Consider the following 60948-nt stretch of genomic DNA (forward strand, 5'->3'; position numbering starts at 1 on the left):
ATATATATATATATATATGGGGAAAGTGACTTGTTTGAAAAAGTAATATGGGTAACATATCTTGAAGTCACTTTTTAGTATATAAAAAAATATGAGTAAATAAATTTTTTATCTAAATATTATTTAAAAAATATTTATCTAAAATAAATATAGATTTTAGGTAAGTCTTTTTATCCCCAAAGAACGGACCTTAGAGTTGAAATGGTTCTTTTGGGATTGTAACCAAAAGAAAAAGAACTATGGCTGGTTGTGCATCACACGTTTTTAAGTCAAAGTCCAATTTAGTGCTACGTTAACATGCAAAAGCAAGGTTGTTTTGTTCATTAAAATTGATAGAGCCGTCCAACACAAGCATATACGTCGGTTTATTCAGCCTATTTGATGTGCACGAGAATTCATGCACACATACAGTATTATACAAAAAAACATTAATTCTGAAAAGAGAGAGAAAACGCAAAACCCCTGTTTTGTTGCTTTCTTTTTTTTTTTTTTTTGGTAAATAGTGGAGCGGGTACCAAAAGCAATAAAGATAAGTAAGTTGGAGATTTCTTTTCCTAATTAATATAAAAAAAAATTATTTACCTAAATAATTTAATTTTTAACTTATTTATCAGAATGATGTAACATTAGAAAAATACCATTTTGAATGGTGTTTTATCATGGCCATGTCATCCCCTATTTTCCACGTAGATCACATAAAATAATAATAATAAAAAAATATCAAAAAATATGATGTTTTTAAAAATACCATTCCAAATGACATTTTTTTCGCCTTCAAAAAAAAATAGAAAAAAATAAAAAATTAAATTTATAAAAAAAATAAAAATTTTAGTTTTGATAAAAATAAAAATTATCATTTAAAATTAGTATCTCCATTTCAAATTATCTTTTTAAAAAATATCTGAAAAAAAAATTGGTGTAAAAAAAATAAAAATACCATTAAAAATTTTAAGAAATAGAAATTATAATTCTAAAATTTAAGAAAATAAAAATTTTAATTTTAATTCAAATAAAAATCATCATTTCAAATTACAATCTCCTTTTCAAATTAATCTTTTTTAAAAAATATCATAAAAGAAGAAAAAATAGAAAAAATAAAAATTATAATTTTGAATAAATTTTAAAGAATAAAAATTTTAATTTTAATTCAAATAAAAAAGATAATTTTAAATTATTTTATCCTTTTGAAATTTATTTTTTTTAAAAATATCTCAAAAAAAATCTTAAAAAATTAAAAAAATAAAAAAATACCATAAAAAAGAAAAAATAAGAAAAAATGAGAACCAAATAAAAATTATAATTTTAAATTTAAAAAAATAAAAATTTTAATTTTAATTCAAATAAAAACCATCATTTCAAATTACTTTCTCCATTTTAAATTAATTTTTTTAAAAAAAATATGTCAAAAAAATAAAAAATAAAAAAAGTATCATAAAAGAGCAAAATATTTAAAAATTAAGAAAAAAATAAAAATTATAATTTTTAATTTAAAAAAAATTAATTTTAATTAAAATAAAAAATATCATTTCAAATTATTTTTCGCATTTCAAATTATTTTTTTAAAAAATATTCCAAACAAAGAAGTAAAAAATGAGAAAAAAATGAGGAAAAAATAAAAATTCAAATGTTAACTCAAATAAAAAATATAAATTCAAATTATTTTTTTGTTTAAAATTAATTTTTTAAAAAAATATCCCAAAAAAATTTGTGGGGGTTAAAAAAATAAAAAATATCATAAAAAAAGAAAAATATCAAAAAATGAGAAAAAAATAAAAATTATAATTTTGAATTTAAAAAAATAAAAATTTTAATTCAAAATTTTTTTCAATACCGCACCGTACGTAGCTGTTTGTGTCCGTACTAGATCGAGATGTACCATTACGGTCTGATTCATCTCATAATTAAATTATCCGATATATTATTATTATTTTTTACATTATAATTTCTATAGTCCTTTTAGTATAATTTTTTCTCACGTAATGTTCTGAGACATATTAGAGTATGTGTAACCATATCCACAAAGCATAATATCCGATCACTTGAAATTAAATAATATAAAATAAAATTAATAATTAATAATATTAAATAGAATAAAAATGTCAAGCGTACAAAAAAATAGTATAATAAAAGTTTCAAAAATACTAAGTACAAATCTAAAAAAGACTAAGTCTCACAAGGACGTCGTGGTGCTCATGGTCGCTTGGACCTTCTCAGGAAGGTCCTCAACGGCTGCTCCTCTCCCCTATATTAGTGGAGGAGGTCTGTTGGTCATGCTGCTCAGGAGAAACGGATGTTGTCGGATCATTTACGGACTGAGCAACCCGCTCGACTCTCTTATCTGGATACACGGATGGGCCTGAAAAGAAAGTATCATATTCATGTGGCTAACTGGTATCCGGTGATGTCATCTGGGGGATGTAGGAAGAAGAAGACGCTGCCATCTGTGGATCAAAAAGTGGTGGCATCTGTGCAGCATCTAATGATGACATCTGCGGAATATACGATGATGACATATGTGGAACATATGGTGACGGCGTATATCTCATATCTAGCGCATCAGCTGCTCCATACTAAGGCGCACAGCTATATGGATCAACATCAATCACCACCAATATTTCGAAACTTGTTCTCTCTATCTCACGCAGTATCCGAATCCGTTCGTCCTCATCAGTCGTAGATAAAGCACGACGAGCATCCAACACAAGATCTGACATAGAATCAGTCTACAAAATAAAAATAAAACAGTCAATATACTGTAAAATATAAAATAAAAATATAACACAAATAATATAAACTAATTTTCGTAGTCTTATCAAAAGACGCACAGCAGAACTCTCGCCGTCGTATCTGGGAACTGCATACCGAGGCTGTCCAATGACTCGTACTGTAATGCTAAAAAATTAAGCCATATAGTCATCGGTATATGAATGACCTCTCAAAATGAGATCACCATGAACAATGTGATCTCGACGTGCATCCCAAATATCGATGTACTCTGCATGTCTGATACGCTAGTCAATACGAGCTCTTCCTCATCGATCAATACGATGAAGTTCCTGGCTGGTATCAAACTACTCTGGGATACCTTGAATCTGACCAAACTACCGCAGGACACGATCGGAAAGATGTCACTCCACCACATCAAAACAAATAAGTGGCACCCTAGCAGTCCATATGTCATGTCTAACTGTACACATCTGCGGCAATATAGCCAATATCTTATCTGTATATGGCTCCCACAAAAACTGATAGAGTTAAAATTAAAAAAAAATTAGTAAGCTAAAATTTTAATAGATTATTATACTGTAAAATGATATTTGTAAAAAATTTAGAATTTATCCGTCTTATATCAACTAATGTATCCAACTGACACCTATAAACCCATGCCACTCTCGTCGATACGTGATGAACGTTGAATGCAACGTTCCATCTATTTCACAAGCTACTCATGTTAAATAAATTTTATCAAATTTAAAATAGTAAGTTTCTAATAAAAAAGTAATATTTTTATACCTATATCCCAATGGTCCGTCTAGCCTGAATGGAACATCAGGATCATGCTGCTCTGATGGCATCTCGAGCAACTATCGTCGTAATAAACTGATAGTCGGCATACGCTCCCATACCAAAATCTGCAAATTTTAAAAAAATCATACATGATATACCCAATGTTTGGAATATAATTAAATATTAAAAATAAAAAATTTTAATTCACATACCTATAATAATACAAGATAACCACCAATCTCGTTCTGATCAGTATAAGAACCCCGATACATAGCTCTGTATAGGCAAGCTAGTACTGTACTGCCCCAACTGAGTTTACAAGCGAAGTCTAAATCCTCTAATAATGACAAAAACATTAACTTCATCTTATTCGATGAAGTATCGGATAACAGGACACCACCTAACAATCGCAGCACCTGATCTTTAACATACTGCTGCACCATCTCCTCTGGTGCATCATCCGCAATATGAAAATATCGATAATGATCATCCAAACACTCAATCCTAAGTCGTGAATGATCAAAAAAGTGTGCGTCAGGCTCAAACCCTAGCAATCGAAGCACAAAGCCTGCCACTCCGGAATGATAAGTGTGGGATCAACTCTGGTAACTGGATCGCCATCAACTGGTAGTCCAGTAAGGATGCTGACATCCTGTAAAGTGATGGTTGCCTAATCAAATGGAAGAAGAAATGTGTGTTTCTAGATGCCATCTCTCAAGCAAAGCAGTAATAAGACCATGATGAGATAAAAATAAATCTTAATCTAATGAAATAAAAATAAAAAATAAAATATAATGAGATAAAAATAAAAATTAAAAAGACTGAAATAGAAGGGTGCCGTAGGGCCGCTGCCGCGATCGAAAGAGGAGGACACCGCAGGGCCGCACGAACCCACCGTCGGAGGGCCGCCGGGGCCCGCCGCCGTGTATCGAAAGAGAAGGGCACCACAGGGCCGCACGGGCCCGCTGCTAGAGGGCCGCTGGGGCCCACCGTCGAGGCCCGCCGTCGGGGCCCGTCGTGGCCCGTCGTCAGGGGGCCACCGCAGGGGCCCGCCGCGGGGAGCCGTCACGGGGAGCAGCCGTCGGGGCCCGCCACCCGCCACCGGCCATCTATCACCGACGGCCAAGGAAAAAGAGGGAGAGAAAGAGAGGAAGAGGGAGAGGGGGCCGGCCAAGGGAAGGGGAGGGCCGGGGCCCACCGTCGGGGTGTGCCGGCCCACCGCCGGCCCTCTGTCGCCGGCGGCCAAGGAAAAAGAGGGAGAGAGAGAGAGGAAGAGGGAGAGAGAGAGGAAGAGGGAGAGGAGGGGACCGGCCAAGGGAAGGGGAGGGCCGGGGCCCGCCGCCGGGGCCGCCACTGGCCCTCTGTCGCCGGCGGCCAAGGAAAAAGAGGGAGAGAGAGAGAGGAAGAGGGAGAGAGAGAGGAAGAGGGAGAGAAGGGGCTGGCCAAGGGAAGGGGAGGGCCGGGGCCCATCGTCGGGGCGCGCCGGCTCACCGCCGGCCCTCTGTCGCCAATGACCAAGGAAAAAGAGGGAGAGAGAGAGAGGAAGAGGGAGAGAGAGGAAGAGAGAGAGAAGGGGGCCGGCCAAGGGAAGGGGAGGGCCGGGGCCCGCCGTCAGCCCTTTGTCGCCGACGGCCAAGGAAAAAGAGGGAGAGAGAGAGAGGAAGAGGAAGAGAGAGAGAGGAAGAGGAAAGAGAGAGGAAGGAGCTCATCGCCGTCGGGAGGTCACCGCCGTGCTGCCGGAGAGGAGAAAATGCCGAAGATAGCCAGAGAAGAGGGAGAAGAAGGAGAGAGGGGGGTGCTTTTTTTTTTGGAATTTAAGCTTCAAAAATGCCAAAGAGAATGGCGTTTTCAAAAATACCATTTCCTTTGGCATTTTCCTCTATTTTTTTTTCTTATTTTTTTATAGTTTTTTTAATTTTTTAATTTTTCTTTACTTATTTTTATGTGATTTTTAATAAATAAAATTAATTTAAAATGGGTATAGTAATTTAAAATGGGTATAGTAATTTAAAATTATAATTTTTTATTTGAATTAAAATTAAAATTTTATTTTTAAGTAATAATTATAAATTTTATTTTTTACCATTTTTTATTTGAATTATAATTATAATTTTTAATTTTTTAAATTTAAAATTATAATTTTTATTTTTAAATTAGAATTAGAATTTCTATTTTTTTAATTCAATTCTTTTCTCTTTTTTCTTTTTTTATGGTATTTTTTATTTTTTTTACACCAATTTTTTTTAGATATTTTTTAAAAGAATAATTTGAAATGGAGAAAGTAATTTTCAAATGATATTTTTTATTTTTATTAAAGTTAAAATTTTAATTTTTTTTAAAAATTTTAATTTATATTTTTTATATTTTTTATATTTTTTCACTTTTCGTATGGCATTTTTTTATTTTATTTTTTTTGAATTTGAATTAAAATTTTAATTTTTTTTAATAACTTAAAATTATAATTTTTATTTTTTTCTCATTTTTACCATTTTTTTTCTATTTTTATGAAATTTTTTTGAAGTACTTTTTTATTTGTTTGGAATATTTTTTAAAAAAATTAATTTTGAAATGGAAAAAATAATTTGAAATGATGTTTTTTATTTTAATTAAAATTAAAAATTTTATTTTTTTTAATTTAAAATTATAATTTTTAATTTTTTCCTATTTTTTTAAATTTTTAATTTCTTTATGGCACTTTTATTTTTTTTAATTTTTTATTTTTTTGAACATCTTTTTTTAAAAAAATTAATTTGAAACTGGAAAACTAATTTGAAATGATGGTTTTTATTTGAATTAAAATTAAAATTTTAATTTTTTAAAATTCAAAATATTAATTTTAATTTTTTTCTCATTTCTTTCTCATTTTTTTATGGTATTCTTTATTTTTTAAATTTTTTAAGTTTTTGTTAGATATTTTTTCAAAAAAATTAATTTTTAATGGACAAAATAATTTAAAATTATTTTTTATTAGAATTAGAATTAGAATTTTTTTTAAATTCATTCAAAATTATAATTTTTATTTTTTTCTCAATTTTTCCTCATTTTTTTTCTTCTTTAATGATATTTAAAAAAAAATAATTTGAAAAAATTAATTTTATGGTATTTTTTATTTTATGCTATTTTTTAAGATCTTTTTTGAGATATTTTTTTAAAAAAATTAATTTTTAAATAATTTTAGATTTATAATTTTTATTTCTTTTTGATTTTTTTAATGGTATTTTTAATTTTTTTTACATCAATTTTTTTCAGATATTTTTTTTAAAAGATAATTTGAAATAGAGATACTAATTTTAAATGATAATTTTTATTTTTATCAAAATTAAAATTTTTATTTTTTTATAAATTTATTTTTTTATTATTTTTTTCTATTTTTTATAATTTTTTGGTGGAAAAATGTCAAAAAATATGGACTTTTTTAAAAATACCATTTCAAATGGTGTTTTTAAAAATAATATATTTTTTGATTTTTTTTTTATATGATCTATGTGGAAAATAGGGGGTGACGTGGTAATGATAAAACGTCATTTAAACTGACGTTTTATCGATTTTATATCATTCAGATAAATAAATTAAAAATTAAATTATTTAGATAAATAATTTTTTTTTGTTATATTAATTAAGAAAAAAACTCTAAATTGGAAGTAACAATGCTACGTGAGGACAAAGAAAAGCATGACATAACAACATAAGCCTTTGCACTTGAAAATCCTCAAAAGCATACGCCAAAAGGACATAGGCCTTTGCACCGGAAAGTAAGGATGATCCTGTAGAGATGAGAAGCCACAAAGGCGTAATAATAATTCCATTAAAGAAGAGAACGGCCAGGAGTTTTATCAGAATTCATTGCATGAACTACAGCTTCAATTTCATTTTAGAGGAGGTAAGTAAAGTTTAGACTGAAGATAGCTGGTATGAGAGAGGGTCATCCTGTCGAGTCCATGTTAATAAAAAATGATCTAGAAATAATTGTCGAATTAGAGCAACATCCTTCACTTCCTGACTAGAAGAGTATTGGATTCTATGAATCCTATTGGGCCTGTTGGGAGATACCGACCGACCGACTATCGGAGGGCCCGACCGGCTGGCGGCCCGACCGACCGACTATCGGAGGGCCCGACCGGCTGGCGGCCCGACCGACCGACCGACTATCGGAGGGCCCGACCGGCTGGCGGCCCGACCGACTAACCGACGCCCCGACGAACGACTCTGGCTGGCCGATCGTAAGTCGGGCGACAGGCCAACGGACGCCATCAGCGGCTAACCACGGCCATTCCACGGTCCATTCCCGACCGACTGAACCCAGAGGTCCGGTAGCCGACCCACTTGAAGCTCGCCGACCGACGGAGGAGTCCGACGCCACTTTGCTGGCCACCGACCTTGGGTCGGCCAACTCCACCAACCGCCGTACAGCCGCCAGACGTTGTCAGCTCTGACACGGACATGCGGCACAGTTACCTAGGGGCATTGTCCCGCCGAGAGCCGGGTCAACCCTGGTGATTAGACGGCTACACGGCGACATGATGTTTTCACGGCGGCTCTGACAGCCTACAGTGAGTTGACAGTTCCTCACTTGTCCGCGCCATTAATGACGGCGCCATACCGTGCTCCACTATATATACCGGGGAAGGCAACAGTGCAAAGGATCGATCCGCTCGTCTCTCCCACATACGCAGGCTCGCTCCTCTCTCTTCCTCTCCCTCTCTCCTTCTCAGAGCTCTCTGTCTGCATTTCACTGTTGCCCAGTCACCTCCCTGACTTGACCGTCGGAGGGTCCCCGTCGGAGCCGCCTCCGGTCAGTGCGGACTTCCTTTTGCAGGTGCACGCTTCCCGGCGATCGGGCGACGAGGCGATTGGCCGCAACAGATTGGCGCGCCAGGAAGGGGGGCAGCATGACAAAGACAAGAGCTCAACGATCGAGAGTCACTGGGTCGGCAAGGCGCTCTTCCCGCCGGGAAGAAGCCTCCCCGCCCCCACCGACGGCGGAGCCTAGCTCTCCGCATCCTGCAGTGACCACGGAGGCCCAGATTGCGGCCATCGTACGGCAGATGACCGTACTGACCGACGCAGTCAAAAGCCTCCAGCAACAACCGGCGGCCCGACCTATGCCTTCCAGGAGTAGCCGCCGACGGCCGCGCCGACCTTTGTCGCCTCCATGCGAGCGCTCTCAACAGCGCTCCCACGGGGAGGAGGAGGGGCGACCACGGCGCGACGACCGACGGTCTCAGCGGCCCTCTCCTTCCCCGCTGGAACGGGCGAGGAAGGAGAAGCGGCCGCGCACACCGTCGGCCACTCTTTCAGAATCCTCCGGAGGCTCCACCCCTGGGGTCTCCCAGCATCGACGAGCGGACGACTACGAGCGACGGTTCGAGGAGATCGACCGCCGGCTTGCCCAACTGCAGATGGACGGCCAGAAGTCTTCGAACGACGTCGACTTCCAGACCGCCCAGCCTCTCTCTCGACTGGTCCTCGATGAGCCGATTCCCAGTCGGTTCAAAATGCCGAACGTGGAGCCATACGACGGCTCCACCGACCCAGTCGACCACCTCGAGAGCTATAAAGCTCTCATGACAATTCAAGGGGCAACCGACGCTCTTTTTTGCATCGACTTCCCCGCCACACTTCGCAAGGCTGCCAGGGCGTGGTACTCCGGTCTTCGATCGGGCAGTGTCCATTCCTTCGCGCAGCTCGAGCACTCGTTCGTGGCCCATTTCAGCACCAGCCGAAAGCCGCCGCGAACGTCGGATAGCCTTTTCTCCCTCAAGCAGGGGGAAAATGAGACGCTCCGACACTTCGTGGCGCGATTCAACGCGGCCACGCTCGAGGTCCGGGACCTCAACGAAGACATGGCAGTTTCAGCCATGAAGCGGGGTCTGAGGTCGTCCCGATTTACTTATTCTCTGGACAAGACCCTCCCCCAAACATATGCCGAGCTACTGGAACGCGCATACAAGTATATGCGCGCGGACGAAGGAGCGTCCGACCGACGCTTGGTCGAGCCCAGAGGTCCGAAGGAGAAGCGAAGAAAGGGTCGGGAACCTGCCGAACCAGGCAGGCCCCCGGCCAGCAGTCGGCTTTCTCCACCCCGACAGATCCAAAAATCACCTAGCCGACAGTCTCCGAGGCCGATGCGTCCCAGGTATGACTCCTACACTCCTCTCTCCGCTCCCCGTGCGCAGATCTTGATGGAGATCGAGGGGGAAGAATACCTGCGACGGCCTCCGCCTCTGAAGGCAAAGGGCCTCGACCATCGGAAGTACTGCCGGTTCCATCGGAGCCACGGCCACGACACCGAGCAGTGCATCCATTTGAAGGATGAGATCGAAAATCTCATCCGTCGGGGGTATCTCGGCAAGTTTCGAAAGGGTCCGCCGACCCGACCGACTGTCGATCGACGCCCCCAGCCGACTGAAGAGGCGCCGACTAATCAGCCGACGGCTGGAGTCATCAATATGATCTCCAAGCGGCTGGGATCGGGGACGTCTACAGGGGGGGAGCCGACGAAAAAGCCGCGCCCGGACGACGTGATTACCTTCTCGAAAGACGACGTTCGGGGCATCCAGACTCCCCACGACGACGCTGTTGTTGTGTCGGCGACAATAGCCAATTATGATGTAAAACGAATTTTTGTTGATAATGGAAGTTCGACAAATATTTTGTTTTACTCTACCTTCTCCCGAATGCGACTACCGACTGATCGACTTAGTGGGGTCTCCACGCCCTTGATCGGCTTTGCCGGAGACACCGTCACGACAGAAGGAGAAATCACCTTGCCCGTGACGGTCGGTACCGAACCACGGCAAAGAACGGTCTCCCTCATTTTCGCGGTCGTCCAAGTTCCTTCGGCCTACAATGCCATACTCGGGCGACCCGGACTGAACGCCCTCAGGGCAATCGTCTCGACGTACCATCTCCTTGTACGATTCCCGACCAAAAATGGAGTCGGGGAGATGCACGGAGATCAACAGCTCGCCCGACGATGCTTCCAAATCTCCGCCCGAAGCGATGAGACGAAGGATCCCCTGACAATCGACAAACTGGATCAACGGGAGGAGGAAGAGCGGGGTTCGCCGGCCGAGCAGCTCGAGGCGATCCCGATAGGAAAAAATCCCGACAGAAAAGTTTGGATCGGGTCTCAATTGCCCGACACCGAACGCCACCGACTGGCGGAGCTGCTGACGGCCAATGCCGACGTATTCGCATGGTCGGCAGCGGATATGTCGGGCATCCCTCCAGAAACAATTACTCACCGACTCAACATCGACCCGACAATGAAGCCGGTGAGGCAGAAGAAAAGGTCCTTCGCCCCAGAAAGGCAGAAGGCCATTGACGAAGAAGTGGACAAGCTGCTCGAAGCAGGCTTCATTCGGGAATCCGCGTATCCCGATTGGCTCGCCAATGTCGTCATGGTCAAGAAAGCCAACGGAAGGTGGAGGATCTGTATCGACTATACCGACCTCAACCGAGCGTGCCCGAAGGATAGCTTTCCACTCCCGAAGATCGACCAGCTGGTGGATGCGACGTCCGGATTTCGACTGCTCAGCTTCATGGACGCCTTCGCCGGGTACAATCAGATCCGGATGGCGCCTGAAGACGAGGAGCACACCGCGTTCGTGACCCCCAAGGGCCTCTACTGTTATCGGGTGATGCCCTTTGGGTTGAAGAATGCCGGCGCCACCTACCAGCGACTCGTCAATAAGGTCTTTAAAGACCAGATCGGGCGTAACATGGAGGTATACGTGGACGACATGCTGGTAAAGAGCACGCAGATCCCGGACCATGTTCAGGATCTCGAAGAGACCTTCCGCACCCTTCGACGACACCGAATGAAGCTCAACCCGACCAAATGCGCCTTCGGGGTGACCTCGGGGAAGTTCCTCGGATTCCTCGTTTCTCAGAGGGGGATCGAGGCCAACCCTGAGAAAATAAAGGCGATCCTCGACATGCGTCATCCGAACACCAAGAAGGAGGTCCAACAGCTGAACGGAAGAATCGTCGCTCTTAGCCGATTCATTTCCCGATCAGCTGAAAGGTGCCTCCCGTTCTTCAAGACCTTGCGTCAGGCGAACGGTTTCTCTTGGTCGGATGAGTGCGAACAGGCCTTTGAAGACCTGAAAAGGTACTTGGCTTCCCCGCCGCTGCTCGTGAAGCCGCAGGACGGAGAAACCTTGTATCTTTATTTGGCCACGTCTCTCGAGGCAATTAGTTCGGTGCTCGTTCGGAAAAACGAGTGCCGAACCCATCAGCCCATCTACTACACCAGCAAAGTGCTCCACGGCGCCGAAGCCAGATACTCGGAGACGGAAAAGATGGTCTTCGCCCTGACCGTCTCCGCGCAACGGCTCCGACCATACTTCCAGGCCCACGCCATCGTGGTACTCACCGACCAGCCCCTGAGGGCCGTACTGCGCCGACCCGACACATCCGGACGGCTCGCTAAGTGGGCAATGAAGCTTAGCGAGTTCGACATTCAGTACCGACCGAGGCCTGCCTTGAAGGCTCAGGTCTTGGCCGACTTCATCGCCGAATGCCCGACGACCGACCAAAGGTCGGGAGCTGAAGGCCCGGGACGAGATTCGGTCTCTGAGCCGGACCCGATCTCCACCTGTGTACTTCACATCGACGGAGCCTCCAACGCTCAGGGAAGCGGGGCCGGGCTCCTGCTCACGAATTCGGATGGGGTAGTCACCGAATACGCCCTCCGGTTCGACTTCAAGGCCTCCAACAATCAAGCCGAATACGAGGCACTCCTCGCGGGCTTGAGGATGGCGAGGGAACTGGGCGTCGACAGCCTCCGGGCATTCTCCGACTCTCAGCTGATCGTGGGGCAGGTTAAGGGCGACTTCGAAGCGCGAGATCCGACCATGATCAAGTATCTTCAGAAGGTAAAGGATCTCGTGGCCCGCCTCGAGTATTTCGAGATCTCCCACATCCCCAGGACGGAGAACGCCCATGCCGATGCTCTCTCCAGATTGGCAACGTCGGCCTATGATTCTTTGGGTCGGACGTTCGTCGAAAATCTCCAACAACCGAGCATCGATCGGGTCGAAGAAGTGCAGCAGCTAACGTTCGAACCAAGTTGGATAGACCCGATCGTCCGGTACTTGTCCGACGGGACCAGTCCCGAAGATCCCGCGGAGGCCAAGCGACTCCGATGGTCGGCGTCGCAATATGTGATCATGGACGGCCGACTCTACAAAAGGTCGTTCTCCCTCCCTCTGCTCAGGTGCTTGGGACCGACCGACACTGACTACGCCCTCCGAGAGGTTCACGAAGGGATTTGTGGGAATCACTTGGGGGGCAAGTCCTTAGCCTTCAAAGTCTTACGACAGGGCTACTACTGGCCGACCATGAGGAAGGATGCGGCAGAGTTGGTCCGAAGGTGCGAGCCATGTCAGAAGTATGCCAATATTCAGCACCAACCGGCCAGCCAAATCACTCACATTGTCGCTCCATGGCCCTTCGCTCAGTGGGGAGTCGATATTCTCGGCCCCTTCCCACCGGCGTCAGGCCAGAGGAAGTTCATCGTTGTCGCCATCGACTACTTCACGAAGTGGGTCGAGGCCGAGCCCTTGGCGCAGATCACCGAGCGGAAGATGGAGGACTTTGTCCAAAAGTCCATCATCTTCAGGTTCGGGTTGCCGCACACCATCATCACCGACAACGGACGGCAATTCGACAACCAAGACTTCAAGGACTTCTGCGCCAGATTCCACATTCGTCATCGACTAACTTCAGTCGGGCACCCACAATCCAACGGCGAGGTTGAAGTGACAAACCAAACCCTGCTCCATGGACTCAAGACCCGACTGAACGAAGCCAAAGGCCTCTGGGTCGACGAGCTGGGCTCCGTCCTGTGGGCTTACCGAACGACCCCCCGCGTCCCAACCGGAGAGTCGCCGTTCAGTTTGGCCTACGGAACAGAAGCCATGATCCCGCTCGAGATCGGCCTGCCATCTTCAAGGGTCGAGCAATACCGCGAGCCGGACAACTCCGAAAGCCGGAGAGCCGACCTAGATCTTCTCCCCGACACTGCGCCGGATGAAGACCGACTAAGTGCGTCTACGAAGGTCCGGCCGCCGAACCTTCACTAGGTTCGGTCGGCTCCCTACTTGACGAATACGCCCGAATGGCGACTACAATTATTGGAACCCGACCTAAAGTCGGGACACAAGCTACTTCGGAGCTGTGCAAGCCGGTCGAGTCCTACCGACTTACCCGAGTTGGCGACTTCTCTAAGTTGGTGACTAGGGTTCGACATTACAGCGATAAGAAACATTACAAACAAGAAGCAAAAGAGAAGACAATTTCATTCATGGATTAAAAGAAATTACAAAGTCGGGCCGAAGCCGATTACATGTATTTTCAGGAAGAAATAAAAGGATGACAGTCGGCTGGACCGATCATTCGTCCTGGATAGTCTCTTCGGCCGACGGAGGATCGGGAAGAATCGGCGTCTCGACCATGAGCGACGCTGGGTCGACGGCAGAAGGATGTCCTTCAGTCGGCGAAGGACCTCCGGTCGGCTCCTGCTCCGGGACGGCTTCCTCCGTTGGGATGATGCCTCCCGACAGATGGTCGGCCTCCTCTTCGGTTCCCTCCTCTTCGGCGAGTAGCGGCGCGACTCGGCTGACGTCCACCTCCGGGTACAAGGCATGGACGGCATCCCGACCGTCCTCAAACCCGACCCGGTAGGAGGCAAAGCCCGACTCGAGCATCTCCTCCTTGTACCGGTCGGAGGATCGGAAGTCTTCAACCGCACGATCGGCCGACTCCTTCGCCGACCGTACTTCGTCCTCAGTATGGGCCAGCTCCTCCCTCGCCAACTCTGCCTCGGCCCTAGCAATTTTGGCGTCGATTTGGGCGATGGACAAATCCTCTTCGGTTTCCGCGAGCTTCCCCAGGCTGGCCCGATGTTGCTCGCGTTCCCCTTGGAGTTCGGAGGTGGCACCGTCTCGTTCGCGTCGAAGACGACGCACGACCCGACCTTTGTGCTTGGCCTCCTTCTTGGCCGACTTCAGTTCGGCCATAAGCCGGGAGACCTCGTCCGTCAACTTGGCCTCCCGGTCGACCGACTCTTGCAGTTGGTCGACTAGCATCGCTCTTTCGGCCTCGGCCGCCGCCGACCTTTCCTTGAAGGCTGCCCGAACGTCGCCGAACCTTCGGTATCCGGCCCCCAACTCGGACATGGTGAAGATCAACTGCCGACGGAAAAAAGCTTTGTCAGAATTATGTGGCAAGCGAAAATTCGTCTAAGGAAAAAGGAAACGCGAGGCTTACCTCCACCATCGACGGGTAGAACCGCGACAGCATCTCGGTCACCTGCCGAGACCGCAACGACTGAACGTCGGTAGGGAGGAGGATCCCCTGGCACAACCTCCTCGCAAGGTTGTGGTCGGCCAAGGCCGACGCACCCTCAGGGTAGTATGCGCTGGGGGGCATTGATCTCTCCTCCTCCGAGGGCTCCATCGGGGCTTTCCCCCGATCGGCTACCCCGACCGACGGGGCTGGCAGCGATGGGACGCTGGAGTTCGACCCGGCGCCCCCCGTTGCGCCAGCGGACGCCTCCGGACGATGTTCGGCTTCCCGAACGACATCCGGCTCCACCCGCGACGGCGAGACCGCCGACACTCCTTCGGCCGCTTCCTCGGTCGGCCTCTCCTCGACCCGGACGGTCGGAGCCGCGAGGGCTATGATCGGCTCCGACCCCTCGGTCGCCGACGCCTCCACGGTCGGCGGGACTGGGGCTGGTCTCTTGGAAGGGCGCGAAGGGCCAGACCCCGACGCTGGCCTCTTCCTCGCGGCGGCAAACTGACGAATTTCGGCGTCGGTCGGCCTCATCCTCGGCGGTGTCCCTGCAAAACCGACCAATGTCAAAGGCCGAACCAGAACTACCCTAAAGCCGAACAAGAAGGAAGGCTGGGGGATCGGGCGATACCTATTCGGGGGACCAGACTCAGGCCGGCGTCATAGAGAGCTTGCTCGGTAACAAGCTCCCTCTGCTTCGGGACCGACATGTCTTTGAGTCGGTGGAAGTCCTCCCGGTCGTCCACGTCGACCCGACTGTTGTCGTTGGCCTCAGTTCGGGGTACACCCCAGCGAGTAGGAAAGCCCCAAGAGGAGGAAGTGGAAACAAAGAAGAACTGGTTCTTCCATCCATGAATGGACGATGGAAGACCGGTTATGAAGGCAAGACCCTTCCGGGGGTTGAAGAGCCACCACCCTCGGGCTTTAGGGTGGGGTCGGAGCACAAAGAAGGCCCGGAAGAGGGAAACGCGAGGGTTGGTCGGCAAGAGCTGACACAACAGCGCGAAAGAAATGATTAGCCGGACAGAGTTCGGCGCCAGTTGCGCCGGACAGAGTCCGTAGTAATCAAGCAGATTCCGGACGAACTCCGGAATCGGAAGTCGAAGACCCGCTCGAAGGTCCTCAACATACAGCGCCAGGTCGCCGGGCGGAGGGTTGTTGACCCGACCGCCGGCCCCTGGAGCGGAGAGCCGAAACTGCTCCGGGATGCGATAGTGCTCCCGAAGCTGATCGACGTTCGGCCCCGAAAGCGAGGAGGCCTCATCTTCCGGAGCCGATCGGGTGTCGTCGGTCGGGTTCCCCGACCGAGCTCCCTGAGTCGGTTTCCTGGTCATTGTGCAGGAACCAAAAGAAGAGAAAGAAGAGAAGAAAGCAAGAAGGGGAAGGAGGACCACGAACCCGATGGACCCTCCGGAAATAGAGAAGAGCTCTGCCCGCGACGACCGAGAAATCGCCCGGACAGAGTTTCCCCAGCAAATGGCAAATGTGGGTCAGGGTCCGGGAGGTCCTATATATATAGGGCCGACCGACGGCCGAGATGCTCCCGCGCCGACCAAGGTCCTCCAGATGCGCGACGCGTGGCGCCCGCCGGTTGGCTAAGGATTCGGCGCGCTTCGCCCCGGGGCGCCCGCACCGCCCTTATTAAATGCTAGAGCGGACGCCGGCCAACCACCATGACACGCGGCGCGCGGGAGTTGGCTCCGCAGTCGGCCGCCCGCGCCGGTCCGCGTTCTCGATGGGACGCCTCACCCGCGATCGGCGCCGAATATCCGATCGACTGACGCCGTATCGTCCGGCACCCGATCTTTTGACACCGACGTGACGACTGACGACGACAAGACGCGGCGTCTGACACCGGACGCTGGCGCGACTTCTGGCATCGACTAGACGTTCGGATCACTTGGGATTCGTGAGGTGTCAGACAACGGATCAGCCGGCGGTACGGTCGGATCTGCACATGCGACAAATCCACTCCCAGTCGCCCGGCCTTGCTACCCGAATGAAGGCATCGGCCAGCTCTCCACCCGACTTAGGAGTGGAGGGGGGCAACTGTTGGGAGATACCGACCGACCGACTATCGGAGGGCCCGACCGGCTGGCGGCCCGACCGACCGACTATCGGAGGGCCCGACCGGCTGGCGGCCCGACCGACCGACCGACTATCGGAGGGCCCGACCGGCTGGCGGCCCGACCGACTAACCGACGCCCCGACGAACGACTCTGGCTGGCCGATCGTAAGTCGGGCGACAGGCCAACGGACGCCATCAGCGGCTAACCACGGCCATTCCACGGTCCATTCCCGACCGACTGAACCCAGAGGTCCGGTAGCCGACCCACTTGAAGCTCGCCGACCGACGGAGGAGTCCGACGCCACTTTGCTGGCCACCGACCTTGGGTCGGCCAACTCCACCAACCGCCGTACAGCCGCCAGACGTTGTCAGCTCTGACACGGACATGCGGCACAGTTACCTAGGGGCATTGTCCCGCCGAGAGCCGGGTCAACCCTGGTGATTAGACGGCTACACGGCGACATGATGTTTTCACGGCGGCTCTGACAGCCTACAGTGAGTTGACAGTTCCTCACTTGTCCGCGCCATTAATGACGGCGCCATACCGTGCTCCACTATATATACCGGGGAAGGCAACAGTGCAAAGGATCGATCCGCTCGTCTCTCCCACATACGCAGGCTCGCTCCTCTCTCTTCCTCTCCCTCTCTCCTTCTCAGAGCTCTCTGTCTGCATTTCACTGTTGTCCAGTCACCTCCCTGACTTGACCGTCGGAGGGTCCCCGCCGGAGCCGTCTCCGGTCAGTGCGGACTTTCTTTTGCAGGTGCACGCTTCCCGGCGATCGGGCGACGAGGCGATTGGCCGCAACAGGGCCTTTTAAGAAAATACAACGGTGGAAAAATTTAGTATTGCTGTTACCCTCCTTAAGCCACATAATAACTCTTCGATGCCAAAAAACTTCTCACCGGTTTAGGTTAGGATCATACTGTCCAAGAGTAGCCAACAAATCTGTTCAAGGCTTTCCTTGGGTTGAAGTTGCTCATGCCTATGGTTAATAGAATGACCATAGTGAAAAGATTGTTTTTGCCTACTTACTTTCATGTTTTTTCACCTTTCATCTAAATCAAAAAAAAAAGAGTATGCTCATTTTATATTATATAATAATCATTATTTATATCTAAAAAGGCAGTAAATTTATTACCTGCTAAGTAGACAATTGAGCACCGATTTAAGCCTGCTCCAAGTCTCCGACTGTTAACGGTCGTCTATTTCTCTCCTCCCTCTCCTCCTTGTGCGACGAAACCGCTCAGTTCCCAGAAACCCTAACCCTAACCCGTAAAAGAGAGCTCCCCCAAAACCCTAGAGAGGGTTTCTTCTCCTCGCCTCCGTTTGGAGCGTATGGAGGACCCTGAGGGAGCCCTCAGCTTCGACTTCGAGGGCGGCCTCGACGCCGGCGGCCCGGCCCATGCCTCCTCGGCGCCGGCCTCCCTGATGCCGTCCGACCCCACGGCCGCAGCGGCGAACGCAGGTGCCGTGGCGCCCCCCGTCGCCGGAGATGCGGCTCCCAGCGGCGGGAACATCCAGGGTAGGCGGAGCTTTCGGCAGACGGTGTGCCGCCACTGGCTTCGCAGCCTCTGCATGAAGGGCGACGCCTGCGGTTTTCTCCACCAGTATGACAAGGCGCGGATGCCGGTCTGCCGATTCTTCCGCCTCTATGGGGAGTGCCGCGAGCAGGATTGTGTCTATAAGCACACCAATGAGGACATCAAGGAGTGCAACATGTATGAATCTCTAGATCCCATCCTCTCCCTATTCCTTTCTATCTTCCATGTTTTTCTGATTTTCATTTCTTCTGAAAGAAATTAGTATCAGGGGTTTGTGATTCGAAGCTGATGAGATGCAAGACAGTACATGTAGTTCTTAGGGTTTCGATTTCTGTTGTGGAATCTTTCATGCCTTGTGTTGAATTTCGTACGTGATTATGCAATTTTGGAACTTTTGGTTCCCTTATTGCTCGTCAGAAGGTGCTGATTTTGAGGATACTTGGATGCAGTTTTTGGCTCCTTTCGAATGTATGAATTATCTTTATGGGTGTGTAAGGTCAAAAATTGGCCAATAATATGTCACTAGTGTTGTCATAAGCTAGCTTTGTATTGATTGTCTTTTTGTCGGGGCAGTGGCAGCGAGACTAGTAGAGTCTTCTTAGAAGCTGTTGTTAAAGAGTAAAGCTACATGTGGAGATAAAAAGAGGCACCATAGATTTGCTTTAGACCGTAGAGGTATATGTTTTTAGATCTCCAGTTTCTCCTCAAAACAAAAGGGACATTTTTTCTTAAACATTGGTATGAAACATAGGACCTCGATCAGAGTACTTAAGAAATGGAAGTAGATGGAAAGTTCTGATAAGGATTACTATGAGAAGTGCTTGGATAAATGTATATAAGATTTAAAATTTGTGAGGAAACTTGGTGGGAAATACTATGTTCATCCACATTAAGTAAAACTAAGTATTGAAAAACGTAAAACAATTGATACTTCTGACAAAAGGCATCCAAAAAAAAATATTGAATGAAGCAAGTAAACTAAATCTTGGACATATGAATCTATAATTAGATACAAGAATCTTGCACTAAATTGTTTGCAAGGTACAACCTTCAGTTTTTTTGAAAAGTATATAGAGATACAGATCTTTTATTTGTAAAAGAAAATGAGGTACATAAGCTCTCGATTAATGATGTTAGTATAAAGGAAAGAATGCCAAGATATTGCTTTCATTTGATCTGCTCTTAGCTTCTTATGGAGTTTCCACTGTGTATTTGAGTGGATCTAAGAAGAGAATGACACAATTTTATCAGACAATCCACATATTGGTGCCTTATTGTAGTTCTTATTGTTTGGAAGTATAATCGGATATTTATCCAATAGGATGAGATTTAATGAATGAATTGCATTTGGTGAAGCTTTTAGAATTGGTAGCTCCATAAAGGAGAAACATTGTTAAATTTCAAGGCAAAAGGGTCTACAACTCATTATTAGTATCCAAATTTGCAGCTGTCAGTTACAATTGATATGCAAGAAGCACTTTGCTGCTGATATAACTAAAATATCATCAACTAAGAAACTACTTGGTAAAGTATGGTTGTATTATTTAGGATCACATTGGATATGTTGTATGGTTTGAAATACTTTTGATAGTGTACATGTATGATATCTGATTACTATATATTGTGATAGGCTTTAAACATCCCCCATTTATCCAGAGGCCTGTGATCTGACATTCTGGTGTTATATCTACTGCAGGTACAAATTGGGTTTCTGCCCAAATGGCCCTGATTGTCGGTATAGGCATGCAAAGCTGCCTGGACCTCCTCCCCCTGTTGAAGAGGTCTTTCAGAAGATTCAACATCTGAGTGCTTTTAATTATTATGGCTCTTCAAATAGATATTTTCAGCATAGGAATACTAGTTATAACCAACAATCAGAAAGGCCTCAATTGTCACAAGGTTCTGCAGTAGCTAATCAAAATGCAGCAGCGAAACCGATTCCAGTTGAACCGTCCAACGTGCAACAGCCACAGACTCAAATTCAGCAGTCGCAACCACCACCACAGCCACCTCCTGAGAATCAGGTGCAGAATATTTCAAATGCCTTGTTGAACCAGGCCACTAGAACTGCTTCTCCACTCCCTCAAGGGCAATCTAGGTTCGTCTGGAGTTTCTAGACTTAGTCAGGTTTTGTTGAAAAAAAACTTCTTGTAGAGTTTTATCATGTGAACTGGTTTCTGAAGTCTCAACTAAAGTTGTATTCAGCTTCTGAGAAGCCTATACCTATTAAAGCTTATGGTGATATTGAGTATTTAATTACACTGTGGGGAATCAACTTTGTTTCAATGATTTTTGTTTTTCTCCTGCTCTCCTTTAACAGTAAGCAAGAGAGCATAGTGCTTATATATCTGGCTTAGACATTTCTTTAACTAGCATCAAAACTAGATGGATGCAAGTTGGTAGCAGAGACTAATTGAACTGACCGATTTTTTGTAGCACATAATAATTATTCCTTTTAGATCATTCATGTACTTAATGCTCTCATGTCACCTGTATAACCAATGATTTAATGGAATAATCAGAGGCTATATAAAATGATTATGCTCATCTATTAACATCAATCTAAAAACTATAGTTTATAGATTGTATCTAGCAATTAATATGCTTATAGGAGCTGTCAAAAATAAAAAGGCTAGTAAAAATATTATGAGACCTATGTTTTTATATCATGGGCTGTAAATCACCTTGTATCAGGCGTAATTTGTTCTGATTTAGAATGATCTTTGTGCTCCATTGGTGTTGTTTTATTATAATGGTCAAGTGGATGGCCTAATATGCATACTAAAGTTTAAAGTTTCTGATATTATGTGTACTAGGCCTATATATCTTGATTCTTGCCACTTAGCTCCGAATGATGTTGAATGACATGTGACTCCACTGATGGGCACTTTTAAGGCATCAAGATACGCTTGGAAAGGTTATTTTCTAGAGAACTAGTTCTGGTAGTTTTAAAATGGTCCTTTAAGAGGATTTATAAATGTGTTTTATTTTCATGAACAAGACAAGTTTATGAATCTCATGGACATGTTTTTGCTGGTTTCATAGGGTAACAGCTCGAAACAGACATGTTGCATCATATTACAAGCTTTTCACTGCATTAACATCGAAAAATGTTATCTAGGGAAATTGATTGAATATATTTTAGAAAATTTTTGAGTTTAACAAAAATTAGTTGTATTGACTTATATTGCTACACGACATCTAACATTGTTCATGTTAGTGAAAACACTGGAATATGGACATGAATGTTTTTACTTGTTAAGTTTTGGCTATCACAAAATGAGTTTTGGTTTCAACATTGACAATTTGGAATTCAGAGTTTCAGCCAAAAAATAAAAGTAATCAGAAAATAACCATAGCTAAGTTCTTTGGGAACCCATGAATGAATTATATAGTTTTGGTGGTCAGAAACTTTTTTAAAGCTGTTTAGAATTGTTGAAATAAAAAATGACTCTAAAATTAGGACAGAAAAAATACCTAAAGTTAGAAAATGGTTAAACGTCTATTACATTATTATATATCATATGTTGAGGAACTCCAACAACTATATAGAACCATGTTAGAATAATGGTGTTCTAATTATCAAGTGACTAGTGATGCTTCATGGAATGCAAACAAGAATAATGCATATTATATTTTGAAAAGAAAATTCTACTGATTATCTTGTAACTAAACACTTATGTTCTTTTGTGTCTCCTCCAAATTTACAAAATTTGAGTTTAATCCTCGATAATACTTTTTAAAGGCTTATTATGTCAGCCAATATTTGAAATTTGGTTTTAGTTTTGGCTTAATTAACTTGGGTTCAGTTTTGACATTCTTCAATCTCGATAGTTTCAATAGTTCCAGTATAAAGTTGCAAACAATAAAAAATTGAACATAATGAAGAGTAAAATAGCCAAGAAAGGTAATTCAAAACCATTTTTGAGTATATTTGTATGAGTGCTAGTGGGTTGAGTCAAGTTGGGTCTGGGTTAGCTCACCTTGTTGTTGGGTCAAAAAATCCTCAACTCATACTCAATCCCATTGTAATTGAGTATATAAATGCAAAATCATACCCAAACTATTTGTTTTACATGGACCATTTCCCAACTCGCTAAGCCATTTACAAGTCTATTCTTGTCAATTATTTATCTTAAAAAAGTTGTATACAAACTAGAACTGGGAAGAAGAGTTCTACGGTTGGCTATCTAAATAAAGCAAGAGAGGGGAGATGAAATTAAAGTGGAGAAGAAATATCACAATATGCTATGAACTTCACTCCCCCCCCCCCTCTCTCTCTCTCTCTCTCTCTCTCTCTATATATATATATATATATATATATATATATATATTATATTATGTTTTCTTAACCATCAGTTGCATAATTTTTCTCATCGCTCGAACCAAGCCCTAATTAGCCTATGGTCAACTTCTCTATTACCACCAATGTAGGGGCCTAGGACTATGTTTTAAGAATTTATCTATCCCATGCTGACCCATTAGTTTGGGGGGCCAAATTTGAGCTGAACCCATTTATAATTGGGTTGATTTTGGTTAACCAAACCTAACCTGATTATAAGAACCCTCAACCAAGCCCATTTATTTCAAGTATCTATTTAGTGGTTCCAAGCAAGAAATTGCCACTCACTATTTGTTTAGGACCTTTGGGCATATTGCTTTAATAGCTTTGTAAACAGTCACACTATGATTTTTCTAAATTAAAATTCAATCACAATCCAAACTTTACATTATATTATAATACAATAATTTGTTGTGAATTAAACACATGGTAATCAACATAATTGGGATTTGAGCATTAGAATAGCTAAATCTATGTGAAAAATCTCGTTCTTTTGAGTTTCTTAAGGCCTAACAGTAGGTTTCTTTCTTGTTTTTCAAGACTCATAGAATTTAACTTTAGTCTTGTCAAAATGCTTCTTGGAATTCAAGAAAGAAGTGGAAATTATAGAAGCACAACATACAACCTATTTCACCAATAAATCAATTTTGGCTGAAACTATGAAACTAACACTGATTTTGGATCAGTTCCAGCTGAAACTGTGTTTCAGTTCAGTTTTGGAGTTCTGTTTGAAACTAATAACAATATTATTAGCATAATGCCAATTGACCTGCAAAAATGATGAGAGAAAACATTAAGAATAGCAATATTTTTAAGTTAGAAACTACTGAAAGTGGACTGGGTAGGTCAGTTTCAGTTGAAACTATGAAAATTCTGGCTGTTTCACTTGGTTTTGTGACTTCTGTCTCAAATCTGCTCGTCATGGTCCAAGCTTTAACCCTTGGAGCGGTTGCAGCTGATATGGAAGTGTAGTTATTGTTGTAAAGCATCATCATAGGACAAACATGGTGCACTGCTTGATTTGACATGACCAATGGCTTTATGCTTTCTTAATCGGAGCTGATTGCTATCGTAAATTGTGCTTTATTGCTCTATAGGTTGCTTCCATCTTGTTTCAATATTTAACAGATAGCAACATCCTATCTGCATCTACGTATTATTCTACAACATTTCCATATGCTTCTCCCCTTTTTTATGTTTTCTTTTGGATGGATTTCATTGGATGCAGTCACTGCCTTCTTATTAAATTTTCTATTCTGAAATATGAATAACTAGGTATTTTATTGTTAAAAGTTGCAACCGAGAAAATCTGGAAATATCCGTTCAGCAGGGTGTTTGGGCAACTCAAAGGAGTAATGAGGCAAAACTTAATGAAGCTTTTGAATCGTCGGAGAATGTTATTTTGATATTCTCAGTCAACAGAACTCGACATTTCCAGGTAGGATAGACTTGTTACATTATGCTTTGTCAAACATGTGCCTAATACAAACCCTTGAAAAAGTATGGATAGAAAAAACCATTAGTTTAATTGGTTTCTCAATATACCTTTCACACTTATTATTTTGTGGCTGAAGCAAATCATGCTTGTGATTTATAAGGGTTGTGCCAAGATGACATCTAAGATTGGTGGATATGTTGGTGGAGGGAATTGGAAATATGCTCACGGAACTGCACATTATGGTCGAAACTTTTCAGTCAAATGGCTAAAGGTATGTTTATTTTGATATCCCTTGCTAGGTTTATTTGGCTAGAAGTATGTATTGCGATGAATACATTCTTGTATGTTTAATTGGCTAAAGGCATTCTTTCCTTGGGAAGCCATGTCTTTTTATTAGTCATCGATACATATTCTAGCAGATTCAGATAACATGCCTTTTCATTTGCTTATAAAGTCATCCAGATTAGTCTGCATCACTAAAAAAAACTCATGTCATGTCTGCAAATAAATAGCCTTTTCATTGACTTAGGTGTTCATGTTTCCATGTAGACACTTGCCAGTTTGCAGCAAAAAAGTGCTATCTTTTTTGGACAGATGGTACATGATACTTAAACCTTGACTGTCATACTGGTTTATAGGATATGATAGTGTTCTAAAATGTGGTTATAGGACATAGATTAAAACAAAAAATAACTATTCTTGATAACAAATATTACTTTACTTCAGGAAGTCAACCATCCAAAGTCCAAACTATACTTTTGTGTAGACAATTGGATAAAATGTATAAAGATAATTAAAAGAATCTTTGCAATATTTGTGGACACATGTAATGTCATCAATATTCATGTGAGGTAATAATTGTTTATCAAGGTAAGCAAATAATCCATTAAGTCTTCTATTAACATAATCAATGACTTATCAGAGATGTTCACAAGTATGAAAGCTATTGCATTGGGTGCTTTTAAAACTTATCAGTTTCTGGTTGCTCTAGGCCTGTTCCAAGGATTGGCCCTAACCCTTGAGTTATAGGTAAATGGCATGCTGGTATGCAGGAGGCAGTCCCATGCAACGTGGTAGATGCGGTATTGATTACTAGGATGATACAGTGTTAAAGTTTATTTAAGGTGGAATTGCTGTAATTTTGATGGTCTAACAACCAAGTGACTTATAATATGGATTTCAAGTGTAGTAGGATGGTGAAAATTGATGGCCTGGAATTATGGAATATTTTTTTTATCATTGTGAGTATGCTATATGGAAGAATGATGTGATATATCGAGAGATACATGATAGAATTAGAGGGTAGTAATTGGTGTTGAGATTCCATGTTGGAGGGTTTTGCAGGTGTTGTATGCTACCAAAAAAAATTAAGGAAAATCTTATAGAATATTATATAGATTGTTGATGTCATAGTGGATTAAACTCCCTAGTTTTGCATGGTCGCATAAGCTTAAGTGGCAACTCGTAAGGTGATCAGTCTCCTTGCCGGTTGGTCATGTATGTTATGTTTTGTGGCAAACTCTTGCTAGGAGTTCGGTGACAATTTTATAGGGTTGATATCAGGCTAGTTGGTCAACCTTCCATGGAGCCTTCTCAACTTTGAGCTCTAGTCAACTAACACTGTATTTAGTAGGAAACGGCTTGATCGATTATGACCATATTATAATGTCTTATGGAATAAATTGATGAGTAAGAATGTGGGTATGCATGTAAAATCTTTGTTAAAAGATGAACAAGTTTGAGGTTTGTGCGTGGCAAAACTAGGAGATGTAAAGTTCCAAGAACATTAGATGAAGCAATTGAAGTTGCACTGTAGAGGATAGAGTTGATGAGTAGCCTATTAAATTGGTAAGCTCATGTGCATCAAAAGCCAAAGTTTGCCTTGTATGGAGAGTGCCTTTGATCTGGTAGATCCCGATGCAAGATGTTCTAGTAACATATATGTGATTCATTTTATAGATTCTGTTAGATTGAATGGGATGCCTTTGGATCTGACATGTGTTTAGGGAAGAGTAACATGAAACTCAGAATTATAGGTATATTCAATACTTCCAAATGAAAAGGGAATCGATCCAAGTTCAATTCTATAATAGATAAATAGGAATTGCTAGTTATACCTTGTTGAAAAAATACCTTTTTTTTTTGGAACTAGCCATTCAATTTCTTTTATAGAGAGATTTGTTAAGTAAGCAAATGTAGCATGTTTATTGAAGGCTGTCTATTGCATATGTACTTTGAAGGAAATCATGGCATAACTGTTGATGTGAGTAGTTGCATGATCTAGTAGTTGAACATTCTGGGACTTGCTCCCTTTGTTTTGTTACTCAAAGGACCCTTGAGCTCCCAAAGATCAAGGACTATTGATGAGTTGTGAGGGGCCTATGGAGAAACTCAAGAGAACCCTCATCATTCTCGGAATGATTTGCCTTGGGGATGTGAAGAAAGTCAGAACTCCCAATTGAGTCCCATGCAATTGGTTTGTGCTTGGTCCTCATCATTCTCGGAATGATTTGCCTTGGGGATGTGAAGAAAGTCAGAACTCCCAATTGAGTCCCATGCAATTGGTTTGTGCTTGGTCTTTTTTTTTTTTTTTTTAATTGCAGCAGCCTTGGATGGACTGTCTTTTGTTTATTGAGTAGGACCTGTGAATAAACCTAACAGACTTGATTAAAGTGAAAGTGATGATTGGCTTGACCATGGGTAAGAGCAAGTTTAAATCCTGATATTGAGGCCTATCTTGGGTTTGTTTCCAAGTTGTTACAATACCAAGATGGACCTAAACAATTAGCAGAAAACAAAAATAAAAATTTTTAAAAAAATTGATGTCCCAAGATGCCAAGCCATCCCAAGTGTTGGGATGCGACATTCCTGATCTGTCTCAGCTATGATGGATGAGATGACTAGGTCTGGCTAGAGTGGGGATCCTGGATGTGACCCATGACATGGTCTCTCTGGTGTGGTATGGCATGGTTGGAACGAATTGGGTTCTTAACCTTGGGTTAGAGTGTTCTGGTTTTCTCTGAGTTTCACGCATTTTAGGGTTTGTTAGGAACACATGATTCAAAGGTAGGATTTTAGTGCAAAAGTTATCCATGAAAATTATGTGATGAGTTGTTTAATCCACACCATTGATTATGATTTGAAATATTATGATACTTGAGAAGCAAAAAAACAAAATGTTTTTGAACTTCTACAAGTGGATCAAAAGTGTGTCTACTGTCTGGTATAATCTTTTCCAATATATCCATATATTTATGTTTAAGTACTTGCTGATGCATATTTACATGGTATTCTTCTGGCAAGCATGTGTTAAATATGAGATGCTTTAGCCGCAAGCATTGTTTCCTTATAAGTGATCAACTACACAATTTTCTACAACTTCACAACTCAGATGCATTCTTTTGAAAGATCAAAGATGGTCGATAGAAATACAGGAAAATTTAGTTCTATTGATGGTGCATAATATTATTTCATTTGACATTATATTTGCAATATTGTAGCTCTTCATAAGGTTATACTATGTTTGGGATGTCGTAGGCTTGAGCATTGATTGAGTCAGGAAGGTATGGGTGTGGCCTAAGCATGGGATCAAGAGCCTAAACTAAGGGCTTAGCTTCATGTCTCAAATTTTGATTTAGAATGGGAGGTAGGAGGTGAGCATGACACGGGTGCTCAAGTTGGTGAGAATGTGGCTTGCTTATTAGGGGTTGGTGGAGAATGGGAGGGATTTAGAAGGTTCTCTTTCCAATTTTATTTGTTTCTTCATTTTTGAATATATCTACTATATGATATATATAATATACTATAATGTAATATATATTATATAAATTGTTAGATTTATGCTTATTTAATAAGTCCTTATATAGGAAGGACATATTTAGTATGCCTCTAAACTTAGTATATTTCTAAACATGGTATGTATTTGCTTTTCAAGTATATACTTCTTTTTTTATGTATTTGTTTTTCATCTATTTAAAGAGATGGGTTTTTACTAATGAATTGAATTTCTTTCGAGCTTTTCTTTTCAATATGGTATCAAAGCAGTTGCAGCACCCTTTCGACAACCCTAGCCCTCCACCGCCCCTCCTTCCACAACAGGCCGTAGCAGCCCTTCCTAGCTGCAGCAGCTCTTCCGCATCACCCCTAGTTGCAGCAGCCCACGTCGCAGTCCCTCTTCTTCGTCGGCAATCTTCAAAGTCTTAGCCATACCAAGGTTCCAACTCTCTTCTCAAAAATCCTATTTGTCTTTTTCTTTCTCAAAGCCTTTTAAACCACCACTACCGCCACTTTCCATCTCCTTGTCAGCCTTTTTCATTGCCCTTTTCCTCCATCGTTAGATATCTTTGGCGATGGTTGGCTCTGGTTCTTGCTAGAATCGTAGCCGCCGTCTAGGACTTTGGGTTCTTGTCCTTGCTTTATCCTTATTATTACAGTCTTGAAATCAATTTGTTTATGCTATAGCAGTCCATCCTTTGCTATCTTGGAGATTCGATTAATGCTTATGCTCACTGTTTGCTGAAATTTGCTTGTGATTCTACAAGATTGGCTGAGGAAACTTTTGTGCATTCCGAGGAGCAATCTGTTTTTAGACAAATCAACATAGGTTCCTTTTCTATGCCATGCAAAAGTCCTTTGGCTGTCTTTCTAGCTATCTACTAATCACGGAAGCAGTACACTGTCCGTAATTTTTCTGGCTATCGTGTAAAGGAATTCTTCCTTCCCTCTTTTACTGTCTGGCTGTCTGATTGTTTTTGTCCTCCTCTCGGCTGCTATGACGTTCTTAAATCACAACAACAAACAACTCTTGACATCTCTGACTTTCAGTTTTGATGCTGCAACATGGAATCTAACGACAACTATAGTAAAGCTCAATGGTACTAACTACCTTTTGTGGATCCAATTGTTCAAACTGTTTATTGGTACGCAATGAAAGGCGTGACATCTGGTTAAAAATTCTCTAAATTTCAAAGATCCTACCTATGACGACTAACTGGCTAGTGATTGTTGTGTTATGGCATAGAGGAAAAAGTTTGTGTCGGTGTCATGTTCTCGAAGACGGCTAAATAAATCTGGGACACCCTCAAAGAGATGCTATGATGAACATGATCATCATAGCAGCATTCACTCCATTCGAGTAGTTAGCTGATATTTTGACTAAGTCTCCGTCTTTTGGTATTTTCAACTCTATGTGTAACAAGCTGGACATGTTTGATATATATGCTCCAGCTTGAGGGGGAGTGTTAAAATTATGCTTATTTAATAAGTCCTTGTATAAGAAGAACATATTTAGTATGTCTCTAAATTTACTATCTCTAAATATAGTATGTATTTGCTTTCCAAGTATGTACTTCTTTCCTTATGTACTTGTTTCTTATCTATTTAAAGAGATGGGATCTCATTAGTGAATTGAATTCTTTTTGAGTTTTTTCTTTCAACATAAACATGCTATATAACTTTTGGGTTGGTTGATGCCAAAATTTGGAAAACACGAGCTTGGCCCTATTTTGGTGTGGGCTTGATATTTTTAGCCAGGCCTAGCTAGTCAGACTAAACATCTCTACCTAAGCCCACCAAAAATTAGACTGGGTTAGGCAGGTTGGGCCAATTTTGCTCAAGTCTAGTACATACATATATATATGCGTGTCTTTATAAGGTTTGTGAATGGTATATAACATCATTCCTTGGTGCCTCTTATATTGATTAGCATGTCTAATACTTATGGATATCAAGCCAAGAGAAGGTCAAAGTTCTTCCTCTAGTTTTACCCAGTGTATGTATTTTCAATTTGGTAAAAAAATTAGACCTAATGGAAAGTTCACATTTTTTTTGATATGTGGTGTGACTGGGAATGGAAGTATAAGGATTGAATTCACCTCGAAGAAGCATATAGTCATTCCATCAAATAGTGTGTTATCGCCAAGCCCAAGAAATATATAATGAGACCCTTGATCTGAATAGGGGGCTGGACCTGTGTTGAGGGGTCAAGAAAGAGAGTTGGGACCTAAAATAATATTTTGATGGAAGTCGGACAAGAATAAAAGGGTGTGCAAGTGCATGAGGATCCTTTTATAGCAACCGTTCGGGAGCGTTAGATGTATGCAGCCTTATCCTCTCATAGAGAGAGGTTGTTTCCATGTTTCAAATCCCTGGCATTGAGGTCAAAATGGAGCAACCTTACAGTTGTGCCAAAGCCTGCCCTCTAAGTTGAGACAAGTATGCTGCAATTTGTTGGAACAGTTGCTCACGAAGACTCATGTAGAGGTTCTTAGTGAGTACCGGAGCTATGTTGAAGGTCAAGACCTAACATAATATGGCTCAGATCTAAGCTGAGTGATCAGATGGAGGTACTTGATACTGAATGCATTAGTTTTATTTTCCAAAGGAAAGTGGAAGCTGCAGCGTAGAAGATCCATGTTTCAAAGATAGGTATGAATATGATTAAATTCATGTCAGAAGAGTATGCTGATGGGTGGGGATTGTTTTGACTGTCATTTTCTGTACGACATTGATTGTTCAGTTTATGAATAATTTAGTGGGCATATAATTTGGAGATCTAAAGCCTTCTAATAACCTAATTCATCTTTTTGACTGGTCTGCAGGTACTAGATATTTATGCTGCTACTGTCTTTGATTGATAAACTGTTGCTCAAATATGTGAATATTGATTATAGCTTATAGTGTCATGCATTTCTTTGTTTGCTGTCTAACCACTAGAAACTTTTCTCTATCAATAAATAATGCAATTTATATGCTTATTCTTATGGCATCTCAACTTCAAAATATTTGTGACTTGCCTTTAAATTGCAGTTATGTGAGTTGTCCTTCAATAAAACTCATCATCTCAGGAATCCATACAATGACAACTTACCAGTGAAGGTATGGCATGTTCTTGTAAATTTTAACCCGACTGACGGCTTCTGATAACATCTCTTATTTTTTATCCTATTTTTGCTATTACATAATAGATATGGTGATGTTAGACCTGCAGGATGAGTGGTAGATATGTTGTCATCTGGTTTCATAGGTTCTTTTTTTTTTTTTTTCCTGAAAATATTTGCTTGGAATCCTTGTAAATATAGAATGCTGGTCAAGTGCTGAATGCCATCGAATATTTTTCTTGTCTCTTGATAACTATGCATTTTTTCAGAAATACAACACACGCAATCTGAAATATTCAGAAAATTGGCCAATTTCATGTGCTGCTCAACTCCCTGGAAGTCGTTTAAACAGTGTAACATTAAATCTTTTACATTAACTTGAACTTCACAATTACACTACTGAGGTCAGCTCCTTATTAATTTGTTACTTGACAACATGGTCCGTGTGTAATTTACGTATCTCTGGACAAGTATTCTTCCGCATAATATGTATGATAAGATATGCTAAGCTACTTTTCTGCATTTTTCCTTTGTGTTTTTTTTTTGTATCAAGGGGCTTTTGGGCATGATATTTTCTTTTAAAATGTCAATATGAATGTGTGTTTTATGATTCAGCTGATATTCTTTACAAATGGTTGGCATCACCTTACTATATCGTATGTCTATGTATCCTAGGTACCATCCAGTCTGCTGTACATGTTTGTTTGTGCCAGGGAGTTGAAACATGTGCCTTTGTCAGGTTAATCGTTTATTTTTTCCCCCTTTTTTTCTGGTCGGCATCATTTGAGAAGTGAGAAAAGTATATAATACCTAGCTCAGTGCTGTGCTTTGTTGTCTTCTTGATTAACAAAAGACAACAGGAAAATCAAAAGCCATTTCAAGATCACTGTAAAATTCGACCAGAAGCAGAAAAATACTAATACAACTACTATAGGAGGATGGTGATCTAATGGATGACAGGTCGTTGCCTACCATTTCTTTTAGTGATGAGTGATATATATTAGTAGTTAATTTGAAATCTAGCTTACAAATAACCAGTTCAAATAATTGATGGTAAATCTGAGCCATGTTTTGTTAGTTCATAGTTCATATTGGTTACCTTGTATTTTAGCAAATCAGAAAAAAATGCGAAACTTTTCATGACAATGTTAGACTGATTGTTCTTTTGAAGAAACCCAGCAATTAAGCTTGAAAGGACTCTCACCAAAGTCAATAATTACATAACATAATTTAGAGCTGTTATTACTTATTAATTAAATAATTGCATTTTTAGGTTTGATGTCACCAGCCTGGTGTGCTGAACCGGCCCGAATTGGTTTGGTTCGAGTGCCGGTCACTAGGCAGTTAAAACAGGGCAGGCACCGAACCAGTGCAAATTGCTCTGAACTGAGCAATTCGGAGCCAAACCAGCCCAAACCGGTCAGTTCACACCGGTATTGAGTGGTTCAGAGCCGAACTGGCCCGAATCGATGGTTCGGATGGGTGAACCGGCCTCTCCCCTCAAATAATAGAAGAGAGAGGCCATGAAAAGCTCATTTGCTTCTCATGCCTCTCTTCCTAAAAAAATGATACCAAACCCATTCATATCCCTCTGATAAATGTGTATTTCAACAAGAAAAAAACTAGATTCCAGATAAACTATATATATATATATATATATATATATATATATATATATATATATATATATATATATATATATATATATATATATATATATATATGAGGGCATTATAAATAAATGTCTACCAAAACAAACAACGAAATACCAATGTTTAAATATAAGTGAATATGGATGGGCGGATGTAGTTGTTGAGATGAAAAAAAGAGGAGTTAGTTTAAATTCAAAGAATTAGGAAAGATACTTTTAGCATAAAGGAGTTTTATATGATGCAGATTTTTGGATTGGGTCTGATCAGGTTCAGATTGGGTCAGATGCATTTTTCATTGACCCAAATTAGATCCAAGGTGACATATGGGCCAGGTCGTGTCTGCTGGGATTGAAACATTCAAAACTCGGTCTCGACCTGAACCCGACCCAACCCACGGGTCTTTGAATATGGATTGTTTAGGTCTCATTAGGTCAAGACCTGGTCGGGTCACGGGTCGACCCAACCCGTTTTAAGCCCTATTCGTTCTAATCTCATTCCCTTTTTTTTACATATTAGGAGGCATGTTTTCTGGATTAAACTTAGATATCACAAGCTTTGAGAAGACTTGGAAGTGTTGCAGCATTAAAGTCCAGATATATGCAGAGATGCAAATTTCCGTCATTGTAAAATCGGATATCCTAGAGCTCAAACTTTTAGAAATTTCTATTGATTTGTTAGATTGCTTTTATGCAATAAAATGACAAATTACACCTGAACCATGGTACTTTGAAGTATTTTAGTTTTAAGAAATGATGTTTTTTTTGGTTGCTACTATGTGGCAGAGGTTGTGAAGTTGTTGTAATTTTTTACCTTAATTTTTGATGGCATTTTCTGGAGTTCTTTGTAATTTTTTATCAAAGTTAGGTAACTAGAGCCAAAATTGCTGAAAAGGTTGAGACCAAAAAACTTATTTGCTCCAACTGAAACCAAAACCAACAACAAGTCTTTAAACATCCAAATGAATATTGAGGTCTTTAAGAAATGGCAGCTGTCTGTTTTAATTATATCTTCATTGTCACTGTTTTCTGATATTACTGATGTTTAAAATATGAAATAAGTATGAAAAATGTTTAAATAAAGCTTTCTTGGGATAGCACAACCTCAAAGTAGCGTATTGCTTTGTTAGTGATGTTAGTGATTCGGTATTATGAAATCTTAAAATATATGCAGCATAATAGTGTCTAATACTTTGTGGATTTTGACATTATGCTTTTCAAAATTGTTTAGAAACCAAAATCACGTTAAAACATGCAAAAGAGCATGTCGCATATGTCATATTCCATCAAACTGGCATAGCTTTTTATATTCTTGTTCATTAATCCTGCCTAGTAAGTGCTATTATTTGAGTCAAAGCAAGTGCTTTGTATCCTTGCCAACATGATGGTGTTCTTTGACCATCTTACTTTTGTCCAAAGTTTTAAATTCCGTGGGAGAAAGGGGTCCCGGTTTCTCCATGAAATATGAAATGGGATGCCCCATTGTTGCGGTCCTGGTCATCCAACTTGGTAGATTTCATCCGTCTCTCTCCCCTTCTACTTTTCTTTCTTTTTTTTTTTTCTTTCTTTCCTTTATTTCTTTCTTTTTCTTCTATCTTCCTTTTTTTCCTTTCCTTTTTCTTTTTCCCCCTTATCCCTTTCTTTCTTTTTTGCCTTTTTTTTCTTCTTTCTCTTTCCTTTCTTCTTTCCTTTCTTTTCTTTTTATTCTCCTTTCCTTCCTTTTTTTCATTTTTTCTTCATTGTCATTCCTTTCATTTTTTCCTTTTCTTCATCTTTCCTTCATTTCTTTTTTTTCTCTTTCTTTTTCTCTCCGCAGGGGCTGGGTTTGGACTCCCAATCCTGTCCTAGTCTTGTTTTCTCACAAGAATGGGAAGGGATAACTAGGATGCCCCCCATAAACCGGGATGTAAAACCTTGCTTCTATCCACCCAAATTCAAACCCCTTTTTTAAAAGAACTTTCTTATACTTTATTGTGTTCAAGATTTTATTTTTTCTTTGATCTCTGTAACATTTTTTTTAGAGAAAGAAGTCAGTACCAAAAAAAAAAAAAAACTGGATAAAAAGTTTATTTGTTTATTTGGTCCTTAGGCTGGTCTCTATATGTGGGAAAGCTGGGCTCTATTTATAGCAGGTGAGAAAAGTATAGACTTCTGTAATTTTTTGTGAGTTCAATTGTTTCAATTGTTGAGCAAGAAAATGCTGTTGTTTCTCCCTGTTGTTTCCCTCTGCCATCGACCCTCTCTCTCCTGACTTATTTTCCTCTCTCTCTTTCTATTTTTCCGTAACCCCTTTATTTCTCTTGTGCCATCCTCTGTTTTGTTGGGAATTGGTCTCATAGTCCAACGCAAAAGCTTAAGCTGGCAGGCAGATGGGTCCATGAGTATATAAGATCAACTAGTCCATAACCTATCCAATGTATGACTATTTCTCAACATCCCCTCTCGCATGTAGAGTCAAAGGGATGGAGCTCAAAGAGGGGCAGCATGCGGATTAGCGAGTGCGAGCATGGAAGCATTAGTAGGAAAGACATTACGATGTTAAAGTCCAACTCAAAAGTTTAAGCTGGGAGGTAGATGGGCCTATGAGTATACAATACCAACTAGTCGCTAACCTATATGATGGGGGACTATGTCTCAACAGTTTTCTGTATATATTATCCCCTTATCCACTTTTCTACACCTTACTGTTCTCGAAGCTTTTTGTTGTGACCAGAGATCTGCTTACACATCAACTACAGATGCTCCCAGGACCATTTATGACCTTTAAAATTAGTGTACTACCATACTTAACAGCCTTCTAAACTGATTTGTCAATTTTGAAGACCTTGACCTTGCTAACACCATCAACATATTCCCTTTCTACCTTTTTTTTTGCACAATAGAATGACATCACAAAAAGTTCTTATTTCATAATTTTCTTTACCCCTTGGGCTTACTAAAGCTAGGCCATCCCAAAAGGGTTTGCATTAAGAAATGTCTTCGTCTTTGGTAGTTGTTGCTCAACGTATTTGGTGGCCTATTGTTATAAAGAAACCTCCAGGTTTAGCTTTAGTTATCGAATATAGTGACAGAGAAAAAAGGTTGAAGTACTAATAGGAGATTAGGATAATAATGCGGAACGAATGTGTGCTTTCATTAATCAAGCTGTAGTGCAGGAGCAAGGCCGTCTTATAATAAATAAGCGAAACAAGTTACTTAATGTGACCATGGTGATTGATGTTGGGTCCTTGTGGGGGCAAAAGACATTGTTTCTTCTTTTAGCATTTTTAAGTTTACTCATATAGGCTTACACATGGGCCAGTTTTGGATTACGCAATCCCCTCAAAGTTAGTAGTATCAAGCATAAAAACACAAACTATTTGTTTAATATCTTCTTTATCTATTTTTTGTTGTTGTTATTAATAAATGAATTTATAATTAAATGATACCCATATTACAAAAAGCTAGACTACATTGTTTAACCCATAAATCAGCATCACAGACTAGAGGGCCATTCATGTAATTTAAATGAGCAGTAGATGTTATTTTGCATGCCATTTAAATTGGTTGAGTCATTTAAGGAGTGGTTCAAGATTTAGAATATCCATTTCTAAGGATCTTGGTTATAAACATTCTTAATGAATATTCTGTCTGGATGCGACAAAGATCTAGCGAGAAAATGAGGAAAATATCTATAACCATGCTTAAGCTCAACAAAATGATTCATATGCATTAATATTTTTGAACTTTTTTAACTTCCATATAAAGTTCATTTTGTTGTCAAATTTTCAGGGCCTAACAATTATAATTTCCTGACTCGTAGAAGTATAGAACCAAGCATAGATTATATAATGCTGGTAGTTTATTCCAGTCCAGGACTTGCTGTTTTGTTGTAGGGCACATGATGCTATTGGTTTTGAAAGAACTCTGGGTCTTTCATGCTTAAAGGAATTTGGAATTTGGATGCAGGAGAAGAGAAGAAATTAGCATTTTCCATATAAAATTCGTGCATTTAATTGTCAAACTTCAAGGTCAAATATTAGCATATCTGACCCATAGTACAGAACCAAGCATAGATCATGTAATGCTGGTAGTTTATTCCAGCCCAGGACTTGCTATTTGTGTTATATGGGTGTTCAGATCATTACTTTTAAAATGATTCTGGGTCTGGCATGCTTGAGGAGATTCGCCATTTGGATGGAGTGAGTTTTATTTATAGAAGGCTAATTAAGAAAGATACATTGTTACATTTAAGAGAGCTGGGTGAGTCTTATAATTTTGATTGCTGACAATGTGGTTCTGTTAACTGAGATGAATGGGGTTCAAATGTTGATAGCTGACAAAATGGTAATGGTGCTGTTGAGGTCACACCTTCCATTTTCACTAATAATAGATGTAATTTCAGTAGCAAGTAGGGGATTATTTTCTGCGCGTACCCAGAGGCTTTTGAAGTTACTGGGGCTGGTAAGATCTTGTTATGAAGGCACTGGCTATCTTTTATTTTAGTTTGTTCTCTTGGAAGCTTGAAAATTGAATCTCATTGTGACTAAAATTTTTAGTTTTTATCAAATTTTTTGAGATGATTGCAGATAAGTCGAGACTGCCAAGAGTTGGAGCCTTTTATTGGTGAACAGTTGGCTTCTTTGCTTTATCTTGAGCCAGATAGTGAACTCATGGTAAGCTGTTTCACATTTACCTAACTTTTATAACCTGTATTCTGTGTAACCACTAATTATGAATGAACCTACATTGGACATCAGATTTACTTTGTCATTGATGAACTATGGCTGCACATTTTTGTCGAATCCTCCATATCCCAGGATAAAGAATTTGTAGAAATTTGAGAAACTTAGGGTTTGAGGCGAAGATATATTATGGCTAAATATCTGACTTACACATTAATATGAAAAGAAGATTCTTAATTTTGTTTATCACTTTGGCTTGTACATTAATTTGCCTTTTTGGTGAGTAATGACATGTAACTTTCAATTATTTGACTATTAATGCCATTTGTCATTTCCTCCAAAACACTAATAATGTTTTTTTACCGTATCTTTTGCTACCTTTAACATTTCTATTTTTATTTCAACCATTCTTGTCCAGTCTTCAATTTCTTCTAGCATATTTCTTGCCAGGTTATATGAGGAATGTGTGCCAAACCAGGTTTTGTGCGCCATACATGAGGATAAATGGGGTGACCCCAGGAACTAGTAAAACTCTGGTTGGGGTGTACGCCAGGGGATGTGCTAGGGTACACAAAGCATTTTTCTTTCTTTTTTAGACATCTATGGTTTTTTGGCAATTAATGCTATGTTGTTTTCATATTTAGCTCATACCAAGGATTACAGTGTCTGTCTATATCAAACTTTCTGTCTGATACATACCATCTAAAAAGGTTATCAACATTGTAAGGTGCGTCTTTTTGCTGTTTGTGGTGGCTCTCACTGCTGTGTGTCTGGCCATATGGATGTTTAGCATAGTATGGTTACCAATAATAGTATGGTTATATCCTTCTCGTCCATTTCAAAATCCTTATTTTCTCTTTTTTATCTTTGTATTTATTCAGGAAATGTGTGGGGCTCCTTTATTGTTTATTATTGTCAATAGGGTTCACCGAACCATCCTGAACTGGATGGTTCGGGGTACGTTGAACCGTACCGACAGCTGATCGGTATGGTTCGGGCATTCGATTTGGAATGCAAGATGGAGTGAGGGAGAAGGAAAAAGAGGAAGAGAGAGAGAGGAGGAGAGGGAAGGAAAGGGAAAGACCATGGTGGCCCGTCGAGGCCTTCGGGGCTCCCGATCCTCCGCAAGGTGCGAGATGAGAGAGATACAGAGGGGAAGGGAGAGGAGAGGAGGGAGCGAAAGGCTATTGAGTGGCTGTCGTGGCCGTTGGGCGGCTCAAAATAGCCTTATGGCTGCCACGAGTTCGAAATAGGTGTTCATCTTTGTTTCATCGTATTTTTTAAAAAACACGACATATAGTGAAGCCGGCAATGGACGGAAAGGGGCAAATCCATTGCCGGCTTTACTGTGTGTCGTGTTTTTTGAAAAACACGACGAAACAAGGGTGAACCTCTGTTTCGAACCACGATGGCCATGGATGGGGCTATTTTGAGCCATCTGGCAGCCCTCCGACGGCCTCCCCACCGCCTTTCTTTATCTCCTCTCCTCTCTCTTCTCCTCTCTCTCTCTTCTTGCATCTCACGGAGGACCAGGAGCCTTCGCGGCCCTTCGGTGGCGACCACCGGTGTTTCTGCCAGTCTCTCTTTCCTTCCCTCCCTCTCCGTCCTTCTCTTTCTCTCTCTTTTTCCTCCCTGATTCCTCCTTCATTTTCGCGGTTTGAGTCCGGTGCGGGGGCGTACCGACTTGTATCATTGGTATAGGATCTGGTTCCAAGTCAGCGATCTTTGATTGTCATTATTGTAGTAATTACTTTTTGTCACGGGATTTGAAGGCCTATCGACAGATTGAACATGGTAGGGTGAAGACTATTCTATATTGCGACAAAGGAGAAATTAAGGAATTATACAGTACAAATTCTTTATGTCTTATGACTAATTTTATAAGCACATAACCGGCCAGGATGTCTACAGTTGCAAGTTTCCTCGAGATTTTATCAGAAATTCCTGACATATGTGTCGTATATAGATGGACATTGTTTTTTATTTTTAATATGTATAACAGATAAATTCTTGGCCTTTATGCTGTTTGCCTCCCCACATGAATTTATAAATATTTCCCCTTTGACTAGGCCATTGTTCTTGCGTTCTTTTATTGTTTCAACTTATGAATTGGCATTATTAGTTACCTGAAGCAGAAGTAGTTTGGGATGTGGGTGTGGGGAAGAGAATCTCTTAAACAAAGAAGTGCTAAGGAAGCATGTGAGGGACCAAATTCCTGGAGAGGTTCTTAAGTGGTTCAGCATCCTAGGTAGAAGATAAGTCCCGTAGGCTTGATTTTCCACACACAGGAGAGTGGTTGTTAACTTTTAAATGCTTCCAGTTATTTCTTCATTCCTCTTAATCATTTAAATTTGTACGTGTAGAAAGGATGGTGGTATCACAAGTTGTGGAGTATATAAAATCTGGTTACAATTCATATACTTATTTTGATGCTTACCATGCTAATGATATTTAAGGTCCAAAAGCGCTTTAGACTATTTTATCAAAATTTCATCGTTCTTTTAGTTTTTGATCATGAAGTAGTTGTACCATTACCATCTCAAAATAGAATATGGTAAGCATTCCTTGTTTACCCATTTTGGTACATTTTGATCAGAAAACAATTTCTTTGGTTTTCCATACAATTCTGACAACAATAAATACTTTTAGCTTTTCATAAATTCTATTTAAGTTTCTTCAAGAAACCTGTATATGAGAAAAGAGCCCTTATATACCATTGTGTGACTTGATTCATACTCTTCAGCTTACCTTTAATCGATCATCATCATGTATGCTCTCCTCATTTTGTGATGTCGCGTATGCTTTCCTCATCTACTAAGAAGTCTTCTTCCACAATTTTCGGCTTGACAACATGTGGGATTGTAAAACTCATGCCAAAAAGGTTTTATTCAGAGTTTATTGGTTGCTCATCTATCATTGCTCTATGTATTGCATTATTTCCCATGGCTCCCCTAAGTACTCAATTGGTTTCGCACTTCCTTGGGATTGTTTAAATTGACCTACAGGTTAATGACCATCATTGTCATAAATCCTGTGACTTAACAAATTACCAGTTGTCCTTTTTTCTCATATAATATGCTAAAAGAAATCCTCAAATAAAATTCAATTAGTTTTTCTTTTAATATTTATGAATGCTGAAGGTTGGTTAGGCAAAGATTTATTGATTGCTCTTTAATTTATTTTGCCAATGATTTGGCCAATTTTGAAAATTGTCTGTTATACATACTTTTTCAACTTCATTTACCTGTTTGATTTAGTTCCATCATCATACTTGAATGCTATTCACCGTCTCTTGTTCTGTTTGATTCTAAATATTTATGCGTGTGTTGTGTACTGAAAGAGTGGGTTATGATGCAGGCAATGCTGATTGCTGCGGAATCTAAACGTGATGAGGAAAAAGCAAAGGGGGTTAGTACGGATGAAGCAGCTGATAATCCAGATATTGTCCTGTTTGAGGACAATGAAGAAGAGGAGGATGAAGAAAGCGAGGAAGAGGAGGAGAGCGGTGGCCAGAGTGCCCAAGGAAGGGGTAGAGGAAGAGGAATGATGTGGCAGCCACACATGCCACTGGTGCGTGGAGGGAGGCCAATGCTTGGAGTCCGGGGTTTCCCTCCTGTCATGATGGGTGCTGATGGATTTGGTTATGGTGATGGCTTTGCGGCGCCAGATATTTTTGGCATTCCTCCCCGGGTTTTTGGACCATATGCGGGCCCAAGATTTCCTGGTGACTTCTCAGGAACAGGCCCCATGTCTGGGTTGGTTTTCCCTGGTAGGCCACCCCAGCCTGGTGCCATTTTTCCAATGGGTGGCCTTGGGATGATGATGGGCCCAGGTCGGGCACCATTCATGGGTGGTTCGGTGATGGGAGGTGTGGGTCGATCCACGCGTCCAATGGGAGTGCCACCTTTCCTCCATCCACCTCCACCTCCACCCAACACTAGGGCTCCAAAGAGGGATCAAAGGAGACCAGCAAGTGATTGGAGTGACAGGCTTGAGCCAGGATCGGATCAGGGCAGCAAGGGTCAGGAACTGACAGGACCTAGCAATGGAGTAGATGATGAGATGGGGTATCATCATGGTGCAAGGGCCCAAACTGAGGACAAATTTGTTGCTGCAAACAGTTTTCAGAATGATAGTGAGAGTGAGGATGAGGCAGCACCAAGACGGTCAAGGCATGGTGAAGGAAAGAGGTAGCAGCATGGGTCTGAGGGGGAAGCAGCCTTGGACCAGTAAGAGACACCTATAACTGAGCATCAAAATCACTGATATTACTAACATTTTTGCTGAAGGGTGATTTTCGCGATCTGATGAGTGGTACAGGACCTGAATTAAGGCACTCTCCTGTGATGCTTTGTTCTCTGGTTGTGGAGCCTCCTGTTGGGGGGTTGGAATTAATGGGTGTTGGATGTCCAAGAGTAATGGGATGCGTTAAAGGGAGATTAATGGATGTGTATAATAATCAATCATAATAGAGTAGGCACATTGACAACTGAAATGATTTCTATGACTTTGTACAGCATGATTGTATATGAATTTGTGTTCGAGCTCAGAGTACTTTTAATGTGTAGAGACCTTGCCAACTTACCACCAGCGGCTGTCAGCTTCGATCATCTGAAGCATGGTGAGCAGATTCTGCTCTCATTTCATGCTTTCAAGAGTGCCGTTCAAGCTAATTCTGAATGTCATCTTTCCTTGTTTATAATATATAATTCTCGGAATTTTTTTTTATTGATCGGATGACTATGAATATAGGTAGCTATTACTGTGAAGTCACCCACCTTGGCTGAACATCATGTTTTCCACCCCATACTATTATCAATTAAATTGGCTATTATGATCTTGCGCTTATCTTTTTTAATTTGCTGGTTGATAGTAACATGCAGTGTCGGGTTCCATGGAGAGACAGCCCTTCAAACTAGTCCTGAATGATGCATTGTTTGTAATATATAATTCTTGAAGTCATTTGAATATTCTGATGCCATGCAGCTGAAGTCAAATATTTAGGAAAAGGCTAAATGGTCATGGCATATGGTTATGACCATGAATATAGGTAGTTGTTATTGGGAAATCACGCAGCTCTGTCAGGCAGCATCTTTTCCATGCTATGCTAGAATCAGGTTTTCAATCAAGTAAATAAAGTATGGTCCCATGCTTAAATCTTTTTCATTTGCTGATTAGTAGTAACTGATATTACTTGCGGATCGGAGCTCCATGGAGCTGGAACCAAAATAAAAAAATAATTTCTGTACTGACATAAAATGAAAAAGATGGTGTTTGAGAATGCGTTTTGGATATTTCATATGAATTGCTGATCAAGCATCCCATCAGACATGTTGGTTTCTTCTCAAACTACATCCTGGCAAATCACAGTTGTCGATGCTTCGTTTCTCATGGTCTTATTTTAGATGCTCTGATTTCCTACTTGTGTGATAGGCGTGTAGTCTAGGACAGACTCAGAAGACAAGCTCAGGGAGATGTGGGTGGAAAGAGACTGAAGACAAGCTAAGGGACATACATGTGACTTGGGATTGCGTCAGTTGTCACACCACTGTGGGTTTTGTGTTCTTGTGTAGAAGAGATGTTCCAAATTATAGTGGATCTCATCATTCTTATGCTCTTTATTTTCAAAACAAGACTTGGATTTGGCACAGAGAAGCTCTTTTTGGCAGAAATGTTCCAGAGAATAAAGTTAAAAAAGATTAAAAAAAGTCTATCCGGCTTGACAACTTCATCTGAATACTACGTGGCATGCAGGCTGGTCCATTTGGAACCCTAAGGTCTAGTCCCTGCCGATCCAAACACAACCCAAACCAGACCTGCGGAAATCTTATATGAGTTTTTCTTTGGTAAAATGACACGTTACAAATCCCTCACATATATATGAACCCAGCAGCCTTACATCAAATCATACAACTGTGATGACAGCTGTCATGTACTCTCATGCTAATACACAACCCCTTCAAGTTTTCGCGATTTACATTTTCCCTCCAAAAGATTTAATTTTTCAATGAGACACTATAAGAGTTCGATTTTTATTGCAATGTGGTCTAGCCATCCATCTTCATCAAGATTTGTGAACACATGATAATCATGTGATATAAATTAACAAAAAAGATACCAAATATGTCTTTGTTGGCTGGATTACAATTTACAATATTGTGATATATTTTGGCGACAACAGAAAGAGATGACATGGCGGTTATGTGACCCCTTTCGTTCCACTTCCTTTGTTGGTAAACAAGTCCTTGAAGAAATCTGGTTCCAGTCCGCTTAAGAGAGAGAGAGGAGGAAAGAGCAAAAAAAAAGAAAAGTGAAGGGAGAAGAGAGGAGCAGGGAGTGGAGGTAGAAGAGAGAGGAACCTACTGATTTCTATGGTTTTAATTATAGACTTGACCCAAAATTTCTAAAGCTCCAGCCAAAGCTCGCATCAGCCCCTTCCCGTTTCTATAATTGTGCTTGGATATTAGAAACCAACGGAAGTGGTGGAGTTTGCTTCTGAGATGAGAGTGATCCTAGTAAGGCTTGAGAAATTCAAGAACTTGGGAATAAAGATGGTGGTGTTGGTGGTGTAATGTTGATGGTAATAGAAGCTTTAGAGATAGTGTAAGAAATGAGGAAGGAGAAAGTAGTAGTAGTTTAGACGCAACGAGAAAAAATATTTGAAACTTTCCCTGTGTTTCTTAATATTTTCAATAAAACCTTCTCATAGAAGTATTTTCATAATATTTTTGACGATATTAGTAGATGCTATTCGAATCCTTCCTTTTTTATTTTTTATTTTAAATATATTTTTATTTTTTTTAGTATATATGTGAGATATAATCTACTAATTGATCTATATTCAGATACCCTACTATATCATAGTCTTTATTACTAGTATTAAAAATTTAGTATTTATAATATCTCAGGAGCTAATAAGACTATTTTTAGTGAAATTAAAAAGTCTAAATTTTTGAGTGATCGCATCAAAAACTCGAGTTTCTTTTGGATTTTCTTCTTGATCAATGACAACTGCAGCATTGTCATTATATCGTATTATCCATATGCTCTTGTTAGTATGATCTTGGGAAGGCAAATCTCCAAGTCTCTCTAGACTAGCTCTACTAGGATTGAAAATGGTCAAGGGATCAAGAGAAGAGGAGCTGGTGGAAATAAGTAATGAGATTTTGGATGGGAAGAGCTAGGTATTGCTACTAATACTCTGTTTGGATTGGGAGTACATGGGGGCTTTTAAGGAGAGGATAATGGAGGGGAGGGGAGGGGAGGGTAAGGAAATTAATAAACCCTTGTTTGGAAAGGGAAGAAAAAGATAAAGAATGATACATATCTTATACTTATTTGGGTAGAGGGGTTAAGAAAGGGATAAAGGAACTTTAATATATATTTTGATAAATATGCTCTTTCTCATTAATATATGTATTTCGTCTTGACAGTTGTCCGAAAAGCAAAGAATTGATCACACTTGTTTGGGTAGAGGAGTTAAGGGAGGGATAGAGAAACTTTAATATGTATTTTGATAAATATGCCCTTTCTTATTAATATATGTATTTCATCTTGACAATTGTACGAAAAGTAAAGAGTTGGTTTGTGTGATTGGAAAGAGAGATTATAAAATGACCTTGTTCTAATTTTGAAGTTTTATTGAGGGCAAATTAGGAAAATAAAACTTGAGCTTGAATCTTCTCCTCCTTTACATCCCAAATCGGGGATAAAAGAAATTAAGTGAGTAAAGGGTTGAGAGAACATTTCTCTATCTTTCTTTACCTCTCAAAAAATTTTACCAATCAGGGGTTCATCTTTTACCCTTCTTTCTCCTCCCCTTATGAACCCTCGTGTACCCCCAATCTAAACAGAGTATAAGATAAAAGCTTTTCAATGTCAAAGATCTAGCAGTAATTTAATAAAGAGGAGAAGCTTTCAATCTCTTTAGATGTTTCTTCTTTGGATGGGAGATTTTCATGGGCTAGAAGTACCACTTTATATTAGCTCTTTGCAATTCGTTTTTACTCAATTTTTTTTTTATCTCTATTATTTGTAATTATTCAATCTTTGAAACAACCGTAGATATCTCTTAATTCTCCTGATTTCTAATAAATGAGGGGTGACTGCTCTCTTTCATACTTCTTTAATCTAAAAAAAATCATTTATTTCTAAACAAGATCTTTTGCAAATCTTTTGAATATAGTTACAGAATATTCATTAATACTAAAATAGAGCACGGGGAAGTGAGCGAGGATGGCTAATGTGAAAGATTTTACCCCATAAGCAGCAGTAAATGTAGCAGTAAGGAGAGAGATTAAATATAACTTTTTGAAAGTTTTGAGATTGCGTGAAAATCATAATTTTTTTAAGAGATATCCCAAATAATTTGGACAGTTTTTTCTGATTTTAAAATGAGAGGGTAAATTAGTAATTTGACACATGCTGTTAATGATGTTAAACCTCGGTTGGATGACTAGGCTACTTACAACAAAAACCTAAGTTCTGGGATCCATTAAAAATATTAGAATTTTTGGACTGTGAATGTAAATCACAAAAATTTAAAAATGTGTCGTTGTAATTTATCCAAACTTTTTTTTTTGTACATACCCTCCTAAATATTGGAATTTATATAAATATCCTTTAAAATTTGATATTTATATATATACCTTTATAAAATATTTATTTTATACGTATATCTTTTTATTTTCTTTTTTTGTATATGTACCATGCATCTAATGCCATTAAGAAATTAGTGGTTTAAAATCAAAATGACTGAAAAACTCTTAATAGGTACATGTGCAATAAGAAATATTTATAAGACTATAGTACTAGGGGTGCAATCGAACCGAATCAAATCAAGTAGCTAAAAGCTCGAGCTCGACTCAACTTAAAATACTCGGATTCGAAATTCAAGTCAAGATCGACTGAGTCTTAATATCTCAAGCTCGAGCTCGACTCGATAAAAAATAGGCAAAGCTTAAGATTGACTCGATTCGATTTGAATATCAACCGAACCATACTCGAGCTCGAATTCATGCTCGAAATCAAATCTTAGTCCACTAATATATATATATATATATTAATATATATTATAAATAAAAATAATAATATTATATATATATATAAATTTAAATAGGCTCACGAGCTTTTGAGCCAAGATCTTGTTACTTAAGCGTTATTTGAAAAACTATTCAGGCTACTCGAGCTTAATAATAACTGCATCAAGTCGAATCAAGCTTGAATTCACGTCGAGTTGGAGTACTCGTGAGCGGCTGAACTCATTTGCACCCTTAAGCTATACGTGCAAATAGTAATTTTATAGATATTCATTTAATTTTATATATTTAGGAGGGTATACACAAATCAAAATCCTTAGGATTTTTAATATAATACCCTTCTAAATATTAGATTTGCGTAAATACCTTTCTAATATTGACATTTGTGTGAATACCTTCATAAAATATTATTTTTGCATTAATAACTTTGACATAGCAATTCAACTTATGTCATTAGCCAAAATTATATTTATTTAAATAAAATATTAATTAAATTATGAAATTATTTTTTTATTTCAAAAGTAGGTAATAGGTTAATGGTTCTCACTGGAAACTTACTTGATTAGTTGAATTTTCCTTCTTCCTAATAACAAAACTTTTTTCATTATCTAATCATTGAATCAATTTTTTTTGAGAAATATTTTTTATAGAAAATATTGATTTACAAACACTAAATAAATCTGAGTGTTAAACAAGTTGAAATAGATAAAAAAAATTTTATGTATACTCATTTAATATGTTAAATTGCATGCATACCTCACAAAATTACTATTTATATGTATATCTTTATAAATATTTTTTTTATATATTTATCTATTAAGAGTGTTTTAGTCATTTTAATTTTAAAATACTAACTTTTTAGCATTATTAGATGATATTGGTATATATACAAAAAAAAAAGAATATACATGTCAAATATAAGTGTTTTATGAAAAAATATATAAAAATATTAATTTTTTAAAAATATTTAGATAATTTTTAATATTTAGAAGAACATGCATGTAAAATAATAATACAAAAAAAAACTGCTTCCAACCCTCAAAAATGGTGGATTTCAACATGAGAGGCTGACAGCCCTCAAATTTCATATTCGGTCCGAACCCAAACCAGGTCCCCGGCCGAGCTATTTAACGACTTCCCCGTTGGCTCCCCTCCCTCTCCATCGGAAACCCTAGCTCTAGAGTCCCGAGTGAAGGCGATAGGTGAGCCGCTCCTCCGTCCCAGCCTTTCATTCCCTTTTTCTCTCTTCTTCTCCCATTATTTACTTATAATTCTTTGTTTTTATTTTCATCTCAGATCTCATTCGAGCAAAAGAAGATGGCTGCGTACGTAATCTGATCTGCTCTTTTTGCTCTTCCTTCGATCCATTATCTTTTCTGGAAAAAAATGTGTTCTTTGTTGTTTAATTCCTTCATATCACTGATCTTTAGGCCATTATGTTTTGGTTCTGATCCAGAAGCTTTCTTTTTAATATTTTTTGTAGTTAGAGATGAGAAAGTTGCGGTCGTTATCTTATTTTATTAGCTGATTGTGCTTTTTATGGCTTATGTAGACATTATTATTTGATTTAGGTCTCATATATTAGGTATAGAAGTCGCAATTTCACTTAGAGAACGTGAAAAACCAACTTTGGTGAATTTATTGCCGTTAAGTTTGAAGGGGGGAACTCATGATAGCTCGAATCTAATCAACTATGATTTATTCTATTGTCTATTTGAGATGGTGTGTCTGGCTTTAATGTTGCATTGAAGTTTGTTAGCTTGATCACTGATATGATGATTCGAAGTCCCAACTATGTAATAAGACTTATCAGAGGAAACAATGGGTTTGGGAAAAGGTATTGAAACAGATCCTGGGAAAACTTCGCTCATTGACTATGATTAATTATCTAATTGGGTAATGAATCCAGAAATTAACAGACAAAAATATGACTTTTATTTTCTTGGTGAAGAAATAGGTTTACTCGTAATTATCATTTAGTTGCTCGTTGACTGAGTTGGGGTAACTAGGATTGACCGTAGCCTGCTTGTCAAAATGAAATGAGGGATGGCAATCATCTTTAGTTGATATATTCTACCAGTTTGCATATATTTTCTATTTGAGGTTTTCTTTAGGAGAATTTGAGGATTCTATTTGTGGATTACTGTCATTATCATTTCATGAATGATCTGACAAATAATTGATTTTTGTTCTCAACTATCTAAGCACTTAAATGCTTAACAATCTAGAACTGGTATTAAAAAACATCAGTTAGTATGAAGCATCTGTTGTTATGCTGTTTTAAATTTCATTTGAGACCTTACAAACTTATGAATCCACTAATTATTTTTTTATCAAGTTTCGCTATCTCGATATTGGATTCCATACTGGTAAAAACCTATTATAGTGTCGGTACATGGTTCGGTAAGGTATGGTTGTGTTGGTACAGGATGGTATAGCAAACCATGTTTTTTATTGAATGTAAATACATGGAAGTAATGATTTTTTTTTTTTTAAATATATATAGAGAGATAGAATAGTTCAAGGAAGAATCTATCTTTGCTCCAATATAGATGAATTGATATTAGATAAGGTTTTACGAATGAATGCATGATCTTGTCTTTTTTTTTATATATAAAGAATAAATGATTTTCCTGATAAATTATAGTCAACATGATTGATTGAATCAGGAATGATTGTACATATCAGTATTTTAAATTGAGGGTACATTATGTCGGCAGTCAAGGGACCAAATAGTGCACAGTGCATAGGCACTATGTAGGCTGTACATGTAGGCACATATGCAGTTAGTATTTTAGATATTTAAAATAAATAAAATATATTATCTATAATAATAGTAACTTTCTTATTATCATAGTTTTCTTAGTAGTGGTATCTAGTAACTAGTGCTTACTACTCACTACTTGTTTTTTAGTAGCATAATTATAGAAAAATTAACATATTGACATTGTTAATATACACGTACTTGGCCAGCTTGAGATCCATATCCAATGCATCCTTTAGTTTGAATTGCCGTAATTGCATGCCTCTGCGTAGTGGTTTTATAATGCTAAAAGGGCTTATGTATGTGGTTGCATAATGTTAAGTAGGCTGCATATGCAGCTAGACAATGCAAATCCTACATGTCCTAGCAAAGTACTAAGCAAACTGTCTCTTTGGGCCCATATGTTGACCGACCGCATGTGTTAGCTGCATATAGGGTATCTGGTGTGATCAGGGTTAGGTGGGCTTATACACCACATTTTAGGACAGTGGTACATATTTAAGCTGCAGTTAACAAATTTTAAGAAATGATTCAAATTTGATGTATTGTTTGGTAGTGAAGGGATTTGGAAGCATGATTACTTTGATGTCCCAAGCAATGTTGGTTACATTGTCATTGCTACTCAACATTCCTATAAGAACAATTGAGCAGTTCTTTACGACCTTGATTCTTGATGGAAAATTCTGTTACAAGGGCATGGTTCATGCTTCATATATAGATCACATATATTGTAATTAGTTATTACTTTCTTTTAGAAATTTCCTCATCTGTTCTTACCATTTTGCTTATTTCTTATTATAATTCTTTACTTATTGGATGATCTCTTTCATTATAGTTTCTAGTTATCATAATGTTGTGCACCATTCAAATCGCATCTGGAGGTCTTTAGCTAGGACATATTTATTCATTCAATAACTAAAATGGGGATCCTTGGGCAAATTTTGATAGTTTCTGGTACAAATGTATCATCAATACATATTACATCAGCTGAAGTTCCATCTATGGTTTGTCTTTGATTTATTTGATAGTCTCTGACATTCTAATCATCCTAATGTGGTCTACCATCCATATCACATCCTGAGGTTTGTAGATGGTGGGTACTTATATCTGAAGGTTCTTCAGGAGTTAAAATGAAAATCCTTGGCTGATCTTTGATGGCTTGAGTAGAAGATGCATATTAGAAGTGTTATGTCTTATAACTAGAAAAGGTTCCTGGGAAACTTTCATGTGACTCTTTTTCTTGATAATCTCTGACATTCTAATCATCCTAATGTGGTCTACTATCTATATCACATCTTGAGGTCTGTAGATGGTAGGTACTTATTTCTGAAGGTTCTTCAAGAGTTGAAATGAAAATCCTTGTCTGATCTTTGATGGCTCTGGTAGAAGATGCATAACCAATGAATGTTACATCATTAGAAGTTTTAGGTCTTATAACTTGGAAAGGTTCTTGGGAAACTTTCATTGAACTCTTTTTCTTGTTCTGCATAACTTTTTGGGCACTCTTGAGCAAATTTTCATTTAGAATTCTGTTTTTGTTGCAATTTTCTTGAACTTTAAGCTATTGATGATTTATTTTACTTTTGAGTACCCAAATTACATGATTTTAAATGTCTTGAGTAAGACCCACATCATCATATTTGAAGTCTCTGATGATCTTTAGACGAGGGCAGAAATCTAACTCTGTGTTTGGATGCTAGATAATCCACTTTCAGGGTGTTAATCTTTAGCCACTCAACGCCACTTTAGCCAGCTAACCCAGTTAAACCCTTTTTTTTTTTTTTTAGGGGGGGAGAGGGGGGTGCGCAGGGGGTGTTGGGTGGGGAGGTGAAATAACTTTAACTACCCAACTCTCCTCCATTGCTTAATTATAGTTACATGTTATGCCCTTCTCCCATCTCTTTTAAATTATTTTTGCTGCTGCCCTTTTTGTCCCTATAGCCCGAACAATGGCCCTTAACCACCTAACCCATGCCTTTTTGGACCAAACGACATTTTCACTATCTTAACAAAAAGGGCTGCTTACTTAAGGTTAGCTATCTGGCATCCAAACGCAGCCTAAAGTTAGCTGCTTATAAGCCATGGTATCTAATTAACTTGTTTGTCTGTAATAAAGTTGTACAAGATATGGGATCCATTAGATCATGGGCAAGGATGAGAACTGCAACATATTTTCCCAAAATTGTGATTTAGTTTAACTACATGACTCAAAGAATCTAATTTTTATTTCTCATATAGGTGCTTTAAAGTGCCCACTCTTCACTCATCATATCCCATTTTCATGACGATCATTATTTAAGAAATGAGCATCAGATTTATGTTCATCCTCCAGTTAATATGTTCCATTGTCCTTACCATCCTATTCCAGATATTGACATTAGAAATCTGATTGCACAAGGTAGTTAACTAGGCAAGGATCGAATAAATAGATTAACTTTAATGTAATTAAGGATGAATTTTTTATATGATTTGTCTACTTTAAATACATGACTGACCCAGGCATGCTTTATTAAATGATGTTTATTATCTGGCATTGTAGTTATAGGTTCAAAGATTTTATAATCACCTATGAGATAAGTTAAAAGCAAATTATGTCACTACGTTTTCCAACATGTTGCATTATTTTTTATGTATCTGCTAATGTTAATCTTCTCATAAGAGCATGATAATTATCCAACTTATGGCACTTAAACTGTATGAATTTACTCTATATTAAAAATTCTCTCCGTAGAACAACTGAGAATGAGATGTGTCAAAAGATTTTGCATAATGATCTAAGGGTTCTCCTGTTATTAAGAAAGTATATTGTTGAATTTTTTGTACAGTTAGAACCCATCTGACCTGTTGTTATACTCTGTCATGACAGTGAAGATGGTATTGCCATCGAAACTACTGCTCCAGCTCTTGGAGAGCCCATGGACCTGATGACAGCTCTTCAACTTGTGATGAAGAAATCACTTGCCCATGATGGGCTTGTTCGTGGGCTCCATGAAGCTGCCAAGGCAATTGAAAAGCATGCGGCACAACTTTGTATTCTGGCTGAGGACTGCAACCAGCCTGACTATGTCAAGTTGGTCAAAGCACTTTGTGCTGACCACAATGTGCATTTAGTAACAGTACCAAGTGCAAAAACTCTTGGCGAGTGGGCTGGGGTAAGTAACTACTTGTTAACAAAGTCTATGTCTTTTCTTGGCTTTCACGTGTAGCAGATTATTCTGAAATGGGGAAAAATGTTTTCTAAGATTGTCAATTATATCATTACATGACAGTTGTTTGATGAAATTTGGAGTTCAAGGCACTAGTTTAAAACTACCAAACCAGGATCATGTTCTTCCACTTTTCCTATGAATGTCAATTATGTTGTTATATTGCAGCTGATTGATCAAATTTGTGTTGCAAGGCACTAGTTTAGACTACCATCCCAAGATAAAGTCCACTTTCATGTTCTTTCACTTCACACTTGACCTTTGTTCTATTAATGTTTTCGAGGCTTTTGAATCAACTGCAACCATTAGTTGAAGTGTGTAAAGCTTTTTATTATTTGGTTGGCCATTTTGTATGAAGTAGGTGTATGTGCTGAACTTTGATTGTTCTAGGTTTCTGTATTTTAAGTTTCTGTATTAGAATATATCTGTTTTGGGCCTGGAGGAGAACCTGTGGAAAATGCTTAGGTGAGCTTTTATTTTTCCTTCATGTTCAGGCATCACTTGACTAGAATTTTGTTACATAAAATGCACATGGCTGACTTTAAAGTATGGGTATAATATGCATTTTAATCCTTAATTGAATGAATGATTGGACAAGATAAAGAAAAATCATAAAAGGCAAGATGGATTGTCATGGTCTTTTAAAGAAATAGTCAGATGAGAATTAAGGAGGAAAAAAATCTAGAGAGAGAGAGAGAGAGAGAGAGAGAGAGAGAGAGACCCTTCAAATGTTCTTGCCTTCTTGGACTCCAGTATGTTCTAGAATTTAAGATAAAGAAAGAAATTGAGATTTATTCAAAACATAAAGGAAATAGAAAACCATTTAGTATTGTGGACAACTATTAAATTGGTGTTTCTTCTCACCTTTCTCCACTTCCCTCAACCTGGTCTTTCTCTTGCATTCCTTCATTCGGCTTCTTTTTATCTCTCTCCCTAGAATGGTAGATATGCCTGCAAACTTAAGTGGAGAATTTTTTGTTCCCTCGTTTCTATTTTTTACTGGGATCTCAATATATGACCTTCTAATAGAAGAAAAGTCCAGCTACAAAAGATGAGTTTATTCATAGAAGTCTCTCCCATTGAGTATAGATACAGAGAGTATGTGCCTGCAAAATGTATTTGATCTTTTCATTCTGCTTGTAAAATATTCATTCGTAAAACACATTGCCATGCAATTAATTGCATCCTATTTTTTTCTAATCCTAATTCATTATTTTATGCTTGGTGCATGGATCTACAGCTATGCAAGATCGACTCCGAGGGAAAGGCAAGAAAAGTCGTGGGTTGTTCATGTGTCGTTGTCAAGGTGAGATATTGATTTGTATCAATTATTGATCCTTCAATCAATCTTCTTGTTTAGTGAGCCTATTCTTTTCTGAGAAAATAGCTGGCACAAAATTTGTAACTACTAATGTTGAATTTTGCAGGATTATGGTGAAGAATCAGAGGGTCTACATATAGTTCAAGAATATGTAAAATCCCACTGAACTATAAGAACTGATTAATAGCGGGTCTATCGTAATAGCTTATTGGAGTTTGCTGAAAAACTTTCACCATTAAGGCTTTATGTGGAATTTTGAAATTGTTAGTTTGCAGACTTCTGTCTAGACACTATTTATCGATTTTTCTTGGTAGGGTTTTATTTTTGCCTGCAAAATCTGCATTTTGGAGGGTCTCTCCACATTCTTGTTCTTAAATTATGCAGAAGTAGGTCAAATTAAATAGGCTTTTAATGGGGAAACATTTTTTTTGTTGTATTTTGAGTTCTCTCGTTATAAACTGCTATTGATTAAAATCATCAATTGCCCCCGCATGTAGCGAATGCCATTGGTTGAAAGCATTTCTTTCTGATCCAAAATAATTGTGGCTTGGTGGTCATGATCAATCTCGTGACTCATTGTGTAGGCCTACTGTATCTCACTAAACCCATGGAATTCTGGCTAAACCTTGCGGTTTGTCTCAAAAATTAAAGAAATCTTGTTGTCTTTCTTGATAAATGGCATTTGCGGAAGTTCACTTGGGTGCTGAAAAATTGTGTACTGACGAGCGGCTTTATTTAATCTTATAAAAAATAAAAATGTTAGCTATCAGATTATAATATTACTGCTATCTGCATCGTCCTTGCATCACATATGCTGGACTTTGGTTACTTAGATCTGGGTGATGCAAAGCGGTACTTTAATTATATAATTATCTATTTTTATTTTCCTGGACCCTGACATGATCGGAATGACTTCTTTTCACATGCAAACTTTTAGTAGAAGTCTATCTTACGTATTGGATGTTCATGTCGAATTCGGGGTTTATCTCTCGGGTGCTTTATTAATCCTTTTCGCTATCGTTCTTTAAATCAAAGGTCGGTTTAATTTCCTCACCAGATCATGAAAGGCTCTTTCATATGGAAGCAAACTTGCTGAGTTTTATGGGAGTTTCAAATCCGTGAACTTTCTCATCTGCATCAACCGAAAAGCTATTCGTGTCAAACTGGAAACCATGTATGAAATGAGATGAGAAAGTAATTTCGCGAAGTTACATTCATATTGCGAAGATACGGTAGTACGATAGAGGTGATTATATTTGTGCTCATTGGTGAAATACCCTGGAGGAAGGTACGAATTTAAGTTTACACAGGGTTAAATGTCCTAACTAGTAATGCCAAGCATCAGAATACTCATGCTAAACAATAATAGCAATGATGAAGACAGCGGGAGAAATTTTACACCAAACTTAACTTATGTATGGTGTTGTTGCAGCTAAAGGGAATTATTTCTCAATCAACTCTCGCACCAAAAAACATAGAAGAAAAAGTAATGATAAAATTATTAATCTTTCCTTACCAGCATGCAAATAACATATAAAACACCAATACATAATGTCCATAATATTTATAAAATTCATAACATATTGTCTAAGACATAATGGGAATACATATAATCTACCATAATTTCAATATAAATATTCCTAGTTAAAACTACAAAAAACATATCACCAAAATAATATACCAAGAACTATTTTCATAGGTTTGACATTTGTTAGAGCCATTTAATTTGAAAATAGGTATTTTGAAAGGCCACAAATTTCTCCTAGTATTTTCTCTTAAAGAGCACCTCAATGGCAAGTAGAAGCAGTTAGGTTGAGCTCCCATCTCAGAATTGCTCGCTCCATTTTCATCATCTCATCGATGCTACATCCAGGCTTATCAGTTATCCTGAATGATATTGTATTCCTTCTCTCCACCACATCAATAAGATGATTAAAGTCCTGAGATAATTATACGGTACCTCTTACTTTCTTACATTTATTGTTCCAACTTCTAAGACTTTCTTCTTTGCTTTTTTCTAGTTGCGATAAGATGTAGGGGTAGGGTTAATATTATTCATATCAATGGGAATGTCACCAATTCTATGTATAATCAAATCAGGATCTTTATCTGATTCATATAAGCCCTCAAACATATCAACACTTTTTCCATCTAACCTCTCATCTTCTCCTAATAGGCCCTCAATACCCTCCTGTATTGGTAAAGTCGGTACCCAAACCCCCTCTCCTATAGCACTAATATCTCTAAATAACCTATCCAACTTTATGATACTGTAGACCACATTCTCGAAATTTAGCTGCATCAGAAATTTTCTGCAAGAATATATAATTATCAATGAAAGTTTTTGAATTATAATATAAAATATTTTACAAATATCAACATACTATTATTTGTATCCGCAAATTTTTTCCCACCATGCATCTAGTGTATTGTTGTCTTTCTAACAAGATCCCATCCAAGCTCTATTTCTTTTACTACCAAATTTATCCAAATGCTTTAGTTTGTTTTCAGATTATCCTATGTATTTTTCAATTGTTTATAGTCGTATTGATTTCTAGTGTTCTCATTATAATTTTTAATTATATTGGCCCACCCTAGCCTATTGAAATATATTTTTGTACGATTATCAGCTTCAAGTTCACCAATACATATATCAATGAACTCTTCCATCAATCTATCATTCCAAATAGCCTTGTGCTTCTTGTCATCTTGGGTTGATGGGCCAATAGAGGTATTTTGATACTTTTTGGGCATTGTTTTTCCTTTTGCAATACAACAACAAAGATATAAAACATATCGTCAATCATATATCATGATTTCAATCATAATCATAAGACAATTTGTAAAGCAAAACCTATAATAGACCCTATATATTATAATATATATCTTGTAGATATGATGCATATAAAAGGAAAGAAAGGCATGGACCTAGAAAGAAAAATAAACTAGAATAAGCGACAAACATGATGAAGTCCTTTTGTTTTCTTCGAATGATTTGTAAAATTTTTAGAACTTTCATCGGCAAAAAATTATTATTTTTAAAAAAATAAAAATAAGAGCAAGGAGTAGCAAAAATTTTATATCAATAATATCTTCAACATCAATCTCTATTAGTATTTCACTATTGATCAAAAAAGAAAAGCGCATACCAAACAGGCCCTTGTTAATTATCATCCCTCGACATAATTGACTCCATCCATGCATGTATTGGAAATTGTACTTGGGAAAACAAACTCAATTGGTCTTTTTTTGTTAGCAAAAATACTATTATTTTTTTATTTTTTATATTAAAGAAAAGATAATATAACATGTGCAAGACTACTGTTGTTTGAAAATGTTTTGTAGAAAATAGAGAACAACAAATTTATAATATGAAGAAAGGACTCAACTACAAGACTGGAAATATAATCATAATTTTATTTTTTGGTTTTTTCTTGTTTATATATATATATATATATTTTGATTGAAAATAAAACTGTATTAATAAATCACTGATAAAAGAACAATACCTACAAACACTAGCGCTGCCTGGTATTATAAAATGGCAGCATACACAGACCCAAGCAAAATAAAAGATAGAAATATGTAAGCTGTCAACTGAGGGGTCCCAAAAACAAATAGAAATATAAAGAAGATTTAAAAAAATAAAATAAGCCACTGTTTTCTCTTTATTGTTGTTGAATATTTCTTATTTATTAAAATCAGGTGGTTTGAGGACCCACGTGTTAGCACATCATGTTAAGATTTTTTTTTGGGGGGAAGACAAATCACGTTGAGTTAACAAAAGAGGGAGCATCATGAGTAGAATGGAAAAGTGATAAGAAATAGAGACACGAAGAGAGGGAACATGAAAAAAATAAGAAAAGGGTGGTGACGTTGGGCACAGAGGCGGATCAGAGATTAAAATGGAGGAGAGGCATGGTGATGTTGGGCATAGCGGCAGAACCAAGAAGGGATTATGGAGAAATGGGGAGAGGCATAGTGTTGAGCATGAGATTAGAAGATGTTTGGTTCGTAACTAGAATCAAAATAGAAATGAAAATTGAAATGGCTTGAAATCAGAATCGGAATGGTCAAACCTTCCAAAATATTTGATTCGTGATCGAAATCGGAATCGAAATTGAAATGAAAAATTGAATTCATAGAAGAGAATAGGGATTGAATTCTATATACATTGAGCCATTCCTATTCCATCCTATAATCAGAATCGGAATGGAACTTCTTCCAAACAACGGTTGGAATGGGAATCACCTATTCTGATTCCGATTTCAGATCCCCACTTCCTCCAAGCAAACATCCCCTAAAATGGCACGAGAGAGACGGTGGAGAGGAGTTCTATCCCATAATATCCTTTTATTTGAAAAAAAAGTAAGGACAAAATTAGAAAGTTTTAAAGAATAACTACAATCTTAAATAATCGAAGCAAAATAAGAAATAATACTTTAATTGCATGAAAATGAAAGAAGCGGATTGAGATTCCTTTTGTGCAGAAACAATCATAAAGCTGTTCAGCAGCTTTAAGTTCAAAATGCCAAAGTCTTTATGTTTTTTGAGTTAGCAAATTTGTTTCCAACTCGCTGGACAGTGGCCACCATTGCATTTTTTATCGCTTCTCCAAAAGAACTCCCTCCTCTTCTTGTCAATTTGGTCAATTAATGCTATTGGCAAGAGGAATGTGGATATTATGGGGACCCCACTTAAGACAGAATTAACCAACATTAGTCTTCCACCTAGAGATAATAGCTTATCTTTCCATGCTCCAAGGTTCTTGTCAACTTTTTCAATCAGAAAGTTTCAGCTCGAAGTACTAACAACACCAGTTGATAGCGAAAAATCCAGATAAGTGGTCGGCAACAATGAAAGAGTGCATTGGGAGCCTAAAGTGATCGATGATTGCGGGATGAATTTGCATTTAATCTGGAGCAATTCTACTTTTTGCTATAAAATTTGTATTTATTCTAAAGTATTTTTATTTATTCTGGAGAGGTTTATGCTTATTTCGATGGGATTTGTATTTATTTTAGAAGGAAAGCAAGTAAGGTATAAGCAAGGAGGTCTCTTTCTATTTATTCATGATCTGTTCCATTTGTATTTGTTCTAATGAGTTTATATTTATTTTGAAGGGGTTTCAGAAATTTATGTTTGTCCTCTATTCTTTGTATCTATCATAGGAGAGGCCAAAAGTGAGCAATGATGGAGATCTAGTTTTGTTTATTCTAGAAGATTTTTATTTATCACCATAGTGTTTATATTTATCCTAGAGAATTGCTATTTATCGCCACAAAGTTTATATTTATTCAAAAATATTTTTGTTTGCTTTTAAAAAATTTTTATTTTTTCTATAGGGGCTTATGTTTATTCTTGTCAAAACCGAGCATGATAGTAAGCGCAAATGTCTATTTTTGTTTATTCATGGCCAGTTTATATTTATTTCTAGAGAGGTTTATATTTGTTTTATCCAAAGTTTATGTTTATCCTCCATTCTTATTGTTTATTAAGAGGAGACTTAAAGTGACTTAGGTGGAGGGTTAAGTTTATATTTATTTTGGTATATTTCTATTTATTATTGTAAGATTTGTATTTATTTTAAAGTATTTTTATTTATTTTGGAGGGGTTTGTGTTTATTAATTCTTATAAGGGGGAGGGAGCAAGATAGTGAACTCTTATATATGTTTTTATTTATTTATGGACTATTTGTACTTATTCTAAATTAGTTTGTATTTATTCTAATAAAGACAGTATTTATCCTCCATTATTATTGTTTATGGTAGAGGAAGTCTGAGGTGATCCAAGGATTGGAGGTGAAATTTGTGTATATTCTGAAGTATTTTTTTATTGCCACATTTGTATTTATTCTAAGGCATTTTTGTTTATTCTAGAGAAATTTATGTTTATTCTAAAATAAATTATGTTTATTATAAACCAGTTTGTGTTTATTATAGAGTTATAGCATTTCAATTTTATATGTCATTAACAACCTAGTATCTAATGTAGACATCAAACAAAACAAATGAGAGTAAAAAATTAATTTACAACTTAGTACAAACACATTAGTTTACAACTTAAAACATGTAATAGATTGGCTATCCAAGTCATAAAACTCTCTTTCTTATAAGTATCATGGCAGACAATTTAAGATACCGACTATGCTACGTGATCGTCATATTGCTCTTCATCAAATAAATCCTCACTTATGTTGCCTTCAAAATCATCAACTTGCATAATGTACAATGACACAAAGACAAATTAATTATTATTATTGTGCAACAGTAATTATTTTAGAGGTTGTAACTTTGACTTATATCAGTCTTGCAGGTTCCAATATTAAGATCCTTTTGATGATATTTTTTACATATCCATTATTTTTCAATACAATAATGAGAATCTAGTTAGGAGATAGACAAAGAGATGTGAAGAAAAAGGTGATATATGAAGACAATAGAGAAAGCGATAGAGAGAGAAGTTAGGGGGCGGGGTTGGGCTTCTTCGGCTAAAAGAGAGAGGTGGGGTGGTTAGGATTCCAGGGAGATTGACAAAAAGGTTGGGAAGAGTGAGTTTCGGCAAGAGGGAGTTAGGGTTTCAGTGTGTGAGAGAGAGATAGAGATAAAAAGAGGCGAGAGGGTTAGGCTTCCATCAGCCAAAAAAGAGAGATGGTGTGGTTACAATTCTAGCCGGTGGATGGGGCGAGGCGGGGCGGGGTGGGGAGGGTTGTGTTTCTGGCAAGAGAAAGAGGGGTTTGAGGGATTGTCCTTCCATTCAATGAGAGAGAGATAGGGAGAGAGGATGGGTGGAGGGTTGGAGCTCCAATAAGAGAAAAGTCAAGTTACAGTTTCGATTGTTGGGGTAATTCAGTTGACTCTCTCGATTCACAGTCGATCGATTAGATATCTATCAATTATGGACGACGAACCATCAAAACTACATCACAGAATAAGTTTCACCTCAATTACGATATCATCCGACTTTTAATCAGCCTGATAAGCACAAACCACCAACTATCAATTGGTAGGCCGACAACAGTCGGCTATTCTCAACCTTCTTGGCAAACATTTCAACTATAACGACTTAATCGACTTCAAACTGATGACCATCGACATATCGATAAATAACCATCGGCATATTAGAGTTACTGACCGATGGTCATTTGGACTTTTATAATTACCGACATACAATCGATACATTCAGACTCCCAATATAGAATCCGTGTATTAGAAATCGTCAATGCAA

At 39.0% G+C, this 60948-nt stretch overlaps 2 protein-coding genes across 3 annotated transcripts; both read left to right on the forward strand.

Annotated features, from left to right (window-relative positions):
• Positions 1 to 18061: 18061 nt before the first annotated feature.
• Positions 18062 to 41978, forward strand: LOC105059791 (zinc finger CCCH domain-containing protein 45). 2 transcript variants are annotated; one of them, XM_019855628.3, is made up of 9 exons: positions 18062 to 18598; positions 20118 to 20519; positions 24039 to 24201; positions 24362 to 24472; positions 31009 to 31077; positions 31755 to 31818; positions 37112 to 37170; positions 37296 to 37382; positions 40749 to 41978. In XM_019855628.3, the coding sequence occupies exons 1-9, from the start codon at positions 18216 to 18218 to the stop codon at positions 41583 to 41585; spliced, it is 2175 nt and encodes a 724-aa protein (XP_019711187.1). In that variant the 5' UTR covers positions 18062 to 18215; the 3' UTR covers positions 41586 to 41978. The 2 variants fall into 2 exon arrangements, with proteins under 2 accessions (XP_019711187.1, XP_010941538.1); XM_010943236.4 differs by lacking the exons at positions 31755 to 31818; positions 37112 to 37170.
• Positions 41979 to 47479: 5501 nt separating this feature from the next.
• LOC105059794 (small ribosomal subunit protein eS12-like) lies at positions 47480 to 54197 on the forward strand. The gene is made up of 5 exons (XM_073244980.1): positions 47480 to 47631; positions 47726 to 47754; positions 52060 to 52345; positions 53640 to 53705; positions 53827 to 54197. The coding sequence occupies exons 2-5, from the start codon at positions 47747 to 47749 to the stop codon at positions 53884 to 53886; spliced, it is 420 nt and encodes a 139-aa protein (XP_073101081.1). The 5' UTR covers positions 47480 to 47631; positions 47726 to 47746; the 3' UTR covers positions 53887 to 54197.
• Positions 54198 to 60948: the final 6751 nt, after the last annotated feature.

Source organism: Elaeis guineensis, chromosome 10 (assembly GCF_000442705.2).
Source record: "Elaeis guineensis isolate ETL-2024a chromosome 10, EG11, whole genome shotgun sequence".
Taxonomy (NCBI): Eukaryota; Viridiplantae; Streptophyta; class Magnoliopsida; order Arecales; family Arecaceae; genus Elaeis; species Elaeis guineensis.

Bases quoted from the DNA above. Each gene is read 5' to 3' on its own strand.
- LOC105059794 (XM_073244980.1), top strand. The intron at 52,346-53,639 runs GTAAGTAACTAC...ATGGATCTACAG, and splicing joins CTCTTGGCGAGTGGGCTGGG to CTATGCAAGATCGACTCCGA. The intron at 53,706-53,826 runs GTGAGATATTGA...TGAATTTTGCAG, and splicing joins GTTCATGTGTCGTTGTCAAG to GATTATGGTGAAGAATCAGA.
- LOC105059791 (XM_019855628.3), top strand. From the start codon at position 18,216: ATGGAGGACCCTGAGGGAGCCCTCAGCTTCGACTTCGAGGGCGGCCTC. The intron at 31,819-37,111 runs GTTAATCGTTTA...ATGTAATTTCAG, and splicing joins GAAACATGTGCCTTTGTCAG to TAGCAAGTAGGGGATTATTT. The intron at 37,383-40,748 runs GTAAGCTGTTTC...GTTATGATGCAG, and splicing joins AGCCAGATAGTGAACTCATG to GCAATGCTGATTGCTGCGGA.